At 55.3% G+C, this 59711-nt stretch overlaps 1 protein-coding gene across 1 annotated transcript; it reads left to right on the top strand.

Moving 5' to 3' along the window:
- The first annotated feature begins 2086 nt into the window (after positions 1–2086).
- LOC144489541 (uncharacterized) lies at positions 2087–56300 on the top strand. The gene is made up of 9 exons (XM_078207409.1): positions 2087–2254; positions 6524–6721; positions 12164–15032; positions 17307–17393; positions 20347–20456; positions 22751–22980; positions 26721–26795; positions 54594–54768; positions 56173–56300. Exons 1-6 carry the CDS (start codon positions 2164–2166, stop codon positions 22903–22905), a joined length of 3510 nt encoding a protein of 1169 aa, XP_078063535.1. The 5' UTR covers positions 2087–2163; the 3' UTR covers positions 22906–22980; positions 26721–26795; positions 54594–54768; positions 56173–56300.
- The last annotated feature ends 3411 nt before the right edge of the window (positions 56301–59711 follow it).

Below are 59711 nucleotides of genomic sequence, written 5' to 3' on the forward strand. Positions count from 1 at the left end.
CACCCTCTTCCCCTCACCCCTCTTCCCCTCACCCTCTTCCCCTCACCCTCTTCCCCTCACCCCCCTCCCCCCCCCCCCACTCCCACTCCCCCCCCCCCCCACTCCCACTCCCCCCCTCCCTCTCCCCCCTCCCTCTCCCCCCCTCCCTCTCATCCTCTCCCCCCTCCCTCTCCCTCCCTCTTCCCCTCCCCCTCTTCCTCTCCCCCCCCCCCCCCGGACCGGCCCTCCCTCTCATCCCCCCCTCTGTCTCTCCCGCCCTGCCGACCTCTCCCTCCCCCTGTCTCTCCCTCCCTCTGTCTCTCCCTCCCTCTGTCTCTCCCTCCCTCTGTCTCTCCCTCCCTCTGTCTCTCCCTCCCCCTGTCTCTCCCTCCCCCTGTCTCTCCCTCCCCCGTCTCTCCCTCCCCCGTCTCTCCCTCCCTCTGTCTCTCCCTCCCTCTGTCTCTCCCTCCCTCTGTCTCTCCCTCCCTCTGTCTCTCCCTCCCTCTGTCTCTCCCTCCCTCTGTCTCTCCCTCCCTCTGTCTCTCCCTCCCCTCTGTCTCTCCCTCCCTCTGTCTCTCCCTCCCTCTGTCTCTCCCTCCCTCTGTCTCTCCCTCCCTCTGTCTCTCCCTCCCTCTGTCTCTCCCTCCCTCTGTCTCTCCCTCCCTCTGTCTCTCCCTCCCTCTGTCTCTCCCTCCCTCTGTCTCTCCCTCCCTCTGTCTCTCCCTCCCTCTGTCTCTCCCTCCCTCTGTCTCTCCCTCCCCCTGTCTCTCCCTCCCCCTGTCTCTCCCTCCCCCTGTCTCTCCCTCCCCCTGTCTCTCCCTCCCCCTGTCTCTCCCTCCCCCTGTCCTCTCCCTCCCCCTGTCTCTCCCTCCCCCTGTCTCTCCCTCCCCCTGTCTCTCCCTCCCCCTGTCTCTCCCTCCCCCTGTCTCTCCCTCCCCCTGTCTCTCCCTCCCCCTGTCTCTCCCTCCCCCTGTCTCTCCCTCCCCCTGTCTCTCCCTCCCCTGTCTCTCCCTCCCCCTGTCTCTCCCTCCCCCTGTCTCTCCCTCCCCCTGTCTCTCCCTCCCCCTGTCTCTCCCTCCCCCTGTCTCTCCCTCCCCCTGTCTCTCCCTCCCCCTGTCTCTCCCTCCCCCTGTCTCTCCCTCCCCCTGTCTCTCCCTCCCCCTGTCTCTCCCTCCCCCTGTCTCTCCCTCCCCCTGTCTCTCCCTCCCCCTGTCTCTCCCTCCCCCTGTCTCTCCCTCCCCCTGTCTCTCCCTCCCCCTGTCTCTCCCTCCCCCTGTCTCTCCCTCCCCCTGTCTCTCCCTCCCCCTGTCTCTCCCTCCCCCTGTCTCTCCCTCCCCCTGTCTCTCCCTCCCCCCTGTCTCTCCCTCCCCCTGTCTCGCCCTCCCCCTGTCTCGCCCTCCCCCTGTCTCGCCCTCCCCCTGTCTCTCCCTCCCCCTGTCTCTCCCTCCCCCTGTCTCTCCCTCCCCCTGTCTCTCCCTCCCCTGTCTCTCCCTCCCCCTGTCTCTCCCTCCCCCTGTCTCTCCCTCCCCCTGTCTCTCCCTCCCCCTGTCTCCCCCTCCCCCTGTCTCCCCCTCCCCCTGTCTCCCCCTCCCCCTGTCTCCCCCTCCCCCTGTCTCCCCCTCCCCCTGTCTCCCCCTCCCCCTGTCTCCCCCTCCCCCTGTCTCCCCCTCCCTCTGTCTCCCCCTCCCTCTGTCTCCCCCTCCCTCTGTCTCCCCCTCCCTCTGTCTCCCCCTCCCTCTGTCTCTCCCTCCCTCTGTCTCTCCCTCCCTCTGTCTCTCCCTCCCTCTGTCTCTCCCTCCCTCTGTCTCTCCCTCCCTCTGTCTCTCCCTCCCTCTGTCTCTCCCTCCCCCTGTCTCTCCCTCCCCCTGTCTCTCCCTCCCTCTGTCTCTCCCTCCCTCCCTCTGTCCCTCCTTCTGTCCCTCCCTCCCTCTGTCTCTCTGTTCCTTTAAGGCAGCGCTCAGGAACCAGCCTCTTTGGCAGCCACTCCCGAATATCACCGATGTGCCTTGGTGTCAGATGTTGCTTTCAGCTGCTGCGGTGAATATCCTGGGGATGTGTTCATGTGTAAAAGGCGCTATATAAAGATGTCTGCTTGCTGTTGTTGTTGTTGTACTGCTCAGGTGTTCCCGAGTGTACTGGAGTACAACAGACGCCCGGAGGAAGTGCGTGTACCGCTGTAAGATCATGGAGTACCACCCGCCAGCGTCGGAGAGCGATGCCCACGGCCTGGACGATGGCACCAACCACACCATCGTTCACAGCCCCAGCACCACAGGTACGAGGGAGGGCGCGAGCGGCAGGGTCCAGTGCCCGGGGGGAATCTCTCCCTGAACCGGCTCTCTCCCGGGTATCTGTTATTCTATAGAAAACCACCCCGAACCCCTCGATTAGATTCCAGTCTGTAACTCACTCCCGGGTATCTGTTATTCTATATATAAACCACCCCGAACCCCTCGATTAGATTCCAGTCTGTAACTCACTCCCGGGTATCTGTTATTCTATATATAAACCACCCTGAACCCCTCGATTAGATTCCAGTCTGTAACTCACTCCCGGGTATCTGTTATTCTATATATAAACCACCCTGAACCCCTCGATTAGATTCCAGTCTGTAACTCTCTCCCGGGTATCTGTTATTCTATATATAAACCACCCTGAACCCCTCGATTAGATTCCAGTCTGTAACTCACTCCCGGGTATCTGTTATTCTATATATAAACCACCCTGAACCCCTCGATTAGATTCCAGTCTGTAACTCTCTCCCGGGTATCTGTTATTCTATATATAAACCACCCTGAACCCCTCGATTAGATTCCAGTCTGTAACTCTCTCCCGGGTATCTGTTATTCTATATATAAACCACCCCGAACCCCTCGATTAGATTCCAGTCTGTAACTCTCTCCCGGGTATCTGTTATTCTATAGAAAACCACCCCGAACCCCTCGATTAGATTCCAGTCTGTAACTCACTCCCGGGTATCTGTTATTCTATATATAAACCACCCTGAACCCCTCGATTAGATTCCAGTCTGTAACTCACTCCCGGGTATCTGTTATTCTATATATAAACCACCCTGAACCCCTCGATTAGATTCCAGTCTGTAACTCACTCCCGGGTATCTGTTATTCTATATATAAACCACCCCGAACCCCTCGATTCGATTCCAGTCTGTAACTCACTCCCGGGTATCTGTTATTCTGTATATAAACCACCCTGAACCCCTCGATTAGATTCCAGTCTGTAACTCACTCCCGGGTATCTGTTATTCTATATATAAACCACCCTGAACCCCTCGATTAGATTCCAGTCTGTAACTCACTCCCGGGTATCTGTTATTCTATATATAAACCACCCTGAACCCCTCGATTAGATTCCAGTCTGTAACTCACTCCCGGGTATCTGTTATTCTATATATAAACCACCCCGAACCCCTCGATTAGATTCCAGTCTGTAACTCACTCCCGGGTATCTGTTATTCTATATATAAACCACCCCGAACCCCTCGATTAGATTCCAGTCTGTAACTCACTCCCGGGTATCTGTTATTCTATATATAAACCACCCCGAACCCCTCGATTAGATTCCAGTCTGTAACTCACTCCCGGGTATCTGTTATTCTATATATAAACCCCCCCGAACCCCCCGATTAGATTCCAGTCTGTAACTCACTCCCGGGTATCTGTTATTCTATATATAAACCTCCCGAACCCCTCGATTAGATTCCAGTCTGTAACTCACTCCCGGGTATCTGTTATTCTGTATATAAACCACCCTGAACCCCTCGATTAGATTCCAGTCTGTAACTCACTCCCGGGTATCTGTTATTCTGTATATAAACCACCCTGAACCCCTCGATTAGATTCCAGTCTGTAACTCACTCCCGGGTATCTGTTATTCTATATATAAACCACCCCGAACCCCTCGATTAGATTCCAGTCTGTAACTCACTCCCGGGTATCTGTTATTCTATATATAAACCACCCCGAACTCCTCGATTAGATTCCAGTCTGTAACTCACTCCCGGGTATCTGTTACTCTATATATAAACCACCCTGAACCCCTCGATTAGATTCCAGTCTGCAACTCACTCCCAAGTATCTGTTATTCTATATATAAACCCCCCAAACCCCTCGATTAGATTCCAGTCTGTAACTCACTCCCGGGTATCTGTTATTCTATATATAAACCCCCCCAAACCCCTCGATTAGATTCCAGTCTGTAACTCACTCCCGGGTATCTGTTATTCTATATATAAACCCCCCCAAACCCCTCGATTAGATTCCAGTCTGTAACTCACTCCCGGGTTTCTGTTATTCTATATATAAACCACACCGAGCCCCTCGATTAGATTCCAGTCTGTAACTCACTCCCGGGTATCTGTTATTCTATATATAAACCACCCCGAACCCCTCGATTAGATTCCAGTCTGTAATTCACTCCCGGGTATCTGTTATTCTGTATATAAACCACCCTGAACCCCTCTATTAGATTCCAGTCTGTAACTCACTCCCGGGTTTCTGTTATTCTATATATAAACCACCCCGAACCCCTCGATTAGATTCCAGTCTGTAACTCACACCCGGGTTTCTGTTATTCTATATATAAACCACCCTGAACCCCTCGATTAGATTCCAGTCTGTAACTCACTCCCGGGTTTCTGTTATTCTATATATAAACCACCCTGAACCCCCCGATTAGATTCCAGTCTGTAACTCACTCCCGGGTATCTGTTATTCTATATATAAACCCCCCCGAACACCTCGATTAGATTCCAGTCTGTAACTCACTCCCGGGTATCTGTTATTCTATATATAAACCACCCCGAACCCCCCGATTAGATTCCAGTCTGTAACTCACTCCCGGGTATCTGTTATTCTATATATAAACCACCCCGAACCCCTCGATTAGATTCCAGTCTGTAACTCACTCCCGGGAATCTGTTATTCTATATATAAAACACCCCGAACCCCTCTATTAGATTCCAGTCTGTAACTCACTCCCGGGTATCTGTTATTCTATATATAAACCACCCCGAACCCCTCGATTAGATTCCAGTCTGTAACTCACTCCTGGGTATCTGTTATTCTATATATAAACCACCCCGAACCCCTCGATTAGATTCCAGTCTGTAACTCACTCCCGGGTATCTGTTATTCTATATATAAACCACCCCGAACCCCTCGATTAGGTTCCACTCTGTAACTCACTCCCGGGTATCTGTTATTCTATATATAAACCACCCCGAACCCCTCGATTAGATTCCAGTCTGTAACTCACTCCCGGGTATCTGTTATTCTATATATAAACCCCGCGAACCCCTCGATTAGATTCCAGTCTGTAACTCACTCCCGGGTATCTGTTATTCTATATATAAACCACCCCGAACCCCTCGATTAGATTCCAGTCTGTAACTCACTCCCGGGTATCTGTTATTCTATATATAAACCCCCCTGAACCCCTCGATTAGATTCCAGTCTGTAACTCACTCCCGGGGATCTGTTATTCTATATATAAACCACCCTGAACCCCTCGATTAGATTCCAGTCTGTAACTCACTCCCGTGTAACTGTTATTCTATATATAAACCACCCCGAACCCCTCGATTAGATTCCAGTCTGTAACTCACTCCCGTGTAACTGTTATTCTATATATAAACCACCCCGAACCCCTCGATTAGATTCCAGTCTGTAACTCACTCCCGGGTATCTGTTATTCTATATATAAACCGCCCCGAACCCCTCGATTAGATTCCAGTCTGTAACTCACTCCCGGGTATCTGTTATTCTATATATAAACCACCCTGAACCCCTCGATTAGATTCCAGTCTGTAACTCACTCCTGGGTATCTGTTATTCTATATATAAACCACCCTGAACCCCTCGATTAGATTCCAGTCTGTAACTCACTCCCGGGTATCTGTTATTCTATATATAAACCACCCCGAACCCCTCGATTAGGTTCCACTCTGTAACTCACTCCCGGGTATCTGTTATTCTATATATAAACCACCCCGAACCCCTCGATTAGATTCCAGTCTGTAACTCACTCCCGGGTATCTGTTATTCTATATATAAACCCCCCTGAACCCCTCGATTAGATTCCAGTCTGTAACTCACTCCCGGGGATCTGTTATTCTATATATAAACCACCCTGAACCCCTCGATTAGATTCCAGTCTGTAACTCACTCCCGTGTAACTGTTATTCTATATATAAACCCCCCTGAACCCCTCGATTAGATTCCAGTCTGTAACTCACTCCCGGGTATCTGTTATTCTATATGTAAACCACCCCGAACCCCTCGATTAGATTCCAGTCTGTAACTCACTCCCGGGTATCTGTTATTCTATATATAAACCCCCCCGAACCCCTCGATTAGATTCCAGTCTGTAACTCACTCCCGGGTATCTGTTATTCTATATATAAACCACACCGAACCCCTCGATTAGATTCCAGTCTGTAACTCACTCCCGGGTATCTGTTACTCTGTATATAAACCACCATCGGTGTTCTGTCCTTTTATCTTTGATTTTTCTCTCTCTCCAGAAGCAAGCGTCACTGTGGAAGCTGCCGGGAAGGGACGGACGGAATGCCCGCGTTCTCCCGAGCGCCATCCCACCGCCGGCCCGAAGGCCGGTCCGCTGCCCGCTCCTCGCCCGCTTCCCTGCAGCCGCATCAAGACCCCGAGTTTCCCCGCTGGCTGTCGGTGGTCATCGGGCAGCTCACGGCCCCTCCCGTCTCCCGGTAAGTTCACCGCCGCAGCTTCTCTCGTCACGCCGCGTGGCGTTCAATTTTATTCTGCACTTTTTCCTGTGATTTGGGGATCGCTGACCAGGCCCAACATTTACCCCCCCATCCCTGACTGCCTCCTTGAGGTGGTGGTGGGTGAGCCCCCATTTTCAACCCGCTGCAGTTCCCGTGTGGTGTAGGTACACCCACAGTGCTGTTGGGGAGAGAGTTCCTCCAGCCATTTGGCCCCTCTATCCCGTGCTGGTTTTCATAGAATCCCTGCAGTGCAGAAGAGACCATTCGGCCCATCATGTTTATACAGACTGCCCCCTCCCCTGCCCTATTCCTGTAACCCTGCACGATTCCCACGGCCAATCCACCTAACCTACACATCTTTGGATAGTATGGGGTAATTTAGCACGACCAATCCCCCTAACCAGCCCGTCTTTCAGACTGTGGGAGGAAACCGGAGCCTCTGGAGGAAAAGGTTAGACCACACTCGGAGCACTGTGCACAGTTCCGGTCTCCATATCCCTCGGTTAGACCGCACTCGGAGCACTGTGCACAGTTCCAGTCTCCATATCCCTCGGTTAGACCCACACTCGGAGCACTGTGCACAGTTCCGGTCTCCATAGCCCTCAGTTAGACCACACTCGGAGCACAGTGCACAGTTCCAGTCTCCATATCCCTCGGTTAGACCCACACTCGGGGCACTGTGCACAGTTCCGGTCTCCATATCCCTCGGTTAGACCCACACTCGGAGCACTGTGTACAGTTCCGGTCTCCGTATCCCTCGGTTAGACCCACACTCGGGGCACTGTGTACAGTTCCGGTCTCCGTATCCCTCGGTTAGACCCACACTCGGAGCACTGTGCACAGTTCCGGTCTCCATATCCCTCGGTTAGACCACACTCGGAGCACTGTGCACAGTTCCGGTCTCCATATCCCTCGGTTAGACCACACTCGGAGCACTGTGCACAGTTCCAGTCTCCATATCCCTCGGTTAGACCCACATTCGGAGCACTGTGTACAGTTCCAGTCTCCCTAACCCTCGGTTAGACCCACACTGGGAGCACTGTGCACAGTTCCAGTCTCCGTATCCCTCGGTTAGACCCACACTCGGAGCACTGTGCACAGTTCCAGTCTCCCTATCCCTCGGTTAGACCACACTCGGAGCACTGTGCACAGTTCCAGTCTCCCTATCCCTCGGTTAGACCACACTCGGAGCACTGTGCACAGTTCCAGTCTCTATATCCCTCGGTTAGACCACACTCGGAGCACTGTGCACAGTTCCAGTCTCTATATCCCTCGGTTAGACCACACTCGGAGCACTGTGCACAGTTCTAGTCTCCATATCCCTCGGTTAGACCACACTCGGAGCACTGTGCACAGTTCCAGTCTCTGTATCCCTCGGTTAGACCACACTCGGAGCACTGTGCACAGTTCTAGTCTCCATATCCCTCGGTTAGACCACACTCGGAGCACTGTGCACAGTTCCAGTCTCTGTATCCCTCGGTTAGACCCACACTCGGAGCACTGTGCACAGTTCCAGTCTCCCTATCCCTCGGTTAGGCCACACTCGGAGCACTGTGCACAGTTCCAGTCTCCCTATCCCTTGGTTAGACCACACCCGGAGCACTGTGCACAGTTCCAGTCTCTATATCCCTCGGTTAGACCACACTCGGAGCACTGTGCACAGTTCCAGTCTCTATATCCCTCGGTTAGACCACACTCGGAGCACTGTGCACAGTTCCAGTCTCCCTATCCCTTGGTTAGACCACACTCGGAGCACTGTGCACAGTTCCAGTCTCTATATCCCTCGGTTAGACCACACTCGGAGCACTGTGCACAGTTCCAGTCTCCATATCCCTCGGTTAGACCACACTCGGAGCACTGTGCACAGTTCTAGTCTCCATATCCCTCGGTTAGACCACACTCGGAGCACTGTGCACAGTTCCAGTCTCCATATCCCTCGGTTCGACCCACACTCGGAGCACTGTGCACAGTTCCAGTCTCCATATCCCTCGGTTAGACCCACACTCGGGGCACTGTGCACAGTTCCAGTCTCCATATCCCTCGGTTAGACCCACACTCGGAGCACTGTGCACAGTTCCAGTCTCCATATCCCTCGGTTAGACCACACTCGGAGCACTGTGCACAGTTCCAGTCTCCCTATCCCTTGGTTAGACCACACTCGGAGCACTGTGCACAGTTCCAGTCTCTATATCCCTCGGTTAGACCACACTCGGAGCACTGTGCACAGTTCCAGTCTCTATATCCCTCGGTTAGACCACACTCGGAGCACTGTGCACAGTTCCAGTCTCCCTATCCCTTGGTTAGACCACACTCGGAGCACTGTGCACAGTTCCAGTCTCTATATCCCTCGGTTAGACCACACTCGGAGCACTGTGCACAGTTCCAGTCTCCATATCCCTCGGTTAGACCACACTCGGAGCACTGTGCACAGTTCTAGTCTCCATATCCCTCGGTTAGACCACACTCGGAGCACTGTGCACAGTTCCCGTCTCCATATCCCTCGGTTAGACCACACTCAGAGCACTGTGCACAGTTCCAGTCTCCATATCCCTCGGTTAGACCCACACTTGGAGCACTGTGCACAGTTCCAGTCTCCATATCCCTCGGTTAGACCCACACTCGGAGCACTGTGCACAGTTCCAGTCTCCATATCCCTCGGTTAGACCCACACTCGGGGCACTGTGCACAGTTCCAGTCTCCATATCCCTCGGTTAGACCCACACTCGGAGCACTGTGCACAGTTCCAGTCTCTGTATCCCTCGGTTAGACCCACACTCGGAGCACTGTGCACAGTTCCAGTCTCTGTATCCCTCGGTTAGACCCACACTCGGAGCACTGTGCACAGTTCCAGTCTCCATATCCCTCGGTTAGACCCACACTCGGGGCACTCTGCACAGTTCCAGTCTCCATATCCCTCGGTTAGACCCACACTCGGAGCACTGTGCACAGTTCCAGTCTCTGTATCCCTCGGTTAGACCACACTCGGAGCACTGTGCACAGTTCCAGTCTCCCTATCCCTCGGTTAGACCCACACTCGGAGCACTGTGCACAGTTCCGGTCTCCATATCCCTCGGTTAGACCCACACTCGGAGCACTGTGCACAGTTCCGGTCTCCATATCCCTCGGTTAGACCACACTCGGAGCACTGTGCACAGTTCCGGTTTGGCTCAGGCTCTGGCTGTGAGGCGAGACAGGGGAGGAGGTCACAGAGAGGAGGTAAAGGAGTCAGTTACTGCAGTGAGGAGAGATGATATATTGGAGGAGGCATCAGATGTCATTTTGTGCGCCGAGGTTCGGAATAAAATAGAGGCAGCCACATTGTTAGGTGTTTATTATCGACCCCCAGATAGTCCGAGGGATATTGAGGAGCGAATGTGTGCTCAGTTTGTGGAGGGGTGTGAAAATGTTAACGAGTGTTATTATATTGGGTGATTTCATCATTCCCAACATGAACTGGGATATACAGAGCGTTACGGGCTTGGGTGGAGTTGCTTTCTTGAAATGTGTGCAGGAGAAGTTTTTGAATCGATGTGTGGAGGGTCCAACAAGGACGGGAGTTGTGCTGGAGCTGATTCTGGGGAATGAAGCCGGAATGGCGGTTCAGGTGGCTGCGGGGGAGCATTTTAGTGACAGCGATCACAGCACGGGACAATTTCAGCTTGTTGCGGACAAGGAAATAGACAGGCTGCAAAAGAAATGTTTTGGATCGGGGGAGAGCAGATTTTAGTCAAATAGGACAGGATCTGGCCAAGGTAGACTGGGAACAGCTGCTAACGGGAAACTCTACAGAAGAGCAGTGAATGGGGGGGCGGGGGAAGAGGATGACCAGGGAAAGAGTGGGGCCCGTTCAGGACCAAGGGGGCAGTCTGCGGGTGGAGTCGGAGGACATTGGCGTGTGTCCACAGATCTCTGAAAGCAGAAGGTCATATTAGTCGGGTGGTGGATAAGGCAGATGGGACACTCGCCTTTATCAATCGAGGCACAGATTACAAAAGCAGGGAAGTGATGTTGGAGTTGTATAGAACTTTGGTGAGGCCACAGCTGGAACACTGTGTGCAGTTCTGGTCGCCATATTATGGGACAGATGTGATCGCACTGGAGGGGGTGCAGAGGAGATTCACCAGGATGCTGCCTGGGATGGAACGTTGAAGTTATGAAGAGAGGTTGGAGAGGCTTGGGTTGTTTTCATTGGAGCAGAGAAGACTGAGGGGCGACCTGATCGAGGGACTAGATTATGAGGGACACGGACAGGGTGGATAAGGAGCAGCTGTTCCCCTGAGTTGAAGGGTCAGTCACGAGGGGGCACAGGTTCAAGTTGAGGGGCAGGAGGTTTAAGGGGGGGTGTGAGGAGAAACCTTTTTACCCAGAGGGGGATAATGGTCTGGAATAATATATATTCATTCATGGGATGTGGGCATTGCTGGCTGGCCAGCATTTATTGCCATCCCTGAGGGGCAGTTGGGTATAATTTGGATGAATGTGAGGATATTCACTTTGGAAGCAAAAACAAGGCAGCAGATGACCACCTGAATGGGTGTAAATTGGGAGAGGGGAGTGTGCAGAGGGACCTGGGTGTCCTTGTGCACCAGTCGCTGAGGGTAAGCGTGCAGGTACAGCAGGCGGTAAAGAAGGCAAATGGTATGTTGGTCTTCATTGTGAGAGGTTTCGAGTACAGGAGCGGGGATGTGTTGTTGCAATTATACAGGGCCTTGGTGAGGCCACACCTAGAGTATTGTGTGCAGTTTTGGTCTCCTTTTCTGAGGAAGGCTGTTCTTGCTCTCGAGGGAGTTGCAGCGAAGGTTTACCCGGCTGATTCCGGGGATGGTGGGACTGATGTATGAGGAGAGATTGACTCGGTTAGGATTGTTTTCACTGGAGTTCAGATGAATGAGGGGGGATCTCATCGAGACTTAGAAAATTCTAACAGGACTGGACAGGGTAGATGCGGGGAGGATGTTCCCGATGGTGGGGGGGGGGATTCTGGGTAGACCATTTAGGACGGAGATGAGGAGACATTTCTTCACCCAGAGAGCGGTGAGTCTGTGGAATTCATTCCCACAGGAAGTAGCTGATGCCAAAACATTGAATGTATTCAAGAGGCGGCTGGAGATGGCGCTTGGGGCGAACGGGGTCAAAGGTTATGGGGGGAAAGCAGGATGAGGCTGTTGAGTTGGATGATCAGCCATGTTGGTGATGAATGGGGAAGCAGTCTCGAAGGGCCGAATGGCCGCCTCCTGCTCCTATCCTCTATGTTTTCTCTCGAAAAGAGATGATGTGAGAGTGACTAATGGATCCAATGGGGAATTCAGGTGAGGATAGGAGCAGGAGGAGGCCATTCGGCCCTTCGAGCATGCTTCCCCCATCCTTTACCCGGAGAAGGTTCCTGTTCTAATCAAACTGTTTGCACCTTGTGTTTTTCAGGGAGCCCGGCCTCTGTGTCCCATCACATCCTGACTGTCAGTGACCCTGCTGTCTCTCCCAACCGTCGCTCTGTGGTTCCCAGACGTCACAGTCTGATATCGCACCACGTGGCTCCCAGGGGCAAGGTGACCTCCCCTCCCCGGGCCGTGGGGGCCACAGCCCGGGCTCCTCCGGCCTCCTCGCACTCCCTCAGGACCAAGGACGGCGTCTCCCTGTCCAACCAGCTGACCAATGCCTCCTTCAGGGACGGGGCACAGAGCGCGGTGCTGGACAGGCGGGGCGGGGTGTCGGAGAGCCCCTGTGCCACCCGCAGCTCAGCGAACCGGACCCTGGCCGGCAAACTGACAGGACCCGGCGACACGCGGCCCGCCTCCGTCCCGGTCTCCGGCTCACCATCCCCGGATCCCTGCCCTGTCCAGCGCAACGGGCTGGAGAGGGAGGCCCTGGCCTGCCGGACCCCCCGGGGTGAGGAGGAGGAGGAGGAGGAGGGCGACGCAGACGGGGAGATCGGGAGATCTCACGGCTCCAAGAAGACGGGCGCGGGACCCGTCACTGCCCCCCGGCAGCCGCCGCAGAGCCCCCTGAAACCCAAGATCGTGGAAACCTACGGGCAGTTTGGCATCCGGAGGATGGAGGCGTCCGAGTTGGGCGGGCGGCCAGCGACGCTCAGGAGGCCGGCGGGGAAGGAGCCGCTGGAGATTCCCTGCCCGCTCAGCGCCGCCCAGCTGCTGGCGCCCAGCTTTGCCGCAGAGAGCCCGGAGGGAGGCAGGGGGGACGCGGGGGAGGAACCCTCCCTCCTGGACGATGGCGACCACCCCTTCGACTCCATCGACATCGATATCGTGTCGGTGCTGAACTCGCCCAACCTGCTGGGCTGCGGGACGGCGGGTGAGGCCATCCTCACCGAATCCTACCAGGACCAGACGCTGCACTATGGGGCCCAGATCATCGTGGGGGACCAGAGGGAGCCGGGCGCCGCGCCCTGCAAGGGGAAGTACCCGGGGGCCGTCGAGCTCCTGTCCGCGACCGCAGCCGAGGGCGAGGACGGCGCCAACACCTCTGACGACGACCTGGACAACTACTACAACTTTGCCCGCACGGTGGTGACGGAGGAGGTGATGGACCAGCTGGCCTCGGAGTGCTTCGGCCTGGATGGCGAGGTCCCCCGCATCGACCAGCTGGACGGGGTGGACGATTCGGCCCACCGGCCCCCTGGCCACCAGCCCGCCCAGGACGGGGGCCAGCCGGGAACCGGCGGCCACAAGGAGGCGGAAGGGGAGGCGGCGGGGAGCGGGGGCCCTGCCGGAGACCCCCCGCTCCCCTCCCCCGGCAAAGGGGGGCCAGAGCCCGAGGGCGGCGCCGCTGCGGAAGAGCTGGGCAACATCCTGCCCTCGGAGATCATGGACTTTGTGCTGAAGAACTCCTCGGGCATTTCCCCTGTGGGGGAGGGGGCCGCCTTGCAGCTCTCCTCCCCGCCCGAGGCCAGGACCACCTTCACCGTGAGCCTGCCCCCCAGCTCACAGCTGGGCGCCCTCCACGCCAAAGAGATGGAGGTGGACCAGCCACCCGCTGCCGCAGAAGACCCCCGGAGGACACCGCCCCCTGCCGAGCAGAGCAACCACCTGTCCACACCCGAGAAGAGCCCCCCCCTCACCCTCACCCCCGCAGGGGGTCGGGTCACGCCCCCCGAACCGGAGCCCGTCGCTGATGGAGGAGAGCCTGCACCGCGCCCCGTCCAGGACCCCCCAGAGGAGAGGCCGCCCCGGCCTCCGGAGGGAGACCCCCACTTTCCGGAGCCCCCCCAGATCCAGAGGGTGTGCGCCAACCTGGCCGGGGAGGCGGCGGAGCTGGGGGCCGAGAGGAGGAGCCCCGGGGAGGACCCCGCGCCCAAGAATGTGATTCTGGTGAACAAGCACGGGCAGCATATGGTGATCTTGAAGAGCGTGCAGGACGGCCAGGCCGAGGTGGGGAGGGCGAAGGGGGCTCCAGCCCCCGGGCGCAGCCTTGCCAAGAGCGCCTCGCCCCCCGGGCAGGGCCCCACGCCAACACCGCTGCCTGTCCGCATCGGCAAAGCCCCCGCTGGTACAGCCGCCAAGAGTGCGCCGGTCCCAGAGAGGCCAGCTCAGAGCCTGAAGACCCCGCTCAAGTTGGTGGCCCCCAAGTTCCCCTCGGACGTCCTGTCCAGCGCCCGGGTGCCTCCGGCCCTCGAGCAGGCCCTGCCCAGCATCATCCAGCTCTCCAAGCCCGAGGTGGTGTACATCAACCAGCCGCCCCCCCAGCAGAACTACGGCACTGTCCTGGTGCGCGCCCCGGGGCCCGTGGCCCTCCTCAGGCCACCGCCCGAGGTCACCTCGCTGGCCCTCGGACCGTCCCTCCTCAACGTGGTGTCGGTGCAGCCGGCGGCCACGGCTACCGGCCAGCTGCTGGCCCAGGACTGCCGGGGGGCTGTCGGCAACCTGGTGTTCGCCCGCCGGGAGCCGCAGGTGACGTGCATCGTGCCCATATCGCAGGGTGCCACCCCGGGGCTGGTGCCCGGCACCCAGAAGGTGCAGGTGGTGCCCACGCCGGCAGTGGGGCCCGGCAGCCAGCAGTCGGCAAGCTCCAAGCCCCTCGACGCCGAGAAGGTGGGGAGCGCCAACGCCAAGACTCCGAGCATGGCAGGGGGCCCACGGAACAGCTGGCAGGGCACCGCCCCTCCCTCCGATCCCAGCCCCACTCCACTCACCTCCGGACTCAAACACGCCAGCCTGACCGCCGACAGGGCCCAGGTCAAGAAGCAGAAGACCTCGCACATCTGGGTGGATCAGTACGGGACGGAACGCAAGGTGCTGGAGGACCTGCCCAAGATCCAGCCGCCCACATCCTTAGGGTAACCAACCGTGCCGTGTTTCATTCGGGCTGGGTCAGCGGAGTTTAGCTGGAGTGGCGGGGGTTAGAACTGTACTCGGAGTCAATGGGGCACAGGAAGTGACCTTCAGTCCACCAACCCCATCCTATCTCTCTGTCGAGTGATGCATTCAGTCCCCTTTCCCTCACCCCGGCTCCGTCCCCCTATCTCCGCGCGTTTAATTCCCTCCAGTCTCCATCCAATGCCCCTTCTGAAATCATTCGCCATCTCCGCTTCCATCCCCTCGGAGGCAGCAAGTCATTCGCATCTCTCCATCCCAGGGATAAACTCCAGTGAATACAGGCCCGGTCGACCCAATCTCTCCCCGTGCGACACTCCCCCATCCCAGGGATAAACTCCAGTGAATACAGGCCCGGTCGACCCAATCTCTCCCCGTGCGACACTCCCCCATTCCAGGGATAAACCCCAGTGAATACAGGCCCGGTCGACCCAATCTCTCCCCGTGCGACACTCCCCCATTCCAGGGATAAACTCCAGTGAATACAGGCCCGATCCACCCAATCTCTCCCCGTCCGACACTCCCCCATTCCCATTCCAGGGATAAACCCCAGTGAATACAGGCCCGATCGACCCAATCTCTCCCCGTCCGACACTCCCCCATTCCAGGGATAAACTCCAGTGAATACAGGCCCGATCCACCCAATCTCTCCCCGTCCGACACTCCCCCATTCCAGGGATAAACCCCAGTGAATACAGGCCCGATCGACCCAATCTCTCCCCGTCCGACACTCCCCATTCCAGGGATAAACTCCAGTGAATACAGGCCCGGTCGACCCAATCTCTCCCCGTCCAACACTCCCCCATTCCATGGATAAACTCCAGTGAATACAGGCCCGGTCGACCCAATCTCTCCCCGTACAACACTCCCCCATCCCAGGAATCAGTCTGGCGTTCCCTGGCGACTGGGCCAGTAACTCCGGTTTGGGTTTGGATTCAAACTGGCTGAGATGCCAAAATATTGGGTGCAGGATTGGCGAGGTCGGGGGGGGGAATGTTTTTGGTCCGGGTGTCCTTGGGGTTTGGAGTGTGCGACCTGTCAGGTGTGGGTGGATCCTGTAACTAAATTGAACAGGGAGTCAGACAGCGACTGGAGGATCAGGAGCTTCCTGGGTGAATCATAGAGTTAATGAATCCCTACAGTGCAGAAGGAGGCCATTCGGCCCATCAAGTCTGCACTGACCAAAATCCCACCCTGGATCTATTCCCATAATCCCACATATTTGCCCTCCTAGTCCCCCCCAACACTGGAGGGCGATTTAGTCTGGCCAATCAACCTAACCCGCACATCTTTGGAGTGTGGGAGGAAACCGGAGCACCCGGAGGAAACCCACGCAGACACGGGGAGAATGTACAAACTCCACACAGACAGTGACCCCAAGCCGGGAATCGAACCTGGTTCCCAGGCGCTGCGAGGCGACAGTGCTAACCCACTGTGCCGTCCGCAGGGACGTGAGTCCAAACGTGACTGCTCTGCCAGAGCCAGGGTGTGCCGGAGAGGCCATTCGGCCCCTCTCTGAGCTGCAGGCTTTGCTGTTTCTGTAACCGTCACTGAGTGGGCCTGACATTGGCAGAGTTTTCTTGTGATATTCTGTGTCCTTGAAAAGTTCACTGATTTGTACTCAGGCTCTTGTGGTACAGGAGGAGGCCATTCAGCCCTTCGTTCCTGTGCTAGCTCTTTGAAAGATCTCTCCAATTCGTCCCCACTCTCTCCCTGTAAATTTTCCCCCTTCCAGTATTTCCCCAATTGCCCCTTTTGAAAGTTCCTGTTGAATCAGCTTCCACCGCCCTTTCAGGCAGTGCCTTCCAGATCACAACAACTCGCTGTGTGTCCAAAATAAAATTTCCCTCATCTCCCCCCCCCCTCTGGTTCTTTCCCCGATTCTCTTCAATCTGTGTCCCCTTTGGTTACCGAACCTCCTGTCACTGGAAACACTTTCTCCTCATTCACTCCATCCAAACCCCCCCCCCCCCCCCTCCCCCTCGTGATTCTGAACGCCTCGATTCAATCTCCCCCTGAACCTTCTCCGCTCCGAGGGGAACGACCCCAGCTTCTCCCCGTCTCTCCGCCTGAACTGGACACCTGGTCAATCTCCGGTGGTCTCTGGATTCTGCTGCTGGGTGTGCCCTCTCCCCCCTGGCTGGGGGAGGCAGGGGATGACAGTGAATGGGGTGAGGGGGGAGGATAGTGATGCCTTGGATATATTTACCTGCGTTAACCAGTCCCTTGTATGACAGGAATGGCCGAGTTCGGATTAAGACGCCAACTATCAAAGCCAGTGTGGACCTGGATCAGATGGAGCATCTCAACTCTGAAAACACCAAGTGCGTATCTCAATGTTTCATTTTGTACCTTGCCTCTTCCTCTGTCAGTGGGGTAAAGTTTTAGGCCATGGATGCGATGGTCCAGCATCGTGTCTGGCCCAACACCCACGTACTATAGGCATTGACTATTGTCATTATGTTTGGTAGCGCTCGGGTGGCACAGTGGTTAGCGCTGCTGCCTCACAGCGCCAGGGACCCGGGTTCGATTCCCGGGGGCACGGTGACACAGTGATTAGTGCTGCTGCCTCACAGCGCCAGGGACCCGGGTTCGATTCCCGGGGGCACGGTGACACAGTGGTTAGCGCTGCTGCCTCACAGCGCCAGGGACCCGGGTTCGATTCCCGGGGGCACGGTGACACAGTGATTAGTGCTGCTGCCTCACAGCGCCAGGGACCCGGGTTTGATTCCCGGGGGCACGGTGGCACAGTGGTTAGCACTGCTGCCTCACAGCGCCAGGGACCCGGGTTCGATTCCCGGGGCCACGGTGACACAGTGGTTAGCGCTGCTGCCTCACAGTGCCAGGGACCCGGGTTTGATTCCCGGGGGCACGGTGACACAGTGGGTTAGCACTGCTGCCTCACAGCGCCAGGGACCCGGGTTCGATTCCCGGGGGCACGGTGACACAGTGGTTAGCACTGCTGCCTCACAGCGCCAGGGACCCGGGTTCGATTCCCGGGGGCACGGTGACACAGTGGTTAGCACTGCTGCCTCACAGCGCCAGGGACCCGGGTTCGATTCCCGGGGGCACGGTGGCACAGTGGTTAGCACTGCTGCCTCACAGCGCCAGGGACCCGGGTTCGATTCCCGGGGGCACGGTGACACAGTGGTTAGCACTGCTGCCTCACAGCGCCAGGGACCCGGGTTCGATTCCCGGGGGCACAGTGGCACAGTGGTTAGCACTGCTGCCTCATAGTGCCAGGGACCCGGGTTCAATTCCCGGCTTGGGTCACTGTCTGTGTGGAGTCTGCTCGTTCTCCCCGTGTCTGCGTGGGTTTCCTCCGGGTGCTCCGGTTTCCTCCCACAGTCCAAAGATGTGCGGGTTAGGTGAATTGGCCGTGGTAAATTCTCCCTCAGTGTACCCGAACAGGTGCCAGAGTGTGGCGACTGGGGGATTTTCACAGTAACTTCATTGCAGTGTTAATGGAAGGGATTATTTTTGTCTCCTGACAGGGCAAGAGCGGCTTCTGCTTGATGCTCATCCAAAAGATTCAAACACTGCGCACTCCCTCAGTACTGACCCTCTGACAGTGCGACACTCCCTCAGTACTGACCCTCTGACAGTGCGGCACTCCCTCAGTACTGACCCTCTGACAGTGCGGCACTCCCTCAGCACTGACCCTCTGACAGTGCGGCACTCCCTCAGCACTGACCCTCTGACAGTGCGGCACTCCCTCAGCACTGACCCTCTGACAGTGCTGCACTCCCTCAGTACTGACCCTCTGACAGTGCGGCACTCCCTCAGTACTGACCCTCTGACAGTGCGGCACTCCCTCAGCACTGACCCTCTGACAGTGCGGCACTCCCTCAGTACTGACCCTCTGACAGTGTGGCACTCGCTCAGCACTGACCCTCTGACAGTGCGGCACTCCCTCAGTACTGACCCTCTGACAGTGCGGCACTCCCTCAGTACTGACCCTCTGACAGTGCGGCACTCCCTCAGCACTGACCCTCTGACAGTGCGGCACTCCCTCAGTACTGACCCTCTGACAGTGTGGCACTCCCTCAGCACTGACCCTCTGACAGTGCGGCACTCCCTCAGTACTGACCCTCTGACAGTGCGGCACTCCCTCAGCACTGACACTCTGACAGTGCGGCGCTCCCTCAGCACTGACCCTCTGACTGTGCGGCACTCCCTCAGCACTGACCCTCTGACAGTGCGGCACGCCCTCCGCACTGACCTTCTGACAGTGCGGCACTCCCTCAGCACTGACCCTCTGACAGTGCGGCACTCCCTCAGCACTGACCCTCTGACAGTGCAGCAGTCCCTCAGCACTGACCCTCTGACAGTGCGGCACTCCCTCAGCACTGACCCTCTGACAGTGCGGCACTCCCTCAGTACTGACCCTCTGACAGTGCGGCACTCCCTCAGCACTGACACTCTGACAGTGCGGCACTCCCTCAGTACTGACCCTCTGACAGTGCGGCACTCCCTCAGCACTGACCCTCTGACAGTGCGGCACTCCCTCAGCACTGACCCTCTGACAGTGCGGCACTCCCTCAGCACTGACCCTCTGACAGTGCGGCACTCCCTCAGTACTGACCCTCTGACAGTGCGGCACTCCCTCAGCACCGACCCTCTGACAGTGCAGCACTCGCTCAGCACTGACCCTCTGACAGTGCGGCACTCCCTGAGCACTGACCCTCTGACAGTGCGGCACTCCCTCAGCACTGACACTCTGACAGTGCGGCACTCCCTCAGCACTGTCCCTCTGACAGTGCAGCACTCCCTCAGTACTGACCCTCTGACAGTGCGGCACTCCCTCAGCACTGACCCTCTGACAGTGCGGCACTCCCTCAGCACTGTCCCTCTGACAGTGCGGCACTCCCTCAGTACTGACCCTCTGACAGTGCGGCACTCCCTCAGCACTGACCCTCTGACAGTGCGGCACTCCCTCAGTACTGACCCTCTGACAGTGCGGCACTCCCTCAGCACTGACCCTCTGACACTGCGGCACTCCCTCAGTACTGACCCTCTGACAGTGCGGCACTCCCTCAGTACTGACCCTCTGACAGTGCGGCACTCCCTCAGCACTGACCCTCTGACAGTGCGGCGCTCCCTCAGCACTGACCCTCTGACAGTGCGGCACTCCCTCAGCACTGACCCTCTGACAGTGCGGCACTCCCTCAGCACTGACCCTCTGACAGTGCGGCACTCGCTAAACGCTGTTTGAATGCAGGAATATCAATGTTAGGTGCCTGCTGACACCAGAATATTCTCCCTCTCTCAATCCAGATCGGAACAGGTTGATAACCCGTCATCGCGTGTGATCGGCATCTCGTTGCGAGACTCCACCCTCCGTCAGAGTGAGCGCCGTGCTGCCCGGGACTGGAAGCAATGTTCAGGTAGTGGGGGAGGGGGGTCGGCAGCGGGGAGGGGGAGTGGGGGCGGGGGGGAGTGGGGGCGGGGGAGGCGGAGCGGGAGGGGGGCACGTGAGATTCGTTCGGGGGAATGATTGTGTCGAAGAGAAATGAGCTGGATTCTTGGGAAGTAAGATGTAATAAAGCCGGCACAACGGAGAGGGGCCGCTCGGACTGATTCTCATCCTTATTTTCCCAATCTTCGCCCTCCCTATCCCTGTAACCTCCTCCAGCCCCCACACCCCTCCCTATCCCTGTAACCTCCTCCAGCCCCTACACCCCTCCCTATCTCTGTAACCTCCTCCAGCCCCTACACCCCTCCCTATCCCTGTAACCTCCTCCAGCCCCCACACCCCTCCCTATCTCTGTAACCTCCTCCAGCCCCTACACCCCTCCCTATCTCTGTAACCTCCTCCAGCCCCTACACCCCTCCCTATCTCTGTAACCTCCTCCAGCCCCTACACCCCTCCCTATCTCTGTAACCTCCTCCAGCCCCTACACCCCTCCCTATCCCTGTAACCTCCTCCAGCCCCCACACCCCTCCCTATCTCTGTAACCTCCTCCAGCCCCTACACCCCTCCCTATCTCTGTAACCTCCTCCAGCCCCTACACCCCTCCCTATCTCTGTAACCCCCTCCAGCCCCTACACCCCTCCCTATCTCTGTAACCTCCTCCAGCCCCTACACCCCTCCCTATCTCTGTAACCTCCTCCAGCCCCTACACCCCTCCCTATCTCTGTAACCTCCTCCAGCCCCTACACCCCTCCCTATCTCTGTAACCTCCTCCAGCCCCTTCACCCCTCCCTATCTCTGTAACCTCCTCCAGCCCCTACACCCCTCCCTATCCCTGTAACCTCCTCCAGCCCCCACACCCCTCCCTATCTCTGTAACCTCCTCCAGCCCCTACACCCCTCCCTATCTCTGTAACCTCCTCCAGCCCCTACACCCCTCCCTATCTCTGTAACCTCCTCCAGCCCCTACACCCCTCCCTATCTCTGTAACCTCCTCCAGCCCCTACACCCCTCCCTATCTCTGTAACCTCCTCCAGTCCCTACACCCCTCCCTATCTCTGTAACCTCCTCCAGCCCCCACACCCCTCCCTATCTCTGTAACCTCCTCCAGCCCCTACACCCCTCCCTATCTCTGTAACCTCCTCCAGCCCCTACACCCCTCCCTATCTCTGTAACCTCCTCCAGCCCCAACACCCCTCCCTATCTCTGTAACCTCCTCCAGCCGCTACACCCCCTCCCTATCTCTCTAACCACCTCCACCCCTTTCTATCTCTGTAACCTCTTACACCCCTCCCTATCTCTGTAACCTCCTCCAGCCCCTAGGCCCCTCCCTATCTCTGTAACCTCCTCCAGCCCCTAGGCCCCTCCCTATCTCTGTAACCTCCTCCAGCCCCTAGGCCCCTCCCTATCTCTGTAACCCCCTCCAGCCCCGACACCCCTCCCTATCTCTGTAACCTCCTCCAGCCCCTACACCCCCTCCCTATCTCTGTAACCTCCTCCAGCCCCGACACCCCTCCCTATCTCTGTAACCTCCTCCAGCCCCTACACCCCCTCCCTATCTCTGTAACCTCCTCCAGCCCCTACACCCCTCCCTATCTCTGTAACCTCCTCCAGCCCCTACACCCCTCCCTATCTCTGTAACCTCCTCCAGCCCCTACACCCCTCCCTATCTCTGTAACCCCCTCCAGCCCCCTACACCCCTCCCTATCTCTGTAACCTCCTCCAGCCCCTACGACCCTCCGAGATCTCTGCACTTCTCCAATTCCGGCCTCTCGAGCATCCCCCGATTCCCATCGCTCCGCAATTGGCGGCCGTGCCTTCAGCTGCCTGGGGGGCCCTGAGCTCTGGAATTCCCCCCCTAAACCTCTCCACCTCTCTGTCTCTCGAGCACGATCTCTGCCCGGCCCCAAAAATCTCTGTCTCTCTCTCTCTCTCTCTCTGTCTCTCTCTCTCTGTCTCTCTCTCTCTCTCTCTCTCTCTCTCCATCCCTATTTAAGACGCTCCGTAAGTCTGACTCATTTGACTGAGCTTTTGACCCTGTGACCCTATGAGCTCCCAAAGTGGTTCGATGTCAGTATTTGCCTGGAGGGGGTGGGGGGTAACACAGCGGTTTGAGGGCGGTGGGACGTTGACGGGCTGACCCTGTCCCCCCCCCCCCCTCACCCCCCGGTCTCTCGGGGCAGTGTCTGGGGCTGCGGGGTGTTTGTTGTGGAGTGTTTCCAAACCGCTCTCTCTCTCTCTCTCCATGTCGCCCCCTCCTGTGCACCAGGTGAGCTGAGCTCCGAGGATGAGTCGATGGCCTCTACCCCTCGCGAGGAGGAGGAGGAGGAAGAGGAGGAGGAGGAGGATGATGATGAGGACGATGAGGAGGAGGAGGAGGTGGACGAGAAGGACAAGGAGAACTGGCGGGGGCAGAGACAATGAAGAAGAACGGACCCCACCTGCGCTTCGAGATTACGAGCAACGATGGCTTCAGTGTTTGTGCGGACAGCATCGATGGTGAGGGGGGGGGGGGCAAGGCGGGGGGCGGGGGCAAGGCGGGGGGGCCGGGGGGGGGAGGAGGTCGGGGGATCGAGCTGGAGGGGGTCGGGGGGGGGGGGAAGGAGGTTTGGGGGACGAGCCGGGGGGTGGGGGGGAGGAGGTCGGGGGATCGAGCTGGAGGGGGTCGGGGGGGGGGGAAGGAGGTTTGGGGGACGAGCCGGGGGGTGGGGGGGAGGAGGTCGGGGGGACAAGCCGGGGGGTGGGGGGGAGGAGAAGGAGGTTTGGGGGGGAAGAGGTTGGGGGGACGAGCCGGGGGGTGTGTGGGGGGGAGGAGGTCGGGGGGACGAGCCGGGGGGGGGGGTGTGGGGGGTGGGAGGGAGGAGGTCGGGGGGACGAGCCGGGGGGTGTGTGGGGGGTGGGGGGGAGGAGGTCGGAGGGGGCGAGGGAGGGGCTCGGGAGGGCGAGCGGGGGACATGAGGTCAGTGCGGCAGTTTGTGGGTAAGTGTTCCCGTGGCCGTTGCTGTCGGAATCTCCGGGGATGTTCTCCCGGGTGTTTTGGGGGTTGTTGGGAACGCTGACTGGGTGGCGATCCCCAGTTAATGACCACAATATAGAGTCTGGTGACTGCACTTCAACTAAAGGCTATTTTCTCCCCCCCCCCCCCCCCCCCCCCCGCCCTATCTGTGTCCCTCATCTTTCTCTCTGTCTTTTCACCGTTTTTTGTCTCTCCCTGACTCTCTGCCTGACTCTCTCTCTGCCTGACTCTCTCTCTCTGCCTGACTCTCTCTCTCTGCCTGACTCTCCTCTCTGCCTGACTCTCTCTCTCTCTCCCTGACTCTCTCTCTCTGCCTGACTCTCTCTCTGCCTGACTCTCTCTCTCTCTCTGCCTGACTCTCTCTCTCTCTCTGCCTGACTCTCTCTCTCTCTCTCTGCCTGACTCTCTCTCTCTGCCTGACTCTCTCTCTCTGCCTGACTCTCTCTCTCTCTGCCTGACTCTCTCTCTCTCTGCCTCGACTCTCTCTCTCTGCCTGACTCTCTCTCTCTGCCTGACTCTCTCTCTCTGCCTGACTCTCTCTCTCTGCCTGACTCTCTCTCTCTGCCTGACTCTCTCTCTCTGCCTGACTCTCTCTCTCTGCCTGACTCTCTCTCTCTGCCTGACTCTCTCTCTCTCTGCCTGACTCTCTCTCTCTGCCTGACTCTCTCTCTCTCCCTGACTCTCTCTCTGCCTCCCTGACTCTCTCTCTGCCTGACTCTCTCTCTCTCTCTGCCTGACTCTCTCTCTCTCTCTGCCTGACTCTCTCTCTCTGCCTGACTCTCTCTCTCTGCCTGACTCTCTCTCTCTGCCTGACTCTCTCTCTCTGCCTGACTCTCTCTCTCTGCCTGACTCTCTCTCTCTGTCTCTCTCTGCCTGACTCTCTCTCTCTGTCTGACTCTCTCTCTCTGCCTGACTCTCTCTCTCTCTGCCTGACTCTCTCTCTCTCTGCCTGACTCTCTCTCTCTGCCTGACTCTCTCTCTCTCTGCCTGACTCTCTCTCTCTCTGCCTGACTCTCTCTCTCTGCCTGACTCTCTCTCTCTGCCTGACTCTCTCTCTCTGCCTGACTCTCTCTCTCTGCCTGACTCTCTCTCTCTGCCTGACTCTCTCTCTCTGCCTGACTCTCTCTCTCTGCCTGACTCTCTCTCTCTGCCTGACTCTCTCTCTCTGCCTGACTCTCTCTCTCTCTCCCTGACTCTCTCTCTCTGCCTGACTCTCTCTCTCTCTGCCTGACTCTCTCTCTCTGCCTGACTCTCTCTCTCTGCCTGACTCTCTCTCTCTGCCTGACTCTCTCTCTCTGCCTGACTCTCTCTCTCTGCCTGACTCTCTCTCTCTCTCCCTGACTCTCTCTCTCTGCCTGACTCTCTCTCCCTCTGCCTGACTCTCTCTCTCTGCCTGACTCTCTCTCTCTGCCTGACTCTCTCTCTCTGCCTGACTCTCTCTCTCTGCCTGACTCTCTCTCTCTCTCCCTGACTCTCTCTCTGCCTCCCTGACTCTCTCTCTGCCTGACTCTCTCTCTGCCTGACTCTCTCTCTCTCTCTGCCTGACTCTCTCTCTCTCTCTGCCTGACTCTCTCTCTCTGCCTGACTCTCTCTCTCTGCCTGACTCTCTCTCTCTGCCTGACTCTCTCTCTCTGCCTGACTCTCTCTCTCTGCCTGACTCTCTCTCTCTGCCTGACTCTCTCTCTCTGTCTCTCTCTGCCTGACTCTCTCTCTCTGTCTCTCTCTGCCTGACTCTCTCTCTCTGCCTGACTCTCTCTCTCTGCCTGACTCTCTCTCTCTGCCTGACTCTCTCTCTCTGCCTGACTCTCTCTCTCTGCCTGACTCTCTCTCTCTCTCTGCCTGACTCTCTCTCTCTGCCTGACTCTCTCTCTCTGCCTGACTCTCTCTCTCTGCCTGACTCTCTCTCTCTGCCTGACTCTCTCTCTCTGCCTGACTCTCTCTCTCTGCCTGACTCTCTCTCTCTGCCTGACTCTCTCTCTCTGCCTGACTCTCTCTCTCTGCCTGACTCTCTCTCTCTGCCTGACTCTCTCTCTCTGCCTGACTCTCTCTCTCTCTCCCTGACTCTCTCTCTCTGCCTGACTCTCTCTCTCTCTGCCTGACTCTCTCTCTCTGCCTGACTCTCTCTCTCTGCCTGACTCTCTCTCTCTGCCTGACTCTCTCTCTCTGCCTGACTCTCTCTCTCTCTCCCTGACTCTCTCTCTGCCTGACTCTCTCTCTGCCTGACTCTCTCTCTCTCTGCCTGACTCTCTCTCTCTCTCTGCCTGACTCTCTCTCTCTCTCTCTGCCTGACTCTCTCTCTCTGCCTGACTCTCTCTCTCTGCCTGACTCTCTCTCTCTCTGCCTGACTCTCTCTCTCTGCCTGACTCTCTCTCTCTGCCTGACTCTCTCTCTCTGCCTGACTCTCTCTCTCTGCCTGACTCTCTCTCTCTGCCTGACTCTCTCTCTCTGCCTGACTCTCTCTCTCTGCCTGACTCTCTCTCTCTGCCTGACTCTCTCTCTCTGCCTGACTCTCTCTCTCTGCCTGACTCTCTCTCTCTGCCTGACTCTCTCTCTCTGCCTGACTCTCTCTCTCTGCCTGACTCTCTCTCTCTGCCTGACTCTCTCTCTCTGCCTGACTCTCTCTCTCTGCCTGACTCTCTCTCTCTGCCTGACTCTCTCTCTCTGCCTGACTCTCTCTCTCTGCCTGACTCTCTCTCTCTGCCTGACTCTCTCTCTCTGCCTGACTCTCTCTCTCTGCCTGACTCTCTCTCTCTGCCTGATTCTCTCTCTCTGCCTGACTCTCTCTCTCTCCCTGACTCTCTCTCTCTCCCTGACTCTCTCTCTCTGCCTGACTCTCTCTCTCTGCCTGACTCTCTCTCTCTGCCTGACTCTCCCTCTCTGCCTGACGCTCCCTCTCTGCCTGACGCTCCCTCTCTGCCTCACTCTCTCTCTGCCTCACTCTCTCTCTGCCTCACTCTCTCTCTGCCTCACTCTCTCTCTGCCTCACTCTCTCTCTGCCTCACTCTCTCTCTGCCTCACTCTCTCTCTGCCTCACTCTCTCTCTGCCTCACTCTCTCTCTGCCTCACTCTCTCTCTGCCTCACTCTCTCTCTGCCTCACTCTCTCTCTGCCTCACTCTCTCTCTGCCTCACTCTCTCTCTGCCTCACTCTCTCTCTGCCTCACTCTCTCTCTGCCTCTCTCTCTCTCTGCCTCTCTCTCTCTCTCGCTCTCTGTCTCTGTGCAGTGGCGTGGAAAGCGGTATTGGACAAGGTTTTGGAAGCGAGAGCGAATGCCCGTCTCAAACAAATCTCCTTCGCAGGTGAGTAATCGCACAGAGTAATCGCACAGAGTAATCGCACAGAGTAATCGCACAGAGTAATCGCACAGAGTAATCGCACAGAGTAATCGCACAGAGTAATCGCACAGAGTAATCGCACAGAGTAATCGCACTGAGTAATCGCACTGCCCCTCACACAGTCACACTGAGTAATCGCACTGCCCCTCACACAGTCACACTGAGTAATCGCACTGCCCCTCACACAGTCACACTGAGTAATCACACTGCCCCTCACACAGTCACACTGAGTAATCGCACTGAGTAATCGCACTGCCCCTCACACAGTCACACTGAGTAATCACACTGAGTAATCACACTGCCCCTCACACAGTCACACTGAGTAATCGCACTGAGTAATCGCACTGCCCCTCACACAGTCACACTGAGTAATCACACTGCCCCTCACACAGTCACACTGAGTAATCGCACTGAGTAATCACACTGAGTAATCACACTGCCCCTCACACAGTCACACTGAGTAATCACACTGCCCCTCACACAGTCACACTGAGTAATCACACTGCCCCTCACACAGTCACACTGAGTAATCACACTGCCCCTCACACAGTCACACTGAGTAATCACACTGCCCCTCACACAGTCACACTGAGTAATCGCACAGAGTAATCACACTGCCCCTCACACAGTCACACTGAGTAATCGCACTGAGTAATCGCACTGCCCCTCACACAGTCACACTGAGTAATCGCACAGAGTAATCACACTGCCCCTCACACAGTCACACTGAGTAATCGCACTGAGTAATCACACTGCCCCCCACACAGTCACACTGAGTAATCGCACTGCCCCTCACACAGTCACACTGAGTAATCACACTGCCCCTCACACAGTCACACTGAGTAATCGCACAGAGTAATCACACTGCCCCCCACACAGTCACACTGAGTAATCGCACAGAGTAATCACACTGAGTAATCACACTGCCCCTCACACAGTCACACTGAGTAATCACACTGCCCCTCACACAGTCACACTGAGTAATCGCACAGAGTAATCACACTGCCCCTCACACAGTCACACTGAGTAATCGCACTGGGTAATCGCACTGCCCCTCACACAGGCACTGAGTAATCGCACTGCCCCTCACACAGTCACTGAGTAATCGCACTGCCCCTCACACAGTCACTGAGTAATCGCACTGCCCCTCACACAGTCACTGAGTAATCGCACTACCCCTCACACAGTCACTGAGTAATCGCACTGCCCCTCACACAGTCACTGAGTAATCGCACTGCCCCTCACACAGTCACACTGAGTAATCGCACTGGGTAATCGCACTGCCCCTCACACAGTCACTGAGTAATCACACTGCCCCTCACACAGTCACACTGAGTAATCGCACAGAGTAATCACACTGCCCCTCACACAGTCACACTGAGTAATCGCACTGAGTAATCGCACTGCCCCTCACACAGTCACTGAGTAATCGCACTGCCCCTCACACAGTCACACTGAGTAATCGCACTGAGTAATCGCACTGCCCCTCACACAGTCACACTGAGTAATCGCACTGAGTAATCGCACTGCCCCTCACACAGTCACTGAGTAATCGCACTGCCCCTCACACAGTCACACTGAGTAATCGCACTGAGTAATCGCACTGCCCCTCACACAGTCACTGAGTAATCGCACTGCCCCTCACACAGTCACACTGAGTAATCACACTGCCCCTCACACAGTCACACTGAGTAATCACACTGCCCCTCACACAGTCACACTGAGTAATCGCACTGAGTAATCGCACTGAGTAATCACACTGCCCCTCACACAGTCACACTGAGTAATCGCACTGAGTAATCACACTGCCCCTCACACAGTCACACTGAGTAATCGCACTGAGTAATCGCACTGCCCCTCACACAGTCACACTGAGTAATCGCACTGAGAAATCGCACTGAGTAATCGCACTGAGTAATCGCACTGCCCCTCACACAGTCACACTGAGTAATCACACTGCCCCTCACACAGTCACACTGAGTAATCACACTGAGTAATCACACTGCCCCTCACACAGTCACTGAGTAATCGCACTGCCCCTCACACAGTCACACTGAGTAATCGCACTGCCCCTCACACAGTCACACTGAGTAATCGCACTGCCCCTCACACAGTCACACTGAGTAATCGCACTGCCCCTCACACAGTCACACTGAGTAATCGCACTGCCCCTCACACAGTCTCACTGAGTAATCACACTGCCCCTCACACAGTCACACTGAGTAATCGCGCTGAGTAATCACACTGCCCCTCACACAGTCACACTGAGTAATCGCACTGCCCCTCACACAGTCACACTGAGTAATCGCACTGCCCCTCACACAGTCACACTGAGTAATCGCACTGCCCCTCACACAGTCTCACTGAGTAATCACACTGCCCCTCACACAGTCACACTGAGTAATCGCACTGAGTAATCACACTGCCCCTCACACAGTCACACTGAGTAATCGCACTGAGTAATCGCACTGCCCCTCACACAGTCACACTGAGTAATCACACTGCCCCTCACACAGTCACACTGAGTAATCGCACTGAGTAATCACACTGCCCCTCACACAGTCACACTGAGTAATCGCACTGAGTAATCGCACTGCCCCTCACACAGTCACACTGAGTAATCACACTGCCCCTCACACAGTCACACTGAGTAATCGCACTGAGTAATCACACTGCCCCTCACACAGTCACACTGAGTAATCGCACTGAGTAATCGCACTGCCCCTCACACAGTCACACTGAGTAATCGCACTGCCCCTCACACAGTCACACTGAGTAATCGCACTGCCCCTCACACAGTCACACTGAGTAATCGCACTGAGTAATCGCACTGCCCCTCACACAGTCACACTGAGTAATCACACTGCCCCTCACACATTCACACTGAGTAATCACACTGAGTAATCACACTGCCCCTCACACAGTCACTGAGTAATCGCACTGCCCCTCACACAGTCACACTGAGTAATCGCACTGCCCCTCACACAGTCACACTGAGTAATCGCACTGAGTAATCGCACTGCCCCTCACACAGTCACACTGAGTAATCACACTGCCCCTCACACAGTCACACTGAGTAATCACACTGAGTAATCACACTGCCCCTCACACAGTCACTGAGTAATCGCACTGCCCCTCACACAGTCACACTGAGTAATCGCACTGCCCCTCACACAGTCACACTGAGTAATCGCACTGCCCCTCACACAGTCACACTGAGTAATCGCACTGCCCCTCACACAGTCATACTGAGTAATCGCACTGCCCCTCACACAGTCACACTGAGTAATCGCGCTGAGTAATCACACTGCCCCTCACACAGTCACACTGAGTAATCGCACTGCCCCTCACACAGTCACACTGAGTAATCGCACTGCCCCTCACACAGTCTCACTGAGTAATCACACTGCCCCTCACACAGTCACACTGAGTAATCACACTGAGTAATCGCACTGCCCCTCACACAGTCACACTGAGTAATCGCACTGAGTAATCGCACTGCCCCTCACACAGTCACACTGAGTAATCGCACTGAGTAATCACACTGCCCCTCACACAGTCACACTGAGTAATCGCACTGAGTAATCGCACTGAGTAATCGCACTGCCCCTCACACAGTCACACTGAGTAATCACACTGCCCCTCACACAGTCACACTGAGTAATCACACTGAGTAATCACACTGCCCCTCACACAGTCACACTGAGTAATCGCACTGAGTAATCGCACTGCCCCTCACACAGTCACACTGAGTAATCACACTGCCCCTCACACAGTCACACTGAGTAATCGCACTGAGTAATCACACTGAGTAATCACACTGCCCCTCACACAGTCACACTGAGTAATCACACTGAGTAATCACACTGAGTAATCACACTGCCCCTCACACAGTCACACTGAGTAATCACACTGCCCCTCACACAGTCACACTGAGTAATCACACTGCCCCTCACACAGTCACACTGAGTAATCGCACTGCCCCTCACACAGTCACACTGAGTAATCGCACTGCCCCCCACACAGTCACACTGAGTAATCGCACTGCCCCTCACACAGTCACACTGAGTAATCGCACTGCCCCTCACACAGTCACACTGAGTAATCACACTGCCCCTCACACAGTCACACTGAGTAATCGCACTGAGTAATCACACTGAGTAATCACACTGCCCCTCACACAGTCACACTGAGTAATCACACTGCCCCTCACACAGTCACACTGAGTAATCACACTGCCCCTCACACAGTCACACTGAGTAATCGCACAGAGTAATCACACTGCCCCTCACACAGTCACACTGAGTAATCGCACTGCCCCTCACACAGTCACACTGAGTAATCACACTGCCCCTCACACAGTCACACTGAGTAATCGCACAGAGTAATCACACTGCCCCTCACACAGTCACACTGAGTAATCGCACTGCCCCTCACACAGTCACACTGAGTAATCGCACAGAGTAATCACACTGCCCCTCACACAGTCACACTGAGTAATCGCACAGAGTAATCACACTGCCCCCACACAGTCACACTGAGTAATCGCACAGAGTAATCACACTGAGTAATCACACTGCCCCTCACACAGTCACACTGAGTAATCACACTGCCCCTCACACAGTCACACTGAGTAATCGCACAGAGTAATCACACTGCCCCTCACACAGTCACACTGAGTAATCGCACTGAGTAATCGCACTGCCCCTCACACAGTCACTGAGTAATCGCACTGCCCCTCACACAGTCACTGAGTAATCGCACTGCCCCTCACACAGTCACTGAGTAATCGCACTGCCCCTCACACAGTCACTGAGTAATCACACTGCCCCTCACACAGTCACTGAGTAATCGCACTGCCCCTCACACAGTCACACTGAGTAATCACACTGCCCCTCACACAGTCACACTGAGTAATCGCACTGCCCCTCACACAGTCTCACTGAGTAATCACACTGCCCCTCACACAGTCACACTGAGTAATCGCACAGAGTAATCACACTGCCCCTCACACAGTCACACTGAGTAATCGCACTGAGTAATCGCACTGCCCCTCACACAGTCACTGAGTAATCGCACTGCCCCTCACACAGTCACACTGAGTAATCGCACTGAGTAATCGCACTGCCCCTCACACAGTCACACTGAGTAATCACACTGCCCCTCACACAGTCACACTGAGTAATCACACTGAGTAATCGCACTGCCCCTCACACAGTCACTGAGTAATCGCACTGCCCCTCACACAGTCACACTGAGTAATCGCACTGCCCCTCACACAGTCACACTGAGTAATCACACTGCCCCTCACACAGTCACACTGAGTAATCACACTGAGTAATCGCACTGCCCCCCACACAGTCACACTGAGTAATCGCACTGCCCCTCACACAGTCACTGAGTAATCGCACTGCCCCTCACACAGTCACACTGAGTAATCGCACTGCCCCTCACACAGTCACACTGAGTAATCGCACTGCCCCTCACACAGTCACACTGAGTAATCGCACTGCCCCTCACACAGTCACACTGAGTAATCGCACTGAGTAATCGCACTGCCCCTCACACAGTCACACTGAGTAATCGCACTGCCCCTCACACAGTCACACTGAGTAATCGCACTGAGTAATCACACTGCCCCTCACACAGTCACTGAGTAATCGCACTGAGTAATCACACTGCCCCTCACACAGTCACTGAGTAATCACACTGCCCCTCACACTGTCACACTGAGTAATCGCACAGAGTAATCACACTGCCCCTCACACTGTCACACTGAGTAATCGCACAGAGTAATCACACTGCCCCTCACACAGTCACACTGAGTAATCGCACAGAGTAATCACACTGAGTAATCACACTGCCCCTCACACAGTCACACTGAGTAATCACACTGCCCCTCACACAGTCACACTGAGTAATCACACTGCCCCTCACACTGTCACACTGAGTAATCGCACAGAGTAATCACACTGCCCCTCACACAGTCACACTGAGTAATCGCACAGAGTAATCACACTGAGTAATCACACTGCCCCTCACACAGTCACACTGAGTAATCGCGCTGAGTAATCACACTGAGTAATCGCACTGCCCCTCACACAGTCACTGAGTAATCGCACTGCCCCTCACACAGTCACACTGAGTAATCACACTGCCCCTCACACAGTCACACTGAGTAATCACACTGAGTAATCACACTGCCCCTCACACAGTCACACTGAGTAATCACACTGCCCCTCACACAGTCACACTGAGTAATCACACTGCCCCTCACACAGTCACACTGAGTAATCGCACTGAGTAATCACACTGCCCCTCACACAGTCACACTGAGTAATCGCACTGAGTAATCACACTGCCCCTCACACAGTCACACTGAGTAATCGCACTGAGTAATCGCACTGCCCCTCACACAGTCACACTGAGTAATCGCACTGCCCCTCACACAGTCACACTGAGTAATCGCACTGCCCCTCACACAGTCACACTGAGTAATCACACTGCCCCTCACACAGTCACACTGAGTAATCACACTGAGTAATCACACTGCCCCTCACACAGTCACTGAGTAATCGCACTGCCCCTCACACAGTCACACTGAGTAATCGCACTGCCCCTCACACAGTCACACTGAGTAATCGCACTGCCCCTCACACAGTCACACTGAGTAATCGCACTGCCCCTCACACAGTCACACTGAGTAATCGCACTGCCCCTCACACAGTCACACTGAGTAATCGCGCTGAGTAATCACACTGCCCCTCACACAGTCACACTGAGTAATCGCACTGCCCCTCACACAGTCACACTGAGTAATCGCACTGCCCCTCACACAGTCTCACTGAGTAATCACACTGCCCCTCACACAGTCACACTGAGTAATCGCACTGAGTAATCGCACTGCCCCTCACACAGTCACACTGAGTAATCGCACTGAGTAATCACACTGCCCCTCACACAGTCACACTGAGTAATCGCACTGAGTAATCGCACTGCCCCTCACACAGTCACACTGAGTAATCACACTGCCCCTCACACAGTCACACTGAGTAATCGCACTGAGTAATCACACTGCCCCTCACACAGTCACACTGAGTAATCGCACTGAGTAATCGCACTGCCCCTCACACAGTCACACTGAGTAATCGCACTGCCCCTCACACAGTCACACTGAGTAATCGCACTGCCCCTCACACAGTCACACTGAGTAATCGCACTGAGTAATCGCACTGCCCCTCACACAGTCACACTGAGTAATCACACTGCCCCTCACACATTCACACTGAGTAATCACACTGAGTAATCACACTGCCCCTCACACAGTCACTGAGTAATCGCACTGCCCCTCACACAGTCACACTGAGTAATCGCACTGCCCCTCACACAGTCACACTGAGTAATCGCACTGAGTAATCGCACTGCCCCTCACACAGTCACACTGAGTAATCACACTGCCCCTCACACAGTCACACTGAGTAATCACACTGAGTAATCACACTGCCCCTCACACAGTCACTGAGTAATCGCACTGCCCCTCACACAGTCACACTGAGTAATCGCACTGCCCCTCACACAGTCACACTGAGTAATCGCACTGCCCCTCACACAGTCATACTGAGTAATCGCACTGCCCCTCACACAGTCACACTGAGTAATCGCGCTGAGTAATCACACTGCCCCTCACACAGTCACACTGAGTAATCGCACTGCCCCTCACACAGTCACACTGAGTAATCGCACTGCCCCTCACACAGTCTCACTGAGTAATCACACTGCCCCTCACACAGTCACACTGAGTAATCGCACTGAGTAATCGCACTGCCCCTCACACAGTCACACTGAGTAATCGCACTGAGTAATCACACTGCCCCTCACACAGTCACACTGAGTAATCGCACTGAGTAATCGCACTGAGTAATCGCACTGCCCCTCACACAGTCACACTGAGTAATCACACTGCCCCTCACACAGTCACACTGAGTAATCACACTGAGTAATCACACTGCCCCTCACACAGTCACACTGAGTAATCGCACTGAGTAATCGCACTGCCCCTCACACAGTCACACTGAGTAATCACACTGCCCCTCACACAGTCACACTGAGTAATCGCACTGAGTAATCACACTGAGTAATCACACTGCCCCTCACACAGTCACACTGAGTAATCACACTGAGTAATCACACTGAGTAATCACACTGCCCCTCACACAGTCACACTGAGTAATCACACTGCCCCTCACACAGTCACACTGAGTAATCACACTGAGTAATCACACTGAGTAATCACACTGCCCCTCACACAGTCACACTGAGTAATCACACTGAGTAATCACACTGAGTAATCACACTGCCCCTCACACAGTCACACTGAGTAATCGCACTGCCCCTCACACAGTCACACTGAGTAATCGCACTGCCCCTCACACAGTCACACTGAGTAATCGCACTGCCCCTCACACAGTCACACTGAGTAATCACACTGCCCCTCACACAGTCACACTGAGTAATCGCACTGCCCCTCACACAGTCACACTGAGTAATCGCACTGCCCCCCACACAGTCACACTGAGTAATCGCACTGCCCCTCACACAGTCACACTGAGTAATCGCACTGCCCCTCACACAGTCACACTGAGTAATCACACTGCCCCTCACACAGTCACACTGAGTAATCGCACTGAGTAATCGCACTGCCCCTCACACAGTCACACTGAGTAATCGCACTGCCCCTCACACAGTCACACTGAGTAATCGCACTGCCCCTCACACAGTCACACTGAGTAATCGCACTGCCCCTCACACAGTCACACTGAGTAATCACACTGCCCCTCACACAGTCACACTGAGTAATCGCACTGCCCCTCACACAGTCACACTGAGTAATCACACTGCCCCTCACACAGTCACACTGAGTAATCACACTGCCCCTCACACAGTCACACTGAGTAATCGCACTGCCCCTCACACAGTCACACTGAGTAATCGCACTGCCCCTCACACAGTCACACTGAGTAATCACACTGCCCCTCACACAGTCACACTGAGTAATCACACTGCCCCTCACACAGTCACACTGAGTAATCACACTGCCCCTCACACAGTCACACTGAGTAATCACACTGCCCCTCACACAGTCACACTGAGTAATCACACTGCCCCTCACACAGTCACACTGAGTAATCGCACTGCCCCTCACACAGTCACACTGAGTAATCGCACTGAGTAATCACACTGCCCCTCACACAGTCACACTGAGTAATCGCACTGCCCCTCACACAGTCACACTGAGTAATCGCACAGAGTAATCACACTGCCCCTCACACAGTCACACTGAGTAATCGCACAGAGTAATCACACTGCCCCCACACAGTCACACTGAGTAATCGCACAGAGTAATCACACTGAGTAATCACACTGCCCCTCACACAGTCACACTGAGTAATCACACTGCCCCTCACACAGTCACACTGAGTAATCGCACAGAGTAATCACACTGCCCCTCACACAGTCACACTGAGTAATCGCACTGAGTAATCGCACTGCCCCTCACACAGTCACTGAGTAATCGCACTGCCCCTCACACAGTCACTGAGTAATCGCACTGCCCCTCACACAGTCACTGAGTAATCGCACTGCCCCTCACACAGTCACTGAGTAATCACACTGCCCCTCACACAGTCACTGAGTAATCGCACTGCCCCTCACACAGTCACACTGAGTAATCACACTGCCCCTCACACAGTCACACTGAGTAATCGCACTGCCCCTCACACAGTCACACTGAGTAATCGCACTGCCCCTCACACAGTCACACTGAGTAATCGCACAGAGTAATCACACTGCCCCTCACACAGTCACACTGAGTAATCGCACTGAGTAATCGCACTGCCCCTCACACAGTCACTGAGTAATCGCACTGCCCCTCACACAGTCACACTGAGTAATCGCACTGAGTAATCGCACTGCCCCTCACACAGTCACACTGAGTAATCACACTGCCCCTCACACAGTCACACTGAGTAATCACACTGAGTAATCGCACTGCCCCTCACACAGTCACTGAGTAATCGCACTGCCCCTCACACAGTCACACTGAGTAATCGCACTGCCCCTCACACAGTCACACTGAGTAATCACACTGCCCCTCACACAGTCACACTGAGTAATCACACTGAGTAATCGCACTGCCCCCCACACAGTCACACTGAGTAATCGCACTGCCCCTCACACAGTCACTGAGTAATCGCACTGCCCCTCACACAGTCACACTGAGTAATCGCACTGCCCCTCACACAGTCACACTGAGTAATCGCACTGCCCCTCACACAGTCACACTGAGTAATCGCACTGCCCCTCACACAGTCACACTGAGTAATCGCACTGAGTAATCGCACTGCCCCTCACACAGTCACACTGAGTAATCGCACTGCCCCTCACACAGTCACACTGAGTAATCGCACTGAGTAATCACACTGCCCCTCACACAGTCACTGAGTAATCGCACTGAGTAATCACACTGCCCCTCACACAGTCACTGAGTAATCACACTGCCCCTCACACTGTCACACTGAGTAATCGCACAGAGTAATCACACTGCCCCTCACACTGTCACACTGAGTAATCGCACAGAGTAATCACACTGCCCCTCACACAGTCACACTGAGTAATCGCACAGAGTAATCACACTGAGTAATCACACTGCCCCTCACACAGTCACACTGAGTAATCGCACTGCCCCTCACACAGTCACACTGAGTAATCGCACAGAGTAATCACACTGCCCCTCACACAGTCACACTGAGTAATCGCACAGAGTAATCACACTGAGTAATCACACTGCCCCTCACACAGTCACACTGAGTAATCACACTGCCCCTCACACTGTCACACTGAGTAATCGCACAGAGTAATCACACTGCCCCTCACACAGTCACACTGAGTAATCGCACAGAGTAATCACACTGAGTAATCACACTGCCCCTCACACAGTCACACTGAGTAATCACACTGAGTAATCGCACTGCCCCTCACACAGTCACACTGAGTAATCACACTGCCCCTCACACAGTCACACTGAGTAATCACACTGAGTAATCGCACTGCCCCTCACACAGTCACACTGAGTAATCGCACTGCCCCTCACACAGTCACACTGAGTAATCACACTGCCCCTCACACAGTCACACTGAGTAATCACACTGAGTAATCGCACTGCCCCCCACACAGTCACACTGAGTAATCGCACTGCCCCTCACACAGTCACTGAGTAATCGCACTGCCCCTCACACAGTCACACTGAGTAATCGCACTGCCCCTCACACAGTCACACTGAGTAATCGCACTGCCCCTCACACAGTCACACTGAGTAATCGCACTGCCCCTCACACAGTCACACTGAGTAATCGCACTGAGTAATCGCACTGCCCCTCACACAGTCACACTGAGTAATCGCACTGCCCCTCACACAGTCACACTGAGTAATCGCACTGAGTAATCACACTGCCCCTCACACAGTCACTGAGTAATCGCACTGAGTAATCACACTGCCCCTCACACAGTCACTGAGTAATCACACTGCCCCTCACACTGTCACACTGAGTAATCGCACAGAGTAATCACACTGCCCCTCACACTGTCACACTGAGTAATCGCACAGAGTAATCACACTGCCCCTCACACAGTCACACTGAGTAATCGCACAGAGTAATCACACTGAGTAATCACACTGCCCCTCACACAGTCACACTGAGTAATCGCACTGCCCCTCACACAGTCACACTGAGTAATCGCACAGAGTAATCACACTGCCCCTCACACAGTCACACTGAGTAATCGCACAGAGTAATCACACTGAGTAATCACACTGCCCCTCACACAGTCACACTGAGTAATCACACTGCCCCTCACACTGTCACACTGAGTAATCGCACAGAGTAATCACACTGCCCCTCACACAGTCACACTGAGTAATCGCACAGAGTAATCACACTGAGTAATCACACTGCCCCTCACACAGTCACACTGAGTAATCGCACTGAGTAATCGCACTGCCCCTCACACAGTCACACTGAGTAATCGCACTGCCCCTCACACAGTCACACTGAGTAATCGCACTGCCCCTCACACAGTCACACTGAGTAATCGCACTGCCCCTCACACAGTCACACTGAGTAATCGCACTGCCCCTCACACAGTCACACTGAGTAATCGCACTGAGTAATCGCACTGCCCCTCACACAGTCACACTGAGTAATCGCACTGCCCCTCACACAGTCACACTGAGTAATCGCACAGAGTAATCGCACTGCCCCTCACACAGTCACACTGAGTAATCGCACTGCCCCTCACACAGTCACACTGAGTAATCGCACTGCCCCTCACACAGTCACACTGAGTAATCACACTGCCCCTCACACAGTCACACTGAGTAATCACACTGAGTAATCACACTGAGTAATCGCACTGCCCCTCACACAGTCACACTGAGTAATCACACTGCCCCTCACACAGTCACACTGAGTAATCGCACTGCCCCTCACACAGTCACACTGAGTAATCGCACTGCCCCTCACACTGTCACACTGAGTAATCACACTGCCCCTCACACAGTCACACTGAGTAATCGCACTGCCCCTCACACAGTCACACTGAGTAATCGCACTGCCCCTCACACAGTCACACTGAGTAATCGCACAGAGTAATCGCACTGCCCCTCACACAGTCACACTGAGTAATCGCACTGAGTAATCACACTGCCCCTCACACAGTCACACTGAGTAATCGCACTGCCCCTCACACAGTCACACTGAGTAATCGCACTGAGTAATCACACTGCCCCTCACACAGTCACACTGAGTAATCGCACTGCCCCTCACACAGTCACACTGAGTAATCGCACAGAGTAATCACACTGCCCCTCACACAGTCACACTGAGTAATCGCACAGAGTAATCACACTGAGTAATCACACTGCCCCTCACACAGTCACACTGAGTAATCACACTGCCCCTCACACTGTCACACTGAGTAATCGCACAGAGTAATCACACTGCCCCTCACACAGTCACACTGAGTAATCGCACAGAGTAATCACACTGAGTAATCACACTGCCCCTCACACAGTCACACTGAGTAATCACACTGAGTAATCGCACTGCCCCTCACACAGTCACACTGAGTAATCACACTGCCCCTCACACAGTCACACTGAGTAATCACACTGAGTAATCGCACTGCCCCTCACACAGTCACACTGAGTAATCGCACTGCCCCTCACACAGTCACACTGAGTAATCACACTGCCCCTCACACAGTCACACTGAGTAATCACACTGAGTAATCGCACTGCCCCCCACACAGTCACACTGAGTAATCGCACTGCCCCTCACACAGTCACTGAGTAATCGCACTGCCCCTCACACAGTCACACTGAGTAATCGCACTGCCCCTCACACAGTCACACTGAGTAATCGCACTGCCCCTCACACAGTCACACTGAGTAATCGCACTGCCCCTCACACAGTCACACTGAGTAATCGCACTGAGTAATCGCACTGCCCCTCACACAGTCACACTGAGTAATCGCACTGCCCCTCACACAGTCACACTGAGTAATCGCACTGAGTAATCACACTGCCCCTCACACAGTCACTGAGTAATCGCACTGAGTAATCACACTGCCCCTCACACAGTCACTGAGTAATCACACTGCCCCTCACACTGTCACACTGAGTAATCGCACAGAGTAATCACACTGCCCCTCACACTGTCACACTGAGTAATCGCACAGAGTAATCACACTGCCCCTCACACAGTCACACTGAGTAATCGCACAGAGTAATCACACTGAGTAATCACACTGCCCCTCACACAGTCACACTGAGTAATCGCACTGCCCCTCACACAGTCACACTGAGTAATCGCACAGAGTAATCACACTGCCCCTCACACAGTCACACTGAGTAATCGCACAGAGTAATCACACTGAGTAATCACACTGCCCCTCACACAGTCACACTGAGTAATCACACTGCCCCTCACACTGTCACACTGAGTAATCGCACAGAGTAATCACACTGCCCCTCACACAGTCACACTGAGTAATCGCACAGAGTAATCACACTGAGTAATCACACTGCCCCTCACACAGTCACACTGAGTAATCGCACTGAGTAATCGCACTGCCCCTCACACAGTCACACTGAGTAATCGCACTGCCCCTCACACAGTCACACTGAGTAATCGCACTGCCCCTCACACAGTCACACTGAGTAATCGCACTGCCCCTCACACAGTCACACTGAGTAATCGCACTGCCCCTCACACAGTCACACTGAGTAATCGCACTGAGTAATCGCACTGCCCCTCACACAGTCACACTGAGTAATCGCACTGCCCCTCACACAGTCACACTGAGTAATCGCACAGAGTAATCGCACTGCCCCTCACACAGTCACACTGAGTAATCGCACTGCCCCTCACACAGTCACACTGAGTAATCGCACTGCCCCTCACACAGTCACACTGAGTAATCACACTGCCCCTCACACAGTCACACTGAGTAATCACACTGAGTAATCACACTGAGTAATCGCACTGCCCCTCACACAGTCACACTGAGTAATCACACTGCCCCTCACACAGTCACACTGAGTAATCGCACTGCCCCTCACACAGTCTCACTGAGTAATCACACTGAGTAATCGCACTGCCCCTCACACAGTCACACTGAGTAATCGCACTGCCCCTCACACAGTCTCACTGAGTAATCACACTGAGTAATCGCACTGCCCCTCACACAGTCACACTGAGTAATCGCACTGCCCCTCACACTGTCACACTGAGTAATCACACTGCCCCTCACACAGTCACACTGAGTAATCGCACTGCCCCTCACACAGTCACACTGAGTAATCGCACTGCCCCTCACACAGTCACACTGAGTAATCGCACAGAGTAATCGCACTGCCCCTCACACAGTCACACTGAGTAATCGCACTGAGTAATCACACTGCCCCTCACACAGTCACACTGAGTAATCGCACTGCCCCTCACACAGTCACACTGAGTAATCGCACTGAGTAATCACACTGCCCCTCACACAGTCACACTGAGTAATCGCACTGCCCCTCACACAGTCACACTGAGTAATCGCACTGCCCCTCACACAGTCACTGAGTAATCGCACTGAGTAATCACACTGCCCCTCACACAGTCACTGAGTAATCGCACTGAGTAATCACACTGCCCCTCACACAGTCACACTGAGTAATCACACTGAGTAATCGCACTGCCCCTCACACAGTCACACTGAGTAATCGCACTGCCCCTCACACAGTCACACTGAGTAATCGCACTGCCCCTCACACAGTCACACTGAGTAATCGCACTGAGTAATCACACTGCCCCTCACACAGTCACACTGAGTAATCACACTGCCCCTCACACAGTCACACTGAGTAATCACACTGAGTAATCGCACTGCCCCTCACACAGTCACACTGAGTAATCGCACTGCCCCTCACACAGTCACACTGAGTAATCGCACTGCCCCTCACACAGTCACACTGAGTAATCGCACTGCCCCTCACACAGTCACACTGAGTAATCGCACTGAGTAATCACACTGCCCCTCACACAGTCACACTGAGTAATCACACTGCCCCTCACACAGTCACACTGAGTAATCACACTGAGTAATCGCACTGCCCCTCACACAGTCACACTGAGTAATCGCACTGCCCCTCACACAGTCACACTGAGTAATCGCACTGAGTAATCACACTGAGTAATCGCACTGCCCCTCACACAGTCACACTGAGTAATCACACTGCCCCTCACACAGTCACACTGAGTAATCGCACTGCCCCTCACACAGTCACACTGAGTAATCGCACTGAGTAATCGCACTGCCCCTCACACAGTCACACTGAGTAATCGCACTGCCCCTCACACAGTCACACTGAGTAATCACACTGCCCCTCACACAGTCACACTGAGTAATCACACTGCCCCTCACACAGTCACACTGAGTAATCGCGCTGAGAAATCGCACTGCCCCTCACACAGTCACACTGAGTAATCGCACTGCCCCTCACACAGTCACACTGAGTAATCGCACTGCCCCTCACACAGTCACACTGAGTAATCACACTGCCCCTCACACAGTCACACTGAGTAATCACACTGCCCCTCACACAGTCACACTGAGTAATCACACTGCCCCTCACACAGTCACACTGAGTAATCGCACTGCCCCTCACACAGTCACACTGAGTAATCGCACTGCCCCTCACACAGTCACACTGAGTAATCACACTGCCCCTCACACAGTCACACTGAGTAATCGCACTGAGAAATCGCACTGCCCCTCACACAGTCACACTGAGTAATCGCACTGCCCCTCACACAGTCACACTGAGTAATCGCACTGCCCCTCACACAGTCACACTGAGTAATCGCACTGAGTAATCGCACTGCCCCTCACACAGTCACACTGAGTAATCACACTGCCCCTCACACAGTCACACTGAGTAATCGCACTGAGAAATCGCACTGAGTAATCGCACTGCCCCTCACACAGTCACACTGAGTAATCGCACTGCCCCTCACACAGTCACACTGAGTAATCGCACTGCCCCTCACACAGTCACACTGAGTAATCGCGCTGAGTAATCACACTGCCCCTCACACAGTCACACTGAGTAATCGCACTGAGTAATCACACTGCCCCTCACACAGTCACACTGAGTAATCGCACTGCCCCTCACACCGTCACACTGAGTAATCGCACTGCCCCTCACACAGTCACACTGAGTAATCGCACTGCCCCTCACACAGTCACACTGAGTAATCGCACTGCCCCTCACACAGTCACACTGAGTAATCGCACTGCCCCTCACACAGTCACACTGAGTAATCACACTGAGTAATCGCACTGCCCCTCACACAGTCACACTGAGTAATCACACTGAGTAATCGCACTGCCCCTCACACCGTCACACTCTCACACACATAAACAAACTCCCTCTCACACAGTCACACACACACAGAAACAACCTCCCTCTCACACAGTCACACTGAGTAATCACACTGCCCCTCACACAGTCACACTGAGTAATCACACTGCCCCTCACACAGTCACACTGAGTAATCGCGCTGAGTAATCACACTGAGTAATCGCACTGCCCCTCACACAGTCACACTGAGTAATCGCACTGCCCCTCACACAGTCACACTGAGTAATCGCACTGCCCCTCACACAGTCACTGAGTAATCACACTGCCCCACACACAGTCACACTGAGTAATCGCACTGCCCCTCACACAGTCACACTGAGTAATCACACTGCCCCTCACACAGTCACACTGAGTAATCGCACTGCCCCTCACACTGTCACACTGAGTAATCGCACTGCCCCTCACACAGTCACACTGAGTAATCGCACTGCCCCTCACACAGTCACACTGAGTAATCGCACTGCCCCTCACACAGTCACACTGAGTAATCGCACTGCCCCTCACACAGTCACACTGAGTAATCGCACTGCCCCTCACACAGTCACACTGAGTAATCACACTGCCCCTCACACAGTCACACTGAGTAATCACACTGCCCCTCACACAGTCACACTGAGTAATCACACTGCCCCTCACACAGTCACACTGAGTAATCGCACTGCCCCTCACACAGTCACACTGAGTAATCGCACTGCCCCTCACACAGTCACACTGAGTAATCGCACTGCCCCTCACACAGTCACACTGAGTAATCGCACTGCCCCTCACACAGTCACACTGAGTAATCGCACAGAGTAATCGCACTGCCCCTCACACAGTCACACTGAGTAATCGCACTGAGTAATCACACTGCCCCTCACACAGTCACACTGAGTAATCGCACTGCCCCTCACACAGTCACACTGAGTAATCGCACTGAGTAATCACACTGCCCCTCACACAGTCACACTGAGTAATCGCACTGCCCCTCACACAGTCACACTGAGTAATCGCACTGCCCCTCACACAGTCACACTGAGTAATCGCACTGAGTAATCACACTGCCCCTCACACAGTCACACTGAGTAATCGCACTGCCCCTCACACAGTCACACTGAGTAATCGCACTGCCCCTCACACAGTCACACTGAGTAATCGCACTGAGTAATCACACTGCCCCTCACACAGTCACACTGAGTAATCGCACTGCCCCTCACACAGTCACACTGAGTAATCGCACTGCCCCTCACACAGTCACACTGAGTAATCGCACTGCCCCTCACACAGTCACACTGAGTAATCGCACTGCCCCTCACACAGTCACACTGAGTAATCGCACTGAGTAATCACACTGCCCCTCACACAGTCACACTGAGTAATCGCACTGCCCCTCACACATTCACACTGAGTAATCACACTGCCCCTCACACAGTCACACTGAGTAATCGCACTGCCCCTCACACAGTCACACTGAGTAATCGCACAGAGTAATCGCACTGAGTAATCGCACTGCCCCTCACACAGTCACACTGAGTAATCACACTGCCCCTCACACAGTCACACTGAGTAATCGCACTGCCCCTCACACAGTCACACTGAGTAATCGCACTGCCCCTCACACAGTCTCACTGAGTAATCGCACTGCCCCTCACACAGTCACACTGAGAAATCGCACTGCCCCTCACACAGTCACACTGAGTAATCGCACTGCCCCTCACACAGTCACACTGAGTAATCGCACTGCCCCTCACACAGTCACACTGAGTAATCGCACTGCCCCTCACACAGTCACACTGAGTAATCGCACTGCCCCTCACACAGTCACACTGAGTAATCGCACTGCCCCTCACACAGTCACACTGAGTAATCGCACAGAGTAATCGCACTGCCCCTCACACAGTCACACTGAGTAATCGCACTGAGTAATCACACTGCCCCTCACACAGTCACACTGAGTAATCGCACTGAGTAATCACACTGCCCCTCACACAGTCACACTGAGTAATCGCACTGCCCCTCACACAGTCACTGAGTAATCGCACTGAGTAATCACACTGCCCCTCACACAGTCACTGAGTAATCGCACTGAGTAATCACACTGCCCCTCACACAGTCACACTGAGTAATCACACTGAGTAATCGCACTGCCCCTCACACAGTCACACTGAGTAATCGCACTGCCCCTCACACAGTCACACTGAGTAATCGCACTGCCCCTCACACAGTCACACTGAGTAATCGCACTGAGTAATCACACTGCCCCTCACACAGTCACACTGAGTAATCACACTGAGTAATCGCACTGCCCCTCACACAGTCACACTGAGTAATCACACTGCCCCTCACACAGTCACACTGAGTAATCGCACTGAGAAATCGCACTGAGTAATCGCACTGCCCCTCACACAGTCACACTGAGTAATCGCACTGCCCCTCACACATTCACACTGAGTAATCACACTGAGTAATCACACTGCCCCTCACACAGTCACTGAGTAATCGCACTGCCCCTCACACAGTCACACTGAGTAATCGCACTGCCCCTCACACAGTCACACTGAGTAATCGCACTGAGAAATCGCACTGAGTAATCGCACTGCCCCTCACACAGTCACACTGAGTAATCGCACTGCCCCTCACACAGTCACACTGAGTAATCGCACTGAGTAATCACACTGCCCCTCACACAGTCACACTGAGTAATCGCACTGAGTAATCGCACTGCCCCTCACACAGTCACACTGAGTAATCGCACTGCCCCTCACACAGTCACACTGAGTAATCGCACTGCCCCTCACACAGTCACACTGAGTAATCGCACTGCCCCTCACACAGTCACACTGAGTAATCACACTGCCCCTCACACAGTCACACTGAGTAATCGCACTGCCCCTCACACTGTCACACTGAGTAATCGCACTGCCCCTCACACAGTCACACTGAGTAATCACACTGCCCCTCACACAGTCACACTGAGTAATCGCGCTGAGTAATCACACTGCCCCTCACACAGTCACACTGAGTAATCACACTGAGTAATCGCACTGCCCCTCACACAGTCACACTGAGTAATCGCACTGCCCCTCACACAGTCACACTGAGTAATCGCACTGCCCCTCACACAGTCACACTGAGTAATCGCACTGAGTAATCACACTGCCCCTCACACAGTCACACTGAGTAATCACACTGAGTAATCGCACTGCCCCTCACACAGTCACACTGAGTAATCACACTGCCCCTCACACAGTCACACTGAGTAATCGCACTGAGAAATCGCACTGCCCCTCACACAGTCACACTGAGTAATCGCACTGCCCCTCACACAGTCACACTGAGTAATCACACTGCCCCTCACACAGTCACACTGAGTAATCACACTGCCCCTCACACAGTCACACTGAGTAATCGCACTGAGAAATCGCACTGAGTAATCGCACTGCCCCTCACACAGTCACACTGAGTAATCGCACTGCCCCTCACACATTCACACTGAGTAATCACACTGAGTAATCACACTGCCCCTCACACAGTCACTGAGTAATCGCACTGCCCCTCACACAGTCACACTGAGTAATCGCACTGCCCCTCACACAGTCACACTGAGTAATCGCACTGAGAAATCGCACTGAGTAATCGCACTGCCCCTCACACAGTCACACTGAGTAATCGCACTGCCCCTCACACAGTCACACTGAGTAATCGCACTGAGTAATCACACTGCCCCTCACACAGTCACACTGAGTAATCGCACTGAGTAATCGCACTGCCCCTCACACAGTCACACTGAGTAATCGCACTGCCCCTCACACAGTCACACTGAGTAATCGCACTGCCCCTCACACAGTCACACTGAGTAATCGCACTGCCCCTCACACAGTCACACTGAGTAATCGCACTGCCCCTCACACAGTCACACTGAGTAATCACACTGCCCCTCACACAGTCACACTGAGTAATCGCACTGCCCCTCACACAGTCACACTGAGTAATCGCACTGCCCCTCACACAGTCACACTGAGTAATCACACTGAGTAATCGCACTGCCCCTCACACAGTCACACTGAGTAATCACACTGCCCCTCACACAGTCACACTGAGTAATCACACTGAGTAATCGCACTGCCCCTCACACAGTCACACTGAGTAATCGCACTGCCCCTCACACAGTCACACTGAGTAATCACACTGAGTAATCGCACTGCCCCTCACACAGTCACACTGAGTAATCACACTGCCCCTCACACAGTCACACTGAGTAATCGCACTGAGTAATCGCACTGCCCCTCACACAGTCACACTGAGTAATCACACTGCCCCTCACACAGTCACACTGAGTAATCGCACTGCCTCTCACACAGTCACACTGAGTAATCGCACTGCCTCTCACACAGTCACACTGAGTAATCGCACTGCCCCTCACACAGTCACACTGAGTAATCGCACTGCCCCTCACACAGTCACACTGAGTAATCGCACTGCCCCTCACACAGTCACACTGAGTAATCGCACTGAGTAATCACACTGCCCCTCACACAGTCACACTGAGTAATCGCGCTGAGTAATCGCACTGCCCCTCACACAGTCACACTGAGTAATCGCACTGCCCCTCACACCGTCACACTCTCACACACATAAACAAACTCCCTCTCACACAGTCACACACACACAGAAACAACCTCCCTCTCACACAGTCACACACACACAGAAACAACCTCCCTCTCACACAGTCACACTCACACACACACAGAAACAACCTCCCTCTCACACAGTCACACTCTCACACACAGAAACAACCTCCCTCTCACACAGTCACACTCACACACACACAGAAACAACCTCCCTCTCACACAGTCACACTCACACACACACAGAAACAACCTCCCTCTCACACAGTCACACTCACACACACACACAGAAACAACCTCCCTCTCACACAGTCACACTCACACACACACAGAAACAACCTCCCTCTCACACAGTCACACTCACACACACACAGAAACAACCTCCCTCTCACACAGTCACACTCACACACACACAGAAACAACCTCCCTCTCACACAGTCACACTCACACACACACAGAAACAACCTCCCTCTCACACAGTCACACTCACACACACACAGAAACAACCTCCCTCTCACACAGTCACACTCACACACACAGAAACAACCTCCCTCTCTCACAGTCACACACACACACACAGAAACAACCTCCCTCTCACACAGTCACACACACACAGAAACAACCTCCCTCTCACACAGTCACACACACACAGAAACAACCTCCCTCTCACACAGTCACACTCACACACAGAAACAACCTCCCTCTCACACAGTCACACTCTCACACACAGAAACAACCTCCCTCTCACACAGTCACACTCACACACACACAGAAACAACCTCCCTCTCACACAGTCACACTCACACACACAGAAACAACCTCCCTCTCCCACAGTCACACTCACACACACACAGAAACAACCTCCCTCTCACACAGTCACACTCACACACACAGAAACAATCTCCCTCTCACACAGTCACACTCACACACACAGAAACAACCTCCCTCTCTCACAGTCACACTCACACACACACAGAAACAACCTCCCTCTCACACAGTCACACTCACACACACAGAAACAACCTCCCCCTCACACAGTCACGCTCACACACACACACAGAAACAACCTCCCTCTCACACAGTCACACACACACACAGAAACAACCTCCCTCTCACACAGTCACACACACACACAGAAACAACCTCCCTCTCACACAGTCACACTCACACACACACACGGAAACAACCTCCCTCTCACACAGTCACACTCACACACACAGAAACAACCTCCCTCTCACACAGTCACACTCACACACACACACAGAAACAACCTCCCTCTCACACAGTCACTCACACACACAGAAACAACCTCCCTCTCACACAGTCACACACACACACAGAAACAACCTCCCTCTCACACAGTCACACACACACACAGAAACAACCTCCCTCTCACACAGTCACACTCACACACACACACAGAAACAACCTCCCTCTCACACAGTCACACTCACACACACAGAAACAACCTCCCTCTCACACAGTCACACTCACACACACACACAGAAACAACCTCCCTCTCACACAGTCACACTCTCACACACAGAAACAACCTCCCTCTCACACAGTCACACTCACACACACACAGAAACAACCTCCCTCTCACACAGTCACTCACACACAGAAACAACCTCCCTCTCACACAGTCACACTCACACACACACAGAAACAACCTCCCTCTCACACAGTCACACTCACACACACACAGAAACAACCTCCCTCTCACACAGTCACACTCACACACACACAGAAACAACCTCCCTCTCACACAGTCACACTCACACACACACAGAAACAACCTCCCTCTCACACAGTCACACTCACACACACAGAAACAGCCTCTCTCTCACACAGTCACACTCACACACACACAGAAACAACCTCCCTCTCACACAGTCACACTCTCACACACAGAAACAACCTCCCTTTCACACTGTCACACACTCACACACAGAAACAACCTCCCTCTCACACAGTCACACTCACACACACACAGAAACAACCTCCCTCTCACACAGTCTCACACACACACACACAGAAACAACCTCCCTCTCACACAGTCACACACACACACACAGAAACAACCTCCCTCTCACACAGTCACGCTCACACACACACACAGAAACAACCTCCCTCTCACACAGTCACACTCACACACACACAGAAACAACCTCCCTCTCACACAGTCACACTCACACACACACAGAAACAACCTCCCTCTCACACAGTCACACTCTCACACACACAGAAACAACCTCCCTCTCACACAGTCACACTCACGCACAGAAACAACCTCCCTCTCACACAGTCACGCTCACACACACACAGAAACAACCTCCCTCTCACACAGTCACACTCTCACACACACAGAAACAACCTCCCTCTCACACAGTCACACTCACACACACACAGAAACAACCTCCCTCTCACACAGTCACACTCACACACACACAGAAACAACCTCCCTCTCACACAGTCACACTCACACACACACAGAAACAACCTCCCTCTCACACAGTCACACTCACACACACACAGAAACAACCTCCCTCTCACACAGTCACACTCACACACACAGAAACAATCTCCCTCTCACACAGTCACACTCACACACACAGAAACAACCTCCCTCTCTCACAGTCACACTCACACACACACAGAAACAACCTCCCTCTCACACAGTCACACTCACACACACAGAAACAACCTCCCCCTCACACAGTCACGCTCACACACACACACAGAAACAACCTCCCTCTCACACAGTCACACACACACACAGAAACAACCTCCCTCTCACACAGTCACACACACACACAGAAACAACCTCCCTCTCACACAGTCACACTCACACACACACACGGAAACAACCTCCCTCTCACACAGTCACACACACACACAGAAACAACCTCCCTCTCACACAGTCACACTCACACACACACACAGAAACAACCTCCCTCTCACACAGTCACTCACACACACAGAAACAACCTCCCTCTCACACAGTCACACACACACACAGAAACAACCTCCCTCTCACACAGTCACACTCACACACACACAGAAACAACCTCCCTCTCACACAGTCACACTCACACACAGAAACAACCTCCCTCTCACACAGTCACACTCTCACACACAGAAACAACCTCCCTCTCACACAGTCACACTCACACACACACAGAAACAACCTCCCTCTCACACAGTCACACTCACACACACAGAAACAACCTCCCTCTCCCACAGTCACACTCACACACACACAGAAACAACCTCCCTCTCACACAGTCACACTCACACACACAGAAACAATCTCCCTCTCACACAGTCACACTCACACACACAGAAACAACCTCCCTCTCTCACAGTCACACTCACACACACACAGAAACAACCTCCCTCTCACACAGTCACACTCACACACACAGAAACAACCTCCCCCTCACACAGTCACGCTCACACACACACACAGAAACAACCTCCCTCTCACACAGTCACACACACACACAGAAACAACCTCCCTCTCACACAGTCACACACACACACAGAAACAACCTCCCTCTCACACAGTCACACTCACACACACACACGGAAACAACCTCCCTCTCACACAGTCACACACACACACAGAAACAACCTCCCTCTCACACAGTCACACTCACACACACACACAGAAACAACCTCCCTCTCACACAGTCACTCACACACACAGAAACAACCTCCCTCTCACACAGTCACACACACACACAGAAACAACCTCCCTCTCACACAGTCACACACACACACAGAAACAACTTCCCTCTCACACAGTCACACTCACACACACACAGAAACAACCTCCCTCTCACACAGTCACACTCACACACACACAGAAACAACCTCCCTCTCACACAGTCACACTCACACACACACAGAAACAACCTCCCTCTCACACAGTCACACTCACACACACACAGAAACAACCTCCCTCTCACACAGTCACACTCACACACACACACAGAAACAACCTCCCTCTCACACAGTCACTCACACACAGAAACAACCTCCCTCTCACACAGTCACACTCACACACACACAGAAACAACCTCCCTCTCACACAGTCACACTCACACACACACAGAAACAACCTCCCTCTCACACAGTCACACTCTCACACACAGAAACAACCTCCCTCTCACACAGTCACACTCACACACACACAGAAACAACCTCCCTCTCACACAGTCACACTCACACTCACACAGAAACAACCTCCCCCTCACACAGTCACGCTCACACACACACAGAAACAACCTCCCTCTCACACAGTCACACTCTCACACACACAGAAACAACCTCCCTCTCACACAGTCACGCTCACACACAGAAACAACCTCCCTCTCACACAGTCACACACACACACACACAGAAACAACCTCCCTCTCACACAGTCACACTCACACACACAGAAACAACCTCCCTCTCACACAGTCACACTCACACACACACACAGAAACAACCTCCCTCTCACACAGTCACACTCACACACACACAGAAACAACCTCCCTCTCACACAGTCACACACACACACACACAGAAACAACCTCCCTCTCACACAGTCACACTCACACACACAGAAACAACCTCCCTCTCACACAGTCACACTCACACACACACAGAAACAACCTCCCTCTCACACAGTCACACTCACACACACAGAAACAACCTCCCTCTCACACAGTCACACTCACACACACACACAGAAACAATCTCCCTCTCACACAGTCACACTCACACACAGAAACAACCTCCCTCTCACACAGTCACACACACACACACAGAAACAACCTCCCTCTCACACAGTCACACTCACACACACAGAAACAACCTCCCTCTCACACAGTCACACTCACACACACACACAGAAACAACCTCCCTCTCACACAGTCACACTCACACACACAGAAACAACCTCCCTCTCACACAGTCACACTCACACACACACACAGAAACAACCTCCCTCTCACACAGTCACACTCACACACACACACAGAAACAACCTCGCTCTCACACAGTCACACTCTCACACACAGAAACAGCCTCCCTCTCACACAGTCACACACACACACACACACAGAAACAACCTCCCTCTCACACAGTCACACTCACACACACACGGAAACAGCCTCCCTCTCACACAGTCACACTCACACACACACAGAAACAACCTCCCTCTCACACAGTCACACTCTCACACACAGAAACAACCTCCCTCTCACACAGTCACACACACACACACACACAGAAACAACCTCCCTCTCACACAGTCACACTCACACACACACAGAAACAACCTCCCTCTCACACAGTCACACACACACACACACACAGAAACAACCTCCCTCTCACACAGTCACACTCACACACACACAGAAACAACCTCCCTCTCACACAGTCACACACACACACACACACAGAAACAACCTCCCCCTCACACAGTCACACTCACACACACAGAAACAACCTCCCTCTCACACAGTCACACTCTCACACACAGAAACAACCTCCCTCTCACACAGTCACACTCACACACACACAGAAACAACCTCCCTCTCACACAGTCACACTCTCACACACACACACAGAAACAACCTCCCTCTCACACAGTCACACTCACACACACACAGAAACAACCTCCCTCTCACACAGTCACACTCTCACACACACACACAGAAACAACCTCCCTCTCACACACTCACACACACACAGAAACAACCTCCCTCTCACACAGTCACACTCTCACACACAGAAACAACCTCCCTCTCACACAGTCACACTCACACACACACACACAGAAACAACCTCCCTCTCACACAGTCACACTCTCACACACAGAAACAACCCCCCTCTCACTCACGCTTTGTAGAGACACCAATCACTGCAGGACAGAGACACACAAACACACTCCGGATTATTCGTTAACCCCGACCTACCTCTCTCCGCCCCCACCCCCTCCGAGCTCTCCTTCCCACCCCCACCCCCCCCCAGCTTCCTTCCCCCACCCGCCGAGCCCTCCCCTCCTGATCCTGGCTGTGTGCAGCTCTGGGTTTCTCACCATGTCTGTCTCTCCCTCGCTGTTGTGTGTGCTACAGGTATGAGCGGTCCCCGGTGTCTCGGTTTAACGCACGATGCCGTTCTCTTCCTGGTCGAGCAGCTGGCTGGAGCCAAGAACTGCAGGAAGTATAAGTTTCGCTTTCACAAACACGCAGAGGTGGACGAACTCCCCATTAATCCACACGGCTGTGTCAGGGCTGAGGTCGGCAGCAGGTAAGGAGTGAACCTACGTTCCTGTGTCTGTGATTCCCCCACACGGTGACGGGGGGGTCTGTGATTCCCCCACACGGTGATGGGACAGGGGTCTGTCATTCACCCACACGGGGACGGGGGGGTCTGTGATTCCCCCACACGGCGATGGGACGGGGGTCTGTGATTCCCCCACACGGGGACGGGACGGGGGTCTGTGATTCCCCCACACGGTGATGGGACGGAGGTCTGTGATTCCCCCACATGGTGACGGGACGGGGGGGTCTGTGATTCTCCCACACGGTGATGGGACGGGGGCGTCTGTGATTCCCCCACACGGGACGGGGGGGGTCTGTGATTCCCCCACACGGTGACGGGGGGTCTGTGATTCACCCACACGGGGACGGGGGGGTCTGTGATTCCCCCACACGGTGACGGGGGGGTCTGTGATTCACCCACACGGGGACGGGGGGGTCTGTGATTCCCCCACACGGTGATGGGACGGGGGGGTCTGTGATTCCCCCACACGGTGATGGGACGGGGGGGTCTGTGATTCCCCCACACGGTGACGGGGGGGTCTGTGATTCACCCACACGGGGACGGGGGGGGTCTGTGATTCCCCCACACGGTGATGGGACGGGGGTCTGTGATTCCCCCACACGGGGACGGGACGGGGGTCTGTGATTCCCCCACACGGTGACGGGACGGGGGTCTGTGATTCCCCCACACGGTGACGGGACGGAGGTCTGTGATTCCCCCACACGGTGATGGGACGGGGGTCTGTGATTCCCCCACACGGTGATGGGACGGGGGGGTCTGATTCCCCCACACGGGACGGGGGGGTCTGTGATTCCCCCACACGGTGATGGGACGGGGGGGTCTGTGATTCCCCCACACGGTGACGGGACGGGGGTCTGTGATTCCCCCACACGGTGACGGGGGTCTGTGATTCCCCCACACGGTGACGGGACGGGGGGGTCTGTGATTCCCCCACACGGTGACGGGACGGGGGGGTCTGTGATTCCCCCACACGGTGACGGGACGGGGGGGTCTGTGATTCCCCCACACGGGGACGGGACGGGGGTCTGTGATTCCCCCACACGGTGACGGGACGGGGGGTCTGTGATTCCCCCACACGGTGACGGGACGGGGGGGTCTGTGATTCCCCCACACGGTGACGGGACGGGGGGGTCTGTGATTCCCCCACACGGTGACGGGACGGGGGGGTCTGTGACTCCCCCACACGGTGACGGGACGGGGGGGTCTGTGATTCCCCCACACGGGGACGGGACGGGGGTCTGTGATTCCCCCACACGGTGATGGGACGGGGGTCTGTGATTCCCCCACACGGTGATGGGACGGGGGGGTCTATGATTCCCCCGCACGGTGACGGGACGGGGGTCTGACACTCTGTTTTCTATCACACAGGAAGTCAACGTTTGATATGTTCAATTTCCTTGCGTCGCGGCACCGGAAGCTTCCGGAATACGGATTTGTCGATGAGGAGGAAGATGAGGTGCATCTAAAATCTGCCAGGTACTCGAGAGCAAGAGTAATGGACCAAGGGTTCAGCCAGTCAACTCCCCGTGTCTGCTCCCCCATTCAATCACATCGTTGCTGCTGTATTGGAGCCTTGGACTGAGGGAGCACCGTCAGTCCACCCAACCTAGCATGGCCAATCCCCCCAACCTAGCATGGCCAATCCCCCCAACCTAGCATGGCCAATCCCCCCAACCTAGCATGGCCAATCCCCCCAACCTAGCATGGCCAATACCCCCCAACCTAGCATGGCCAATCCCCCCCAACCTAGCATGGCCAATCCACCCAACTTAGCATGGCCAATCCCCCCAACCTAGCATGGCCAATCCCCCCAACCTAGCATGGCCAATCCCCCCAACCTAGCATGGCCAATCCCCCCAACCTAGCATGGCCAATCCCCCCAACCTAGCATGGCCAATCCCCCCAACTTAGCATGGCCAATCCTCCCAACCTAGCATGGACAATCCCCCCAACCTAGCATGGACAATTCTCCCAACCGAGCATGGCCAATCCCCCCAACCTAGCATGGCCAATCCTCCCAACCTAGCATGGCCAATCCCCCCAACCTAGCATGGCCAATCCCCCCAACCTAGCATGGCCAATCCCCCCAACCTAGCATGGCCAATCCCCCCAACTTAGCATGGCCAATCCCCCCAACTTAGCATGGCCAATCCACCCAACGTACACATCCTGGGACACCAAGGAATAATTTAGCATAGCCAATCCCCCCAACCTTCACATCCTGGGACACCAAGGAATAATTTAGCATGGCCAATCCACCTAACCTGCACATCTTTGGACACTGAGGGGCAATTTAGCATGGCCAATCCACCTAACCCGCACATCTTTCGGGCTGTGGGAGGAAACCGGGGCACCCGGAGGAAACCCACGCAGACACGGGGGGAATGTGCAGACTCCACACAGACAGTGACCCGAGCCAGGAATCGAACCCGGGTCCCTGGCACTGTGAGGCAGCAGCGCTAACCCACTGTGTCACCGTGCCCCCGGGAATCGAACCCGGGTCCCTGGCGCTGTGAGGCAGCAGCACTAACCACTGTGTCACCGTGCCCCCGGGAATCGAACCAGGGTCCCTGGCGCTGTGAGGCAGCAGCACTAACCACTGTGCCACCGTGCCCCCAGGAATCGAACCCGGGTCCCTGGCGCTGTGAGGCAGCAGCGCTAACCACTGTGTCACCGTGCCCCCGGGAATCGAACCAGGGTCCCTGGCGCTGTGAGGCAGCAGCGCTAACCACTGTGTCACCGTGCCCCCGGGAATGGAACCCGGGTCCCTGGCGCTGTGAGGCAGCAGCGCTAACCACTGTGTCACCGTGCCCCCGGGAATCGAACCCGGGTCCCTGGCGCTGTGAGGCAGCAGCGCTAACCACTGTGCCACCGTGCCCCCAGGAATCGAACCGGGTCCCTGGCGCTGTGAGGCAGCAGCGCTAACCACTGTGTCACCGTGCCCCCGGGAATCGAACCCGGGTCCCTGGCACTGTGAGGCAGCAGCGCTAACCACTGTGTCACCGTGCCCCCGGGAATCGAACCCGGGTCCCTGGCGCTGTGAGGCAGCAGCACTAACCCACTGTGTCACCGTGCCCCCGGGAATCGAACCCGGGTCCCTGGCGCTGTGAGGCAGCAGCGCTAACCACTGTGTCACCGTGCCCCCGGGAATCGAACCCGGGTCCCTGGCGCTGTGAGGCAGCAGCGCTAACCACTGTGTCACCGTGCCCCCGGGAATCGAACCCGGGTCCCTGGCGCTGTGAGGCAGCAGCGCTAACCACTGTGTCACCGTGCCCCGGGAATCGAACCCGGGTCCCTGGCGCTGTGAGGCAGCAGCGCTAACCACTGTGTCACCGTGCCCCCGGGAATCGAACCCAGGTCCCTGGCGCTGTGAGGCAGCAGCGCTAACCACTGTGTCACCGTGCCCCCGGGAATCGAACCCGGGTCCCTGGCGCTGTGAGGCAGCAGCGCTAACCACTGTGTCACCGTGCCCCCGGGAATCGAAGCCGGGTCCCTGGCGCTGTGAGGTAGCAGTGCTAACCACTGTGTCACCGTGCCCCCGGGAATGGAACCCAGGTCCCTGGCGCTGTGAGGCAGCAGCGCTAACCACTGTGTCACCGTGCCCCCGGGAATCGAACCCGGGTCCCTGGCACTGTGAGGCAGCAGCGCTAACCACTGTGCCACCGTGCCCCCGGGAATCGAACCCAGGTCCCTGGTGCTGTGAGGCAGCAGCGCTAACCACTGTGTCACCGTGCCCCCGGGAATCGAACCCGGGTCCCTGGCGCTGTGAGGCAGCAGCGCTAACCACTGTGTCACCATGCCCCCGGGAATCGAACCCGGGTCCCTGGCGCTGTGAGGCAGCAGCGCTAACCACTGTGTCACCGTGCCCCGGGAATCGAACCCGGGTCCCTGGCGCTGTGAGGCAGCAGCGCTAACCACTGTGTCACCGTGCCCCGGGAATCGAACCCGGGTCCCTGGCGCTGTGAGGCAGCAGCGCTAACCACTGTGTCACCGTGCCCCCGGGAATCGAACCCGGGTCCCTGGCGCTGTGAGGCAGCAGCGCTAACCACTGTGTCACCGTGCCCCCGGGAATCGAACCCGGGTCCCTGGCGCTGTGAGGCAGCAGCACTAACCCACTGTGTCACCGTGCCCCCGGGAATCGAACCCGGGTCCCTGGCGCTGTGAGGCAGCAGCGCTAACCACTGTGTCACCGTGCCCCCGGGAATCGAACCCGGGTCCCTGGCGCTGTGAGGCAGCAGCGCTAACCACTGTGTCACCGTGCCCCCGGGAATCGAACCCGGGTCCCTGGCGCTGTGAGGCAGCAGCGCTAACCACTGTGTCACCGTGCCCCCGGGAATCGAACCCGGGTCCCTGGCGCTGTGAGGCAGCAGCGCTAACCACTGTGTCACCGTGCCAAATATTGATGTGGGGAATCGAACCCAGGTCCCTGGCGCTGTGAGGCAGCAGCGCTAACCACTGTGTCACCGTGCCCCCGGGAATCGAACCCGGGTCCCTGGCGCTGTGAGGCAGCAGTGCTAACCACTGTGTCACCGTGCCCCCGGGAATCGAACCCGGGTCCCTGGCGCTGTGAGGCAGCAGCGCTAACCACTGTGTCACCGTGCCCCCGGGAATCGAACCCGGGTCCCTGGCGCTGTGAGGCAGCAGCGCTAACCACTGTGTCACCGTGCCCCCGGGAATCGAACCCGGGTCCCTGGCGCTGTGAGGCAGCAGCGCTAACCACTGTGTCACCGTGCCACATATTGATGTGGGGTAGTAATCCAGGGGCCCAGGCTAATGCTCTGGAGGGAGACACGAGTTTGAACCCCACCATCATGGTGGCATCTGGAGGAATTTAAATTCAACTGATAAAATCTGGGATTATAAATGTCGTCTCAGTGAAGGGTCATTAGAACCATCCGTCGATTGTC

The sequence above is a fragment of the Mustelus asterias genome, unplaced genomic scaffold, assembly GCF_964213995.1.
Source record: "Mustelus asterias unplaced genomic scaffold, sMusAst1.hap1.1 HAP1_SCAFFOLD_2297, whole genome shotgun sequence".
NCBI classification, from domain to species: domain Eukaryota; kingdom Metazoa; phylum Chordata; class Chondrichthyes; order Carcharhiniformes; family Triakidae; genus Mustelus; species Mustelus asterias.

What these genes read in the sequence shown, in the direction of transcription:
- LOC144489541 (XM_078207409.1), top strand. Translation starts at nt 2,164, where the DNA reads ATGGAGTACCACCCGCCAGCGTCGGAGAGCGATGCCCACGGCCTGGAC. An exon ending in ACGGCCCCTCCCGTCTCCCG is followed by an intron (nt 6,722 to 12,163) that starts GTAAGTTCACCG and finishes TGTGTTTTTCAG; the next exon opens with GGAGCCCGGCCTCTGTGTCC. An exon ending in GGACTGGAAGCAATGTTCAG is followed by an intron (nt 20,457 to 22,750) that starts GTAGTGGGGGAG and finishes CCTGTGCACCAG; the next exon opens with GTGAGCTGAGCTCCGAGGAT.